The sequence below is a fragment of the Alnus glutinosa genome, chromosome 1, assembly GCF_958979055.1.
Source record: "Alnus glutinosa chromosome 1, dhAlnGlut1.1, whole genome shotgun sequence".
NCBI classification, from domain to species: Eukaryota; Viridiplantae; Streptophyta; class Magnoliopsida; order Fagales; family Betulaceae; genus Alnus; species Alnus glutinosa.
The window spans coordinates 34,315,304-34,387,392 of NC_084886.1; the positions used below are offsets into that span (position 1 = coordinate 34,315,304).

The following is a 72,089-nucleotide window of genomic DNA, read 5'->3' on the forward strand; positions in this document are numbered from 1 at the left end:
AATTGTCGAACCCCAAAGAGGCCCTAGCAGCTTCAGTCCGGTGCTGGGCTTCTTGAAGAACCTATACAATCTGATACAAATCCTGAGAATATTACAATGAATGTGGCCTCGGACCCCGGACATGATCTCGGAAGTGATCCCGGAGACGCCCTCTCTCTTCTAGTACCCTCTCGGACCTTGGAAAAATTCCGGAGTTGATCTCCTCATGATCTCAGCTAAATACTTCGAGGAGCCTAGAGGCTCACATTCAATGTTGTTTGTAAAGCACCATCACTCCTATAACTGAAAAGTCAAACAGGGATGTAACCATCTGCCGATGGGACCCAGAACCTCCAGTAGGATGAGTCTCTTTCAAGCAAAACTCCTGATGTCCGACATTATTCCTCCACAGCAAACTCTGGAGGCATCCAGGGTCAAAAGTAAATATCCAAAAGAAGTCAGCGTCCACCTTGACCCTTTGCATGGCTGGACCATAAGGTCCGGCCTCTATAAACTCGGCTGCGGAGCCCGGAGGGACCTGTTTACTTCTTTCTTCTTTACTCAACCCTCAATCTTCCGAGAAGTACCCCCGATCCCCGGAGAATTCAACCGAGAACCTACAATAATCCTTGCTTCCGCCCAGACCTCCTTTCCCGGCATTTCTCGTTTAGTATAGAGGTGAACTCCTTTCCCACCAGTAAGTGGCTTTTGGACCCACACTCAGACAAGGATGGTGTCTACAATAAAGTTTCTTTGATTCATGGCTACTCAACAACCCACCTGACCGGATATCGGCCTCTGATCAGCATTGAGGTCTTCCATGTCACAAACAAATCCAGCCACTGCAGCGCATGAAGTTGTGAGGCGCCTCAGCAATCCAAGGGGAGAGACCGCATGCTCCTCTTCTTCCTCTCCTATTTTTTTTAAGAAACAAAACTCCCATTATGCACCAGACGTCGAAACCCAAAGAACCTCGGCAGGCTCCAGTTCGGTGCTGGGCTTCTTGAGGAGCTTTTGCGATCTGTCGTAAACACAAGTTTCCCGTGTTTGCCTAGGTAGAACTGTGTCAGACCCGACATAATCCTGGCGCCAACCTGATACAAGTCCTGAGAATGTTGTAATAACTGTGGTCTTCGGACTCCAGACATAATCTTGGAAACGTTCCCAGAGGCGACAAAACACACATTACTCCGATGATGCTCAAATGAGCCCAATCTGTCGGGAGTCCGGGCTCTCATCAACTAGTCGAAGCTACGAAACTCGTCTCAGACATGTTCTCAAAGATGACCCCGGAACTGTCCTCGGACAGTCTAGAACTCTCTTTCTACTTTGCTTTTCTTTCATGAACGATACATCTTCTCGAACTCTATTGCTGTGCATCCTGATCAGGCCCATCGGCGGAGCGGCTACTAGATCAGGTGTCAGTTCTGATTCTTGACGTGGAAGTCCGGGGTCTGGGCGAGGGATGAACCTCGACAGTTTAACCCTTCAGCTCTCGCTACTCCTCGGACCCAGCCACGAGCTTTCCTCACGTTGTAGTGAAGTGCAAACCTGCCAAACAATAGGTGGTACTTTTAACTGCCCTAACGGGCCACAATCCGGAGGACTTCATCTATCGTTGAGGACATCTCGGCAAACACACCCCTAAACAGAGAATCCTTTGCCCAACCGCAGAAGAGGTCGTCATCTATATCTGTCCAAGCGCCAACCTCAGTTCAACTTCGAGGACCCTCGAAGCTTCAAGCAAGAATAAAATCCTTGACTTCAAAACTCGGATGGACCCAACAGACCAACATGCTTTGTCATAGTAGTTGGCGTCTTCAGCTTAGGGAGAATCTATCATAACAGAATCCCAAAAAAAATTGGTCGGGGTTGACCCTGGGATTGTCTCCTCGGCTTGGAAGGGATACGAGACCCCCCAGACCTTCGAAACAGTGTGAGACGACATTCTAAGAGAGTCATCCCCGTAAGACACTAAGAGCAAGGGCAATATAGGAATTTTATGCATCACTTTTCAGCCATGGTAAATATTACTGTTAGAAGAATATTAATTTCTGTAGCAGCTCTCATCAATAAATTAGTGAGACCCCCATTCCATGACTTTTTTGCAGCTTGAAACGTGGCTACTTCTCCTTCTTTCATTTTCTGATAAAGCTGCTCCTAACATAATGTTCATGACAAATGAGCCAAATAATAATAATTTTTTATGGCTCCTCACACGTGCAGAACTGGTCTTCAACTCCACTTGGTGTACGGCTCAAGCAAATTAAAAGCACTCTTCATCTCTTTCGCGAGAAATTTCCTCCTTTCTCCAAAATTCATAAAAATATGGGACGACTATCATAGACCCATGTAATTGCATGCTTGCGAAGGCATTCGCCGACAAGGTGATGAGCTCATCCTGAGTTACGCAACACGAAGTCCTGCGCAAAAGCATAGACCTTCCAAGGGGACCTTCTGAGTCCATAAAGATTTGAGTATAACCTCAGTAATACTGAAGAGAGAACCCATGAAATCAAGTGACAGCAAGGGTAATACAATAATTTCATCCTCATTAGTTTCCAAGCACAATTAATGGTATTTTCAGAGAAGCATGACTTTACACAAAGACCAATGAAGTAAGACCTATGCTTTTCACAATTTTCTCTTGGTCTAAGATGTGGCCATCTCTTAACCTTATATATATAAAGCCCTTTCATTCACACGTGTGAAACTAAACACCAATCGTTTTTTTTTTTGCAAGCTTTTTACAAATTAGGAAAATCCTTATTTGCCTTTCTTCTTTGAAGACGGACTGTCAAGATCATGAAAGAGGAGCAGAAAACTTATCTTGCGAGCACATAGAGATGACTGTCAACAGTGTACTATGATGAAACCATTTTACTGGGATGTGACACGTTTCGTCTGATCCACGTGGCCCCTAAATTGAATCATGCGATGACCTCGGACATCCTTTAACAAATCCCGAACTCACTTCAAAACCATTCTAGCCTTTATTTCTGCTAACAAGCACGGGCTCACAGGAGCCTTTCAAAGAAGTCTTCTGGGGGCGCACTGAAGATGATACGGTGCACTCTGAACGCACGTGGAAAACTGAATATCAGTTTGCACTTGGCGAACTGTGGATCTGGCGAAGGTAAACTTTGCTCTTCTTGATGAAGGGGGTTTTTAATCACTAGTCACCGTTCTGGATTTCTGTTTTGGTAGGAGCGACCACGTCGTTCCCACAGACGGCGCCAATTGTTGATGCAATTTTTGGTCCGGTGACATGGCATCATTAGGGACGTCCCTTCGTCTGTGGCTGGGCCTGCAAAATAGAAAAGACCCGCCGGGGGTTGGCCGACGAAGCCTCCTCCGACGGTCAAGTCAGTCAAGTGTCTAAAGAAAGGGGGAGAAGGAGAAAATCAGTCTGTCTAAAAGAGATTCTAATACCCCCTTTTATACCCCTGTATGTTGTATGTCTATTTTGCCCCTGTCAACCACAAGGCTCCACGTAGACGTCTGATATCATCTTTGACTTCATTTGACTGGTATAATAAATACTGAATGTTGTTAGTCACCAAGGATCAAGCCCCAAAATCCAATCCGGAGTCCGGGGTCCGAGGACTAATCTGAAGGGCAAATCTGGCCCCACTTTACATAGGGCACAAATATTCCTAACACCTTTCGAATGTGTTGGCTGGTTCTTTAAAGTGCAGAGATTGACGTGAGCTTTGCTGGGTTCATGGGTTAGGTTCATGAAAAACTAAAATGGGCCTATTAATGTTAGATATTAATTTTCGTTTAAATCAAGAGTAGTATTTTATATGGGTGTTTTCGTGCATACCCTAAATGGAGTTAAAAAATTATGAAATTCGGAGGGTAGATAGAGGACTTCGAGAAGAGTGTTCTTGCTTTTAAATCGACCAAAATGGAGCTTGTTTGACCCTATTTCCGTTATTCCAAAGTTTAAGGTCCGTTAAACTTTTTATTAAATTGAAACTATAAACGCGTCTTAATTAATCAATGAATATTTATTTTCATAAATATTCATATATATTCTTTTATCTTATTATTAGGTTTTAAAATATAATTTAAGACATTATATTTTATGTCTTAATATCTGGGGCGTTATATAACCACTTGTAGATTTTCTGTCATCTACGTCTCCTGCAAAATTCGCATTTGTGTATCTTGCAATGTTTAGATCACTTAAATTGAAACATAACATGATGTTTTTAGTACCTTGTAAATATCTAAATATTCATTTTATTGCTTGCCAGTGTTCCTTCCTTGGATTGGACTGACATCTACTTACTAATCCTACCACATTGTTTAATCCATATAGAGATCCTTTCAATTTGTAGACCTTTTATTCATGTTCATCTAGTTCGAATCCCTGGGCTGGATCATAAAGATGTCTTCTTTTAATTCTCTATTTAGAAAAGCTGTTTTCACATCTAGCTTATGTAATTCTGGATCCATTTTAGCTACAATAGACATGATTATTCTAATAGAGGTGAACTTTGCTATAGGCGAATATGTATCTATAAAGTCTATACCGAGTTGTTGAGTAAATCTTTTGGCTACCAACCTAGTTTTGCATTTGTCGAGGGCTTCTATTTGCTTTGAATTTCTTTCTGAGTACCCACTTGCATCTGATTGCTTTCCTTTGACTTGGACGATCTGTGAGCTCCCTTACGTCGTTGTTTCTGATTGAATCAATCTCATCATTAATAGCTTCAATCCATTTATCAACATTATTGCTATTTATTTCTTCTTTGAAATTCATTGGATCATCTCGTAGATTTATGTCATCTACCTGCTACGTTAGTATAAAGAAACTAGCTCTTTAATGATAGAGAGCTAAGTAGGTTATAAAATAGAGTTATTAGTAATGTAAGAATCATATGTAATAATATATAGACTACCAGTAATAAATCTAGAATAGATGAACAATCTACTATTCTTTATTACCACGTTATATTTCAAAATATATCGCATTTACCCATAAGTTACATTGATCAAATTTTTGTAAAGAGAAATGTTTGGTTATACACTTGCATCTCAATCTTATCTCATTTTTGTTTACGTGGACCAATAATATGAGAGATAATAAAGAGAATATAGTGAGACCTTAATTTTTTTAACAACATTATTGGTTCACATAGACAAGAGTGTAATATGAGTGCGATGTGAGTATATAACCAAGCATTTATCTTTTGTAAATAGCATTTAAATAGTCTCCCTACGTCAGACCTACTTAATACATATCACTGTGCCAAACCAAACAGTGCATGGTCAACATGGGTGAGATGCAAGATTTTTTTTATTTTTTATTTTTTAAAATATATATAATTTTTTTTATATTTTATATTTTTATTTTTTAAAATATATACAATTTTTTTTATATTTTTTATTTTTATCACATCCTTACCTATCAAACCACCATTCCCTTCTTCCACCATGAGACAACTTATGGGCTTGGTTCATAGTTGCCATGACCCCTATGAGAGTTGGGTCTGGTTGTGTGTTGTTGATCCTACTACCTTATCAAACAACTCGTATTGATGAAATCTTAAATATTATGTAGGAAATTCTTGTCAAAGTAATGTCCTTATCTAAATAGATGAATTTTATAGAATGAGAAAACTTTCCATGCCACATGCTTCACATGTTTCCAACGTAGAACTCATTATATATGTTCTAAAGGAACGATTCTCTAATTCAATTTGAAGAAAAATTTTATCGTTCAAATATAGTTGTGAATGCCACATTTAAATCTCCCCAACAATTAATTAGGTCCATCTACTTTCTCTAATAGAAAAATGTAGGGCACATGGCTTTACTGAAAACTTGCAACTGTCTTATATTTCCAATGAATGACTCTTTATCTTTTGATGTTTCCCCACGTAAGGGCCACTGCCATGCTTCTTCGTCGTGCTGAAATGTCTTTTCATTTTGGAGAAGACCATGGTTAGCTCTTCCACTAGCCAATTTAGGTAGTCGTTTAGGGCCCCTGTTGAAAGAAGGCCCCAATAATAATATTGGTGATAATGGTATAGATTTTTTTATTTTTATTTTATTTTTATTTTTATTTTTATTTTTTTAAAAAAAGGGCCCAATTATAATAGACAACGATTTTGCCAAAAAAAAAAAAAAAAAAGTACATTAGCTCTTCCTTTTGTTACTCTAAATTCTACATACATTAATTTTAAATTACAAATCACTCGTACTGGAATAAAAAATAATTTAGAAGTCTTTAAGATAGACTAAAACAACAATTTAATCTCTGCAGTCAAATTCCGCCAAACACGTAACGGATTTCATTAGTATATCACGTGTCATCACTAATAGAATGATGACACATGTCACTCTTTTTCTTTTTCTTTTTCTTTTTTTCCTTTTAAAAAATATGAATTAATTAAAAATATAAATATATAAAATTTTACAAATTAATTTTTGGGATAAATGCAAAATTAATATTTGTGGTAGGCCAAAATTACAAATAACTTCTTGGGGTATAAAAAATAATTTGGATGTCCTCGGGGAATGCCAAAATAATAATTTAGTCCCTGTAGTCAAATTATGTAAAAACACTTGACGGATTCCGTTAATGTGCCACATCGTCACCAATATAATGATGGCATGTTTCACTCTTCATAATAATAATAATAAAAAAACATATTAACATATTCAAAATATAATATATAAAACCTAAAACTTAAAAACTTAAAATTATTTTAAAAAAAAAAAAAAACATTTGAAAAAGCAAGGAGGTGGCTGGTGGTGGCAGCTAGCTCCTTTAGGGGAGGGGTGGCCTGCGAGCCACCTTTGGGTGGCTCGTCGTCACGCCAGGCACATAGGAGTGGCCTTGCGTCACCCAGACCCTATACCCCATTTGGGGTGGTTTGCGGGCCACCCCCATGCATCTGGGGTGGCTCGCAGGCGACCCCCTCCTCCAAAGGGGTGGCTGTCGGCCTTTTTATCCTGTTATCCCACAAGGGTAAAATGGGTAGAATTAGGTCAAATTGGTCATGTGCATGGCACGTGACCAATCTTCCGTCCAAGAAGATAGAAACACCTAACAGAGTGTCTACATTATATCAAATTGGTAGTCTAGAGGACCATATCACGTGAATTATTAGTTCATGATGCTACATCAGAAACAGTTAGTTTAGTGGGTTAAATAATATTTAACCCTAAAAATTTTCTTAAAAGTATTGATGTGAACTTCCGTCAATTTTTGGACGAATGTATTATCTCTATTTTTAAACATAAGTAAGATATTAGCTACGATACAAAATGAAACCTAGGTGGGAAAAAATAAAAGCTGTAAAACCACAAGGGGGTTAAAGGTATTTAATCATTTCTTAGGGCTTTTGGTTTGTAATTTGAGTAAGAGATACTAATAAGGTAATAGTCTATTGCATTTTATTATGATATTTGTTGTTATAGATAGTGCTACAAGTAACACCCTGAATTATTTACCATAGTTAATTAATTTTGGGAGCATAGTAGCCACAACTAAGTTAGTCCCACATTAGGAAGATGAAATGTTCACATGGAATGGGTGCGTTGTAGCTTGTGAATTCAACCATGGCTAGGGTCGCATGTGATAAGATCTATCGTAGGCTCAATTTCATTGTCAATCATCATAGAGACTAGCCCTAGATAGGTCACTACGATGGTCAGTTTCCTTATGGTGGATTGTCGCTTGGCCTACAATGTGATCATAGGTCGACTGACGCTGAATAACATGAAAGTCGCTATCTCCACCAACCATTTGAAGATGAAGTTCCCGATCGTAAATGGTGTGGGAGAAGTGAGAGGAGACTAAACAGCCACAATGAAGTTAATCTCACATTGAGAAGATGAATTTGTCCACATGCAGGGTGTGGATTATAAAGGAGATCATGGGTGCCAAGTTCCATATTGGTTTTTTACTATGTGAGACTGAGTATTCCAATTTCAACTTGACTATTCCTTATGGAGAGATTGTGCAAATGTGTTTAGCGCTTTCTTAATGTCATTACAAATAGTATCAGATCAACCCGATAACACCATGTGACATTGAGGCATTGCATGACACAGACTTTGATGAGGACATTAGGGATTTGAGTGGGGGAGATTGTGACACCTCGAGAAGCTAGTCTCACAATGGGAAGATGTGGATTGCCTACATTAAGTAGGTAAATTATAAAGGTGTTCAATGGTGCTAAATTTTATATTGGTTCCTTACTAAGTGGGATTGTGCTTTATAAGTGGTTCTAAAGAACTACAATTACAACTTGACTAGTTCTTTTAGAATGATAGTGTAAATACAACTAGCACTTTCCCTAGGTTGTTACTTCACAAATTAAGGAGGTTTGACGTTGTGGTCACGTGCCAAGTTTTACACAAATTAGTTATTCTGACAATATAATTCAAGCATAGATCATAAATGCTTCCAAAATCCAAATATAGGGATCTTTGAGTTATTACAATGCCCGGTGCAAATGACTTGAGTTTTGAAGAACACTGGCCGCTAAAACATGACAAGTTGAACCCATTCCCATGTCTCAAGCCCAGCAAAGAATTTATCTGCATATAGACAAGCAAATTTAACCCAGTTGGGAATTTATAACCCATAACTCTACCATTACAATACTCACATAATTTCTTGCCCATCCCCACAATTATAGAAAATGAGTCATGTTTAAGCTAATCATAAAACAATGAAAATTTCCCTTCATCCTGTCTTTCTAGTCATATTATAGCCACGAACATAAAATATTGCCAAATTTTGTACACCGTCACATAAAAAACACGTGTTTTCAATTCAACCGCCATTGACATGTAAAATGTGTAAACAATAAACTTTTAAGGGGTTGGCTCAAGTGGTAAGGACCTTAGTCTTGGTGGCATCCCATAAGGTCTAAGGTTTGAATCCCCTTAGTTGCAAACAATTCCTTGGGACCACGCCTGCTGGCAAAGCTTGAGTCTTACCCGATCAGTGTAAAGGGGCACTTTGCACAGGTTTAGGGTTTGCTTGACAGGGATAGGTACACGAAGTGACCATACTTTGAAAGGGTTTCCCCATCATTTAAAAACAAAAAACAAAAAGAAAGCCACCATAGGATAAACTACATGACAATTATAAATGGTCTAGGTTTGGACAAATTGCATATAAACCAAAACCAGTTCAAAATGAACTACTAGTAGTTTTTATTTTAGAATTGTTTCATCTAATTATGAACCAATTTTACAGTATGTCAACCACTCCCAAGCATATAATTTGGACCAGAATGCCAACCTCTCTTATCTTAATATGAGGCTTGATTGAGCTAGTAGATAATACATCAGCAATTGGAAGGTAAGCCGACAAAAGCTGTTAATCCTTGTGCAAGCAATTAGTGATCATATTTCAACTTTTTGTTCAAGTGTTTTGTCACATCACAAATTTGTTAAAGGAATGGATATCTACACCCTAACTTTTTGAAATATAGCAGTGTTAAAGAAAATAAGCAGCAAGCCCTTTCTCTTGTGCTGGGGACATACAACCCTATCTCTGTAGGTTGATACGAAGCCTAACTAAGCTAGCAGATGGCACGTAATGAATTAAAACTTAGCTGCAAAGCTCCCAAGTCCCATGTCAGCTATCTCTGATGCTGTACTGCAGCAGGCACTTTATTTCTATGAAACCTATCACACTTCAGAAGAAATGATGATCCAGAAGCCGATAAATTCCTTGTCAACAATCCCATTGATTCCTCTATACGGTTGAACAGAACCTTTGCAAACCCATCAATTTCCGTTTCATATTGCTCATAAACAAAGAACACAGTGAAAGCAAACACCAGTGCTGCATTTTATATCAAACAAGATCAATATAAAGAATTTCGTAAAAAAATAAAAAAGAAATATTGAAGCATCTAATAGCTCAGGAGTGGTAACAGTTCTTACCTACGCCAATCACTGCAGTCAAGGATCGCAAAATCAACTTCAGAAAATAGAGAGAAACTGTTACCTACATTGAATTGTGGGAATTAATTATATCAGGGAAAGATTCCACAAAATAACAACCACTACTGAACAAAAATTTTTGCCCTTTTAAATTAGGGAATTCATTCAACTTGATATATAAAAAATTTTGTTGACCATACAGCACCTGCGGATATTAAGCATCAAAGACACTTTTAGGCTCTCATGTGTCATCAACCGACATTATTTCAATAATGTCAATTGTGATTATTAAACAGGACTATATGATCTCATATGTTTCATGAAGTGCACTAAAATAAAGTCTATAATTTACATGCATCAAGTTGATGCAAACCATACACGGCTGTAAGAAGAAAGTTCAAATACTTCTTCCCCCCATCCCACCCCCCAAAAAAATGAAAAGAAGAAAGGAAAAGGAAAAACTTTATTTTCAGGGTAATGGTTACAACTAGAAGATGGTATCCCTACAAATGACTTTGATTGGATTTACCATTGTCTGGAATTTTCTTTTCGATGGGGCTTGGGTTGGGAAAAGGGGGTGTTGCTACTTCTAGAGAAAAGGATAGATGCAAGAAAATGGGTTCAGACACTTTCAGGATCAAATGTGCATGATTAAAGACAGATAAAACTTGTACTTTATGGCATCATCCGTGCATACAACTCCATACCTTGAAGAAATTACTCCAATCCTCTCCTTGAGACAATGATCGTATATGTTGGACCCCATTGTTCCAAAGACATGCCAGGGTTGTAATTGAATCTTTCACCACCGTTTCTGAGATCTCAAAACAAGAGGAAGATATTCTCTGAAAAGTGATACCAACTCTGCTGAAAAGGAATTATAATCAATGGAATGGATCTCAGTTACCAAGGAAATGATATTCAAGATGTTAGTCAAGGACATATGTAAAAAACAAAAGCAAATACACACACACTTATGAGACTTATGAGACTTAATGCTGATAAAATAAGAATATTTGACAATTCTGAGCTGTTACACCATGTTCTTATAGTCTGAACTTACTAGTAAGCCAGTTCTACTAAAGCACTTAATCTCATTAGGTCATGTAATGAATCAAAAAGTGCGAAATAATTCTTCACAACAATACAAAGACATATAAGGGACAGTTTGAACCCCCCCCCCCCCCCAACTCACAAACCAACAAAACAGCAAAGCAACACACACTTCAGGGGAAATAAGGTATTGATCAAGAGGGTTTGGCCATGTAAAATTGCTCAAAATACATAAAACAAGAAGAATAAGGAAACTATAACGGCACGTCCCAAATATGGAGGGTTGGGGGGAGGAGGAGGGGGGGGGGGGGGGGGGGGTGAGCAGAAGACCTCAACAAAAACAAAAAGGGAAATGGGAACTTTTGGCAATATGAGGGTGAAAAAAGAAGACAATATTTACAAAATCTACTAAACACGGGGTTATCAAATTTAGCCTTCATGAGCATCAATACCTACGTTTTTGATGATAGGATACCGTATCCAAAAAGGACAACATTAATCAGCAGCAGAAGCTTGGCAATAGATGACATGAAAGTTCTTCCAGAGAGGAAAAACCAGTAAAACAACAGAACCAGAGCAAGGAAATATGTAAACGTCTTCTTCTCGTCTCTCCACAGCAAAATGTCTGCCACTGGAGCAACATAGTTCAGGGTCATGCCATGGTAAGAACAACACAATCAACACCTTATGGAGCAGACACAAGTTTCATCAATGCACGATTAGAAAATGTTCAATCATGTGCCTTTTGCTTTATCTAATTGTGTGTTAGATGCACGCAATAGTAACATAGATGTTAATTTGAAATCAAACATGGACCATGCTGTGGCTGGTTACTATAATCACAGAGAAAGATGCGCTATTCATCTGTCTGAGTTAAGAAATGGATCAGATTACAGATATCCTGCCTAGGGTACCCTTTCACAACAAATTAATATACAACAAACAGCAATGGGCTTCTAAAGCAGGCTTAAGGGCGATGGGGAAGGTTTGGTTGTAGGTGACTGAACCCAGCTGAGAAAGCTAGGTTTTCTGTAGCTAGGACAATGCTGGTCATACCCATTAAGCCTATGTGCAGCCCACACATATTTGCAGGCTAAGATTAACCCGGTCTATGTCAAAAGCCCCGGGCCCACAACAATTAGGAGCAAAAAATTGATCAATATGGCTCAAATCATTAAAGCTCCTATAAGAGGACACTTCACAATTTGAATCAATAGAATATAAATTTGCTAAATCAATGTTTAAGCGATCAAATTGTAGAGTACAAATGAAGTATAGAAAGTTGAAATGAGGCTCGAACCTTCCCCGCTGCCCAGCAACTTTTCTACTTTTGATTGTTCATCGAAGGCACTGTATCTTGCATAATATGAGTCTTTGGTTAAATGGGACAAAGAATCAATTGTTAAAGTGACAGCCTCCTGTACATCAATCATTGGTAAGTTACTCACATGATGGGCCTTGAACTCATGACTTCACCCTCCACTCCGTTCTTAGCAGGGGGAGGAAGTGCCATTTAAACTAGAACTCATTGATAATTTCCAAATTGTAAAATGAAGCTATATGATAATGAAAATACACATTTTTGTATGCAACAAAAGGTGTAAAAAACTAAAGGAATCAGACATCAAATTAGCATCTTACGATATGCTAGAACCAATCAAGTTATGCTTAAATCCAACATATAATGTGTTACTAGCTAATAATGAAAATATGTGTTTTTTAACCTCAAAGGGTTGGCTCGAGTGGTAAGTCACTCGACCTTAGTACTTCATGAAGCATCAGGTCTAAGGTTTGACCCCCTTTAAGTGCAAACAATTCCTAGGGGCCACGCCTGTAGGCAAAAACCCGAACTTTACCTGACTCGTGTGGAGGGAATGCTTTGCACGATGTCCTGGGGATCTAGTCAGGGCGAAGTCTTGGGTACCCCGGTTATCAATACCAAAAAAAAAAAAATTGATAATGTGTTTTTGGATGTAACAAAAGTTGTGAAGAAATACAGGAATCAGACTTCAAATTAACATCTATGATATTCTATAGTCAATCAAGTTGTGTAGATCCGATATATAACTTGTTACTAGATTAGATTCTGACATAAGAGAGGCTTGGTGGAAAGTTGTGGTGGCTTCTAAATTTAGCAGTTTGTGGGTGGGTGGTGTTTTAATAAGGTTCATGGGTCTTATGGGGTAGAGTTATGGAAGAATATCAGAAGGAGTTGGGAGGTGTTTCTAGTCATACTAGATTTGAGGTAAAAGATAGCTTTAAGATTAGATTTTGGCATGACCTGTAGTGTGGGGAGTGGGCTCTTAAGGTAGCTTTTCCGGATTTATATAATTTTGCTAGCATTAAAGATCCTTCTATAGCGGATCATTAGGAGCTTTCTAGTGGCTCCCATCAATGGAATGTAAGCTTTATTAGAGCGGCTCATGATTGGGAGGTCAATATATTTGCTTCTATTTTTAATTTATTGTATTCCCTTAGATTGAGAAGAGATGGTGAAGACAAGCTTTGCTAGGGCCTCTCCAAAAGAGGGTTGTTCGACATTAGATCTTTCTACAACGTCCTTATCCCTCATGATGACACTCCCTTCCCTTGGAAGAGTATTTGGCGGATTAAGGTTCCTTTGAGACGAGAACAAGAATTGGAAAACAAGAGTTGTAAATGGACAAACTGCAATGAAATCAGCTGATTCTATTATGGGCACTTCACATCTTCCAAGGAAATTGAACTAACTCGGCAAATTTCCTCAAATTAGATTGAAAATATTTAGGTTAATAAGGCACAACCATATTATATACAAAAAAAATTACATGTAGGGGAAAAATTACAGATGATACAAATTAATAAATGCAAAGGGAAAGACATGAAATAATGAAAACTAAAAAATAAAACTTACTTCTAGGGAGACTACTGGTGAGTATCCGATATGTTTTTGAGCCGCAGTGCAGTCAAATGTCCTAGTGCGTGAGGCTAATTGGATGTAATAAGCTGATACAGAATGGTTGTATTTTTTGAAGCCCAGTTTTCCATGCATCCATTTGAAAATCAACAGAATATACCCAACTACCGTGACAGGAACTTTTATAAATGGTCTGCAATCAAAGTAAGCAGCCATTCAGCTTTGAAGAACAAACATTAAAAGATTCTGCACAAGCATCAAAACAATGAAAACTACGAATTTGTCCTCACTTTAGTACCCAATATGGCAGCACGCTAAAAGCACAACAAGAATGTTGATAAAGGATATGACATATCAAAAACAGGCAAAGGAGAGGATATAATAGAAATTTTTTCACTAGTAGGATCAAATTAACCTCGTGCACTTATCCCTTTCAAGCTGCAAAAATGCCTTGATTTTCTTTTTCTTTTTGATAAGTTATTTTAAAATGCCTTGATATTATAATTAATTTCTCAACAAAAGTAGGATAATTCATTCTAAGGCTTGCTCTTCTCACGTAAGATTAAACAATACGCCATATATTTTTGATACCATGATAAATAATATCCAAAAAGGCAGGACATTGTTTGCTCTAAACAGTTACTTCTTCAATCGAAATGTAGCAAGGCAAGCTAATGTCTAAATTCATCTAATCCAAATTAACAATAAGCAGGATATAAATTATTTGGCAATCTTCAAAACTTTTTTCCTAGCAGCTGAGGCATGGGTGAGGGGATTGGGGGTAAACTCCTGCGTTGCTCAGAACTTACCCTACCCTGACTGCAGTCTACTGAAGTTAACAATGATCTACACATAAACCAACATACACCACCAATTGACAGATTTGATTTTCACAACTGTGGATTACCAAGAAATTTGCTAGACTGGAATTTCTTGACCAGTAGTTGCAGAAACAAATTATCATAGCTCGATAATTTTCTTCAATAAATAAAACTTAGGGGTAATTACCTTTTCCCCCATGAACTACCGGCCATTGTCAACATGCCACCACGAACTGACACTTCAACCAAAAGAGAGCATGCAACTACCATTTTTGTACCTTTACCCCCCCTTTTGTTAAGTAATCTCATTAAATTCGACGGAATATTCGATTTTTAGACTTTAAATTTTGTTTAAAGACATAAATACCCTCAAACAGTAATTTAATACAAAAAAATAGAGCGGGTGACTACTGGTGACATCCACTCCCTCTCTTTTCCTTTTCCTTTTAATTTTTTTTAATTGTTTAATTTTAAGGTATTATATATATATATATTTTTAAGTAAGCAAAATTTTATTAAGGAAAAAAAACGTAAGGTGCCCCTAAGTGCACAGAAAGTATACACAGGAACAATCAAAGCTAACTCAGAACAACCCAACAAAACCCACAACCTAAACCCAAGAACCCAATAAAGAGCACCCAAAAACAACCCACAGAGGAACCGAAACAAAATCGCAAGGGAAAAACCAAGGACCCGCAAGACAATCCACAAAACCCACCAAGGCTCACCACCCTACATCATGTGAGCCTTGCCTTTCCTACGCCTAAAGGAGGCTTTAACGTCGCCATAATTGATGAAGCTTTGAAAATTTAGGAGCTCCCTCTTGCCTTTGGACTTCTGGCGCACTATCATCTAGTCAAACAGAAAATCTTCTACCATGGCATCCCTAATAGGCAAGGCCTCCTCCCCAAAATCATCATTCACCGCCCAAGACAAGAGTAATGCATCCCAAAAATCAACATCCTCCTCCCAGACCACAATCTCCCTAATTTCGAAACTTGAGTTAGGGTATTTAAGTCTTTTCACGAATTTGACTGACGGAAGGGAGGTAAAGGTACAAAAATAGTAGTTGCATGCTCTCTTTTGGTCGAGGTGTCAATTCGTGGTGGCATGTTGACAATGACCGGTAGTTCATGGGGGAAAAGATAATTACCGTCAGAAAAGAAAAGCGGAAAGCCCAAGTAGAAATTTAGCATGTTGATCATTAGATAACAGACAGAAAAACTAAAATCCACCAGCAACCTAACACTCATCTACATCAACTTTAAATAACTGACGACCACCCAAGTATAGAAATAGTATGAATTTATTCCAATAAATATCATGCATGTATTGCATCTAAAGGAAAATATGAAAGTATACGTATATAACATGGACGATTGAGAGGTGGTCTAGACTAAAGAGGAATGTCATCTCGGCTCTAGCTCTCACTTTCACTCCAAGTTCTGGTCACTTTGGTCAAATAACATGTTCCACAATCGTATCATTCTAGATGGAAATCGTGAATTAGCTACCCTGATGCAACAACCGATAAGAAATGAAAATTCGCATAAGAAATTCAGATGCTTACTTTACCTTTGATATCCCAAGCCTTCTGATATGCGAGATACAAATTCCCAGAACTTCATAGGCTCAATATTAGAGATGAAAAATGCCTACATATCGATTACAAAGGAATATTAACTCCGTGCGTATATGAATAGAACAAGGAAAAAAAAAATTGAAAGAATGTACGCTCAAGAACATTCACAATTTAGGCATAGGCATACCTTTCCAGCCACAGAGACCATCCGAAAATCTAAAGCTTCTTCTGCACAGATATGGGCATGAGTAACATTCTCGACGTAGGTGAAGTCGGACATGTTTTCACCACTCCCTATAATATACTGAAATGAGAAAACCTGTTACTTCAAAAAAAGAATAAATAAACGCATTCTCTGTACTCAGAAATACAAGTAGTGAAAATGTAACCTCCAAACATGGAGACAAAAAAATCAATGTTATGAAAAACACAGCCATCCGCAGAACACCCAGAAATCATCTCTTTTTTGGGTTGTAAATTACTAGAGATTCAAAGGTAAATAAATAAAAACAATGACGCAGAGCAGCTCCTAAAGCACAACTAAGAAAAATTAAAACATGAGAGACAGAAAAAAAGAAACAAATGGGATCTCTAAAGGATCTTATTAAGTGGATATTTCAGTTGCAAACAAAACGCTGATGTACAAACATCCATCACTTTTGATGGTTTAATGAAGTTCATATAATCATCATAGTATTTAGAATGTGAAGTGACTTATATAACAATCTGCACTAATTGTGTCAAACCTTTGCCCAACCAGATTTCACTAAATTAACTAACAATGGCAGAAGCTGTGTGTCTCCTGGTCCAAAGACGTTGCTAGGACGAAGTGCACATGTTAGGAGGCCATCAATGTTGTTAGCAAACAGGACCAGTGCTTCTGCTTGAGCCTTAAGGTCACTCATCATGTCCTCAAACTGTAGCACACATCAACATATACTAATTTAAGGAAAACAAAAGGCAATACTAAATAAGACAAAATATCTCCAATTAAAAACATGGACGAGAAGCCCTATAAGTAGAGGCATACTTTCCAAGGGTATGTCAAGCACTCATCTCCATTATTTATATCATGTAAACCGTCGAATACTACATCTGCAGAACTGTTGTATATTAGCCTTCTAACTTTGCACTCTCGGCAAGCATTAATGACATTTTTTGCACCTGAATGAAAATTCATGATGCATACAATCGTTACTTCCTGCAAAAAATTTCAGTGCAAAAAACAGCCTGCCAGATTAAAGAATAATGATCCATTACCTTGAACTATAATCATGTACCAATTGTAAATATCATCTCTTTGTAAGTTGATATCATCCATATAGAACACAACAAACGAACCTTCAATTGCTGCAATCATATACGCAATTAATTCTCAAAAGTGGCAACCAAGGAAATAGATAGCAACAGGAAACTAAGGCAGCAGTTTTTATACACAACTTGTTTGCCTGTTTGTTTACGGGTGTGTGTGGGTATGGCTTTATATAACCACTAAGTCTCATATAAAGAAATTATAAACTGACACATAAGATAAAGAAATGACTACTAGATTCACATAGTGATCTGAGATGTTAGAGCAACAGTGCAAACAATTCCGAGAAAATATATTTGTTTACTTCTTATTCATCTAACATTTTTAGACTTCATTCACATGTAACAAGCAATTCATAAAGCCCCAAAAATAAACAGAAATCAAATTATTAGTGGTAGATAATAGGTGGGATATCTATGCTGCTTTTATATATGATGTTCAAGGGGTTTTCTGTATCGAAAAGTACAAAGTTGGAATATGCAAGAATGATGGCTAAGTTCAAATTAGAAGGAATCAAGGACAGAATAAATAACAAAGGAAGATGAAATTCAAACCCTATAAGACTATCATATCTTAAAATTATAGCAACACCTCTCACTACTCCCCCCTAATAGAAGAGAAGACAATTTATATTGCTTCCTCCTTCTCTTTGGATTTATGGCTGATAGCAGTTGAAGTGATTTACGAATTTAATAATTTTCAAAGTCTCAAAGAAGAATGACCATCCATTGACTGCTGAGAAAACAAAAGAATAGAGAAACATAAACCTAAATTCTTGTTTCTTGCAGATCCTAATTATACAAAGAAATCAATCCACAAATCTATTCAACACCAAAATCAATCCAGAAATTCTTGACCCTGTATTTGGTTGAGTCAATAGATCACAAGAAAACACATAAAAAAATTAATTAATTAATTAATTAAAAAAAAAAAAAAACATGAGTTGAAACCTGCTGATCCTATCCCCATGAAATAATTTCAAACACTTAAGTGAGCTAATGCATAGGTAGAGTGTAGCTTTTTGTTTCTCAGAAAATTTCTGATTTTTTTGCTGTTTCCAGTAACTATAAATCGTAAGTTGATTTAGGGTCCGTTTGGGTTTGCAATTTCAAAAAGTGCAATTTAAAAATAGCGATTTTAAAATATGTGATTTAAAAAATGTGATTTTTAAAAACGCAATTAAGCGTTTGGCAACATCGCAGTTTGCCCTTTAAAATCGCAGGTTAACCTTTTAAAATACCGCGTTTTAAAAAAAGCACCTCATTGCCTACGATTTGAATAAATACTTTTCTGCGTTTTCAAATCGCAATTTTTTAAAAACGTAGTTTTCAAACGGTTCATTTTCTGCGATTTGGTTTAAAATCATACTTTTTCTCTATGAAATCGTAATCCCAAATGCACTCTTATTGTCTATTCACATATTATTTTGATGCAGGCACAATAAATGACTCTATTAGTCTATTAGATTGCTAGAAACTGCAAATAATAAAACAGAACGGGAAAATTCTAGAAATCCTCAGGTATTTCTTATTCATTTTAGTACAATAATTCTTCATCTCCAGCCCCAAATTATTACAACACAAAACTTTAGATTTTCAGTTCTTATTTTTCTCGTCACGCTTCCCAAGCGATCAAACAAAGTCCAAATAGTTAGTAAGCATTAGTTTTCCAAACAATTGACACAAAAGATCAAGCTCCTAGAACTTCATTATTCATCAAAAAAAAAAAAAAGCTCCTAGAACTTCAACTTCTTTTTCTTTTCCTGCATTTTCTCAGCATCCAAAGTCCAAACAGAAGAGAGAGTTCTCAAAATATCGTTACATATGTTCCCATTTCACTCTGTTTCCAAAAGAAAATCGAAATTAGGTCTCAAACTTCGCAACAACATTCAAATATCAAGCTCAGCCGGAGTAAGCTCTCAACAGCTCCTCACACTTTCTTTTCCTTTCCTTCCCCGCATTTTCTGAGCAACCAAACAGATCACGACACCTCGGACGGGTTGACTGGACTTTCTCACATTTGTCACATTTAAATTTACCTTCCTTTTTGTCGCATTTTCTCGGCATCCAAACAGGAGCCAACCATAAATGCATACATACATAAATCAACACACACATTACTGGACATACCTTTGACGATTTGAGAATAATCGCGAACGTCGACGCGGTGGTAGGAAGCGCGACCGGAAGAGAGTGCTTGCGAGAGGAGCGAGTCGTGGTGGTCGTCGGAGGGGTCGGGGTGGAGGGACTGAGCAGAATCGGCGACTCGCACGATCCACTTGCCGAGGGTCAAGAGCCTATGGACCAGCGATCGCCCAAGGAATCCTCGCCCGCCCAGGACCACGCAGGTCCGAGGGTTCAGCTCCGCCAACCGCTCCTCCATTTCCCACTACTATATCTGATATTTCCTTCCGATCAACAAAAGGAAAATGGAGAGAATGGAAAAAAGTAAGAGAGAGAGAGAGAGAGAGAGAGAGAGAGAGAGTGGAGGGCAAAAAAGTCTTTGATGATATCCCTTTTATAAGCCTGTGCTTGGCGCGGAAAGGATTTATATACTGGTTTGTTTTCTTTGTTGATACTGTTTCATGGAGGGTGGGTTGAGCGGCCCCTCAACTAAAAGCAATTTTTTTATTTATTATTATTTTTTTTCATTACGATTTCGTAGATAAAAAATATGATTTTAAACTAAATTGTAAAAAATAAATAATTTAAAAATTATAATTTTAAAAATTACATTTTCAAATCGCATTTTTTGAATTTGCAAACTCAAACGAATCTTAAATAATGTCATGAATTGAGATGTACTGCATAACAAGTCGAGAAGCTAATATGATAGAGATAATATGAAAGAGCATATATGAGACTTATTTACTAAATTTGGGGCTATCTGACCACTTATCCGTACATATGGGTTCTATATATGCTCTCTCACATTAATTGTCTAAATTACTAACAATTTTATCAAATTGGAAGTGCTCACTAACCATTCTAAGAAATTTATCTTGATAATTGTTCAAATAATATATAAATATAGATGTTTAACCTTTTAACCATTCTCATTTGTAACAATTCAAGCATCTTTTTGAAAGATTTGAGGCCTTTCGATTAATAGCCCATTTCCTTATTTTTACCATTCTCAAAAAACTTCAAAACATTTTTAACATTTTTATTTTTTATATCACGTCAATAATCTTTTATTATTATTTAAATAAAATAATTTACTACAGTACAAATTTTTTTTACTTTTTCATATAAATTTTTCCTACTTTATATTATATCAATAAATTTTTATTTTTACTAAAAAAAAAAAAAAAAATTAAAAAAAAAAAAAAAAAAATTCTCCAATAAAAAAGTAGAGGGGAATGAGGTTATTAAACATAGCTTCAATTAGTACGATGGGGATCAACATTTTAGTAGAGAAGATTAGGGGACATACATGACATGACATGACATTGACATTGACAACAACAAGAAGAAGTGAAGAAGAAGAAGACGAAGAATAATATATGAAATTGAGAAGTAGGTGTATGGTGAATGGTGATGTCAGTTCCTTGGAAAGGAAAAAGGCATGTCAATTTACATAGAAAAATGGAAGTAGTGTTTGGTTAACCCATCCCATCAACTTTAGAGTCCAACAATATTTTTATAAGAAAAGGAGTAGTAACTTGCACAACCAAACTCCCACTACCCATTCCGTAGAGTATATTCCAACTTCAGAGCTACTCCTGTTCTGAGTAAAAGAAGACAAGAGAAGATTCGGTCCACGGAGTAGTGAGTACTCTCTTCTTTTTTCTTTTTCTTTTTTTTTTATTATTATTATTATTTATCAACGACCACACAACGTATGGCCCACATTCATTTCAAACCCGCAAACTTGATGGATTGCAATTTACTTTTCCAGTAGTGCATTGCTAAAATGCTAAAAAAAATATATATATATTTTTTAAATAATTATTTATTATACTGTTAAATAATTATCATATAACTTAATTGAAAATTAATTATTAGATCGACACTTGTTAAAATAATAATAATAATAATTTAGAGCTGATTTTCACTACCACGTTATTTCAATTGTATAACAATCATATAGCAATTTAATAAATAGCATTACTCATTAAAGAATAACAAAAATAATACAAAGTAGTTTCAAAGGTGAAGTTCCATCCTCCATTACCCTCCCTTTGCAGGGGCATAGTGTTGGCCCATCTCCATCTCCATCCCTAACCTCTCTTTTCCTTTTTCTAATTTTTTTTAATATTTTGAACATAAATATGTATATGACATGATAAAGTAAATTTAGAAATGGGCAAGTACTCAGTTAAAAGTTGAATGAAAAGTAAACGATATAATTGCTCTTCTTTGTTCTTGGCGTTCTTCAGTGAAAAGCTTCATAATAACTTATATTTATAATAGGAGCAAAAATCAGAGACTTTATTTTTTTCTTTTTTCTTTTTTAAAGTAAATGAAATTAAAAGGCAAATATTTGAGTACACCTATGTAACATTTAAATTGATTAAAATTGGTATAATAAGACTAATCACGTGAACCGATTTTCATTAGATATTGGAATGGAACAAATGAATTTTGATCATTACATGCTGCATTTTCTTTCGGGAATACAGCAGGTATTTCAATACCAACATAGTTCTTTTACGCAACACATATATTAGTGTAGCTCGAGAAATTTCTAACTGAAAAAAAATATATATATATATTAACAAATAGATCTGTGGAGTTCATTGCACAAATGGATGGCTTACTGGGTCCTATACACAATCAGAAGCAGGCCTCAAGAACATCTTAAAACTTATCCTTTGCTTGGCGGATGACACCCAAAGCTTCTGCGTCGTCGGCTGTCTCTGAAATTTTTAAGGACCGTCGGATTTCCGTACTTGAAGTGCGAAGGAAAGGATTACAAGACTTCTCCGTCTTTATTGTAGTTGGAATCTGAGACAAGAATCAAAAGGGAATTACAAAGGAGTGGCGGGGAGGGGGAAACACCTATTGCTGGACAAAAATCAAAATTAACACACAAAACACATATTCACATCATGTGGTCTCTCCATGAGTTGTCTAAAGTTTTCACATCAGAGTGCAGACTCCATAAAAAGGGAAACAAAAACTTCAAATTCAGATACCGAAAGAGACTTGGGCTACGTTTGGTACACGGCAATGATCATTCTTTAGGAATACTAATGCATATTACTAGGACTACAAGTAGTTGGTTTGGTGACAACACAAGAATTTTCCAATTTTTCACAAAAAAAAAAAAAAAAAAAAAAAAAAAAAAAAAAAAGAAGAAGAAAAAAGTCATCATTTTTTACTTTTAGGAAGAATAAAATGCCCCCATGGGGTGGCCGGCCACCTCAACTAAAGTATAGGGGGGGTGGTTGCACCACTCCTTGTGCTTTTTGTTAGGGTGGCTGAGGGGGTGGTCGGCCACCCATAAAGACAATTTTTCTTTTTCTTTTGCCAAATAAATAAATAAATAAAATAAAAAACCCAAAAGGTTTTGTTGGCATAAAAAATAAAAAAATTAGGGCTATTCTTCCCCAGAAATAGCTACTCTTCTCCTCTTTGGGAGGAATGACTATTCCTCAAAATGAAGAGTAGTCATTCCTGTAAAATGATCATTCTCAAGAATAATAGACAAACCATACGACAATAATGGTTTTTCCATTCCTGCACCCATTCCTTTCTACCAAACGTGACCTTAAGATGTTAGTTATGAGAAAAGAAAGTCCTAGGAATTACCGTTGGCAAGCCCTTGCTGCGAAGATGGGCTACATTGGCTGCATAGGACTTGAGAGCCTCATTATGGGGTTCTATGGACAAAGCAAACTCTGAATTACTCTGTCAAAATGCATATCTCATAATTAGGGCCTTTATACCTTTTGAGCTTCAGAAAAATAAATAGAGAACAAAGGCAGATAGAAAGATAACTAACCAATGTATATTCATGACCGCAATATATATTTGTATCTTCTGGCAAAGACATGATCTTTTTAAGGGAAGATAACATCTGTAACATGGACAATGAACTGTTATACTACATAAATCATGAAAAAAGCATGAAAATATTTTCCATTTCAATGAAACTTTGGTCTACACTGTCCCTATGGAGAACACTTTTCTTAGCAATAACCATTGCTCAACTAAAGCATTTCAATATCTAGCATACACGCTGATATATTTATCTTATTTACAAGCATTTTTTGACATCCTAATTTGCTAAACTTCTATTTCACCATGAACACACAACTTTCAAGGATAATGACTTTTTTTTTTTTTGATAAGTAAGAAAATTTTATAAAAAGCGTAAGGCGCCCCTAAGTACGCCGGGAGTATATACAGAAACAACCAAAGCCAACCCACAAAAAGAAAAACCAAACAAACCCACAAGGAACAACCCTAAAACCAAAAGAATTTCCCAACAAACACCCAAACCAGCCCCACAAGCACCCCAACCCAACAAAACCCACAAGAAAACCCGATCAGCACACCCAGCCCTACACCATGTGCGCCTTGCCTTTCCTGCGTCGGGAGGAAGCACAAGAATCCCCGTAGTTGATGGAACTTGCCAAATTCAAAACTTCCCTCCTACCCTTGGACTTTGGGCGCGCGGCCTTAACTCCCCGATGGAAGTTCTCTTCAATGGCATCCAAAATCGCCAAGGACGGGTCCAAACCCTCATCACTTTCCAACTCCCAATCTACAGCCCAATCGGTAGGAAAGACACCCAAAGGGAGGGGGAAATCGTCATCCTCCCCATCCCATAACTCATCGCCCTGCTCCTGAGCAACCACCTCCCTTGACGGACCAAAACCCACTGGCCACTTTTGAGATTGGGTCAAACTATCCTCTCCCTTAATGGCGATAGAAGAACTCGAAGCCGCCGCACTTTCTTTAACAATCGGAATCGACGCAAGGCTCAGATTGAGAAACCCCCGCCGAAGAAAACCCCTCATCTGCGCTGGAGAACTACCCTTATCCTTCACGGACACTGCCAGAACGGCAGAATCCTGCACTGGAAGCGCAAGAGCCACTGTCTCGACTAGCTCTCTAGCAGGAGGAACCCGAGAAATAGACCCAGGCACTATAGCACCTGGCCTTAAAGCTTCCAAAGCATCGGCAACGAATAAACCGTCCAAATGCATTTTTCTGACTTCCCTAGCCTTCCGAAACGGCTTAGAATCCGACAGCACAGGAGGAGAAGATAAACGCAACCTCTTCCCCAGCTCAGCCGCCCCTGAAAAAGAAGGAATCGGAGGTGTCCCATCAGATCTGGTAGGAGCTACTAGGGGCGCTGAAGAGAAACCTAAAACTACCATAGAGATCCCCTCCAACCTGGAAGAAGCTACAGGGGGAAAAGAAAACACAGCCACCGGCGACGCTGATCCTTTAGACGCAGACCCCAAAGTCATAGAATCCTCAGAAGAGAACGAAGACTTCTTCGAGACAACCTCCAGGGCAGAAACCACCGAAGGAATGGAAGAGGAATGCTCAACAAACGCCGGAAAAGTAGTAGTCGAAACGCCTACCGCTTCCGGTGCCGGACAACCCAAATTCGGAGCTGACCAAAACCGACTCAGGAGCCGATACAGCAGCCCTCTTGGCAAAGGGCTTAAGCACCTTAGTCCCATCCCGAAACCGAGACCCTTTAATAGCTGCCTTACACCTCTTAAGCATCCGGCCCGCCACCAAACCCAACCTGCGTTTAAGCCCAACAGAGGACTTAAAGCCCATTCTCTTCGAAGACCCACAAGACCAAATCAAAGCACCGGATAGGCGCCCAAGGATCTCTAGAATCTGCCCGAACACTCCAGACACGCTTTTGCAGTGAAGTGTCACCCTCAACAACGGCTACCCCAGACACGCAAGCCGAACAACTGACGCAAACTCTGGAACTAAGACGCTCATCAACACGAAGGTCCTTACCCAGGGGATCAGGCGCTTGCTTCTCCATGGCAGAGCAATCCACTGGCGGCTGCTTCTTCAAATCACACCATCCCGCCACTAACCTAGCATCAACAACCTTTGCCGCATCCCATGAACCCGACTTATGACTCGGAGACCGACAACCCAAGGCAGAGTCGATTGCTCCCGAGTGCACCACCTCCGCGAACGACGGAGGGCCAGTTCCCTTTCCTAGCTTAACACCCGTCGGAAAACCACCAGAAAACGGAGACCCTTCTGTGGCTCCAAGAGAATCCAGACCTGTGCTCAACTTTGCCCCTTCTACTTTCCCATCCTTCTTGTCCAACGCAGACAAACCAAGCCTGCAACCCACAGAGAGAGAAACAGAAACAGTTTTCAACTCACCGGAAAACTTACGCCAACCCCATCCACCGCGCCCCTCAGGGATCAGAATGAGCCCTCTCCGACCACCCAACCCATAGGCTGCCGCCTCTTAAGAAACGGCCAGCTTTATTTTCACCTCTACGGGCAATCAGAAGTTTAGACCCTTCCCTGAAGGATTTGACGAAGTCATGATCACCAGAGAAACCCAAGAGAGTCTCCAACGTCGTCACAAGCCAATCTGAACACTGAGTGCTCAGGACGATCGCCCCGAAGAAGCTTTTTCTCTTCTCCTCCACCCGCACCAACGAAGCCCCCTCCAAAATCGAGAGAGAAAAGGACTTCGACTCCACCAAAAAGTTCCTTTCCATTGCAGAAATACCCGAACTTATAAGACCAATCCAGAGAAAGAAAGCATAATGACCGGCGAGGAAGACCACCCAGACGCAAAGCCCACCGGCATACACCTCAGCACGAAACTCCCACGAACAGCCCCTCAACACCACCAACCAAAAACCAGCACCAAGCGAGTTCGGAAAGGGAGGAACCAGAGAAAACCAATTTGACACACCCAGCAAAAAAGAACCAGAACCAAACTCTAGTGGGACGCGCCTACACGCGCCACCACTAGCAGGAGGGAGGAAAAAGAGAGCGGGGGATAATGACTTATTAGTAAGATAAACTTCAGAGCCCTCAAAAGTAGTAATTTCCTGGACAAAATCAGAAACCAGAAATTGTAAACAGCATTCTTTCTGGTGACATTTTGAAAAATTCACTTCAAATATATTTGTGAAGCTCACACACCACGTCAAATGCATTTCCCACTTAGACCTTTCCATATCTGAAACGAAAGAAATGAAATAATGTTTTGCACAATAACAGCAATGTGTTTCACATTTAAATATTTAAAACATCAATATTCTAAGCAAAATTAAATGGCAAGATGTAAACAACATGATTGTAATTCAAAAAGAACGAATTCCTTAGTCAATCCATTGACAAATTAGTTTTTTCTTTTTTTTCTTTTTTTTATGAATAATAATTTATTGAAAAGAAAAGGCAAAGTCCTCGTACATGAAAAGTATACAAGAAAAACCACCACCCTAAAGACGTTTGGAATCTAAAAAGTAAGATCTAAAATATTCGAAAAGGAAAAATTAGGAACATAGGTTACAACCCAATCCAACAAAAAACTCAAAAAACTCAACATAGGTTAATAAAGCACTTGACTTGCAACCCTCAAAGAGGCGTTGATACCTTTCTCTTCAAATGCTCTACATTAAGAATGTGGGAATAAGATACCCTCCTTGGAATGTCCCTGCCCTCGAATCCTACAACAATGTAAGTAGTTCTTGGATGTTGCTAGGCATCACTCAAGAAACTTCAAATAAGTTGAGAACCAAGTGTCATAGACAGCTAGTGGACTCGCAATGGATGAGAAGGTGACTGACGGTCTCCTCATTCTTTTTACAAAAGCAACACCAATTTAAAGGAGTGAAACCCCGTCTCTAAGATTATCAACTATTAGGATTCTACCCCAAGCTACCATCCATGTAAACAATGCAATGCAGGCAGCGCCTTAACCTTCCAAACACTTTTCCAAGGGAACAAGCACGACTCTCTAGTCTGTAAAGTGTTATAATGGCATTTCACTTCAAAGTCATGGTTGTTTGTTGTGGTCCATAACAATCTATCAATTTTCCCCGAATGGGTAGCTAAGTATAACTGAGTGAGGAATGATTCAAGACATTCCAACTCCCAATCCTAAACTGCTGTGATGCAACTCGGATTCCAATGAATAAAGGTTAAGGAGGATTCCAAGTAATCCGACACCAAGGCCTCTTTGTCACGAGCTATTGCATTCAGTTCAGGGAACGGCAATTTGAGATCTTCTTCACCGCACCAAACATCATGCCAAAATCGAATGCGAGACTCGTTCCCAACCTTAAAGGAAACAAAATAAGAAAAGATCCACCAACCATTCCTAATATTCTTCCAAAGGCAAACCCATAGGGCCCTCGGGCTTCCTCTGAACACCAACCCCCACTCTAGACCCTGTACTTCTCAACAATCACATGTCTCCATAAAGAAGCCTCCTATTTCACGAATCTCCAAAGCCATTTTTCAAATAAAGCTTTATTGAATAGCATGAGGGTTTTAACTCCCAATCCTCCCCTAGGAATTGAGGAGTAGATAGTCTTCCAGTTCACCAGATGAAGCTTGGGCACACCGCTAGTCCATCCCAAAGAAAGTCCCTTTGAAGGTGCTCCAACTTCCTAGCTACATTGGTTGGTAGAGGAAAAAGGGACAAGAGGTAAGTAGGTAAGCTGGATAACGTGCGGTTGATTAGGGTAAGGCGACCACCCTGAGACAAGTAAATCATCTTCCAGCTAGCCAATCTTCTGTTCATTTTCTCAACTACCCCATCTCATATGGCTTTTGACTTAAAAGAAGCACCCAATGGAAGGACCAAATAAATCAAGGTCAGAGAAGAGATGCTGCAAATGAGAATATCAATCAACTCTTCCTTATGTGGAACCTCCCCCATTGCGACTAAAACCTATATTCGAAGATTAACCTTCAAGCCCGAAATTGACTCAAAACACGAGAGAATGTGACCCAATTTATATATTTGATCACGCTCTACATCACACATAATAAGTGTATCATCTGCAAAAACGATGCAGGATATGTGGTCCCCACTAAAAAAGCATATAGTTTTATTTATTTATTTTATAATCTTTTCCTTTTTAGAATTAGGTTTACTATTGGCTACTAGGAATAGGTTTACTATTACTACTAGGATTATGTTTACTTTCTCTACAAGTATTTATCTTCTATAAATAGGCTTGCTTATTATGTAAAACTCAAGCCATTGAATTATTATCAAATCAGAAAATTCTCTCTCAAATACTCTGCGGAGTTTTATCTTTCTTTTAGTCTACGAGCTTGTTTTATCTTTTTAGGTAGAAGATAAAGATGCTTCTCCTTGTTGAATTAAAGACGTTGCTCTTTGATTAGTTACCTTAGTCTTCCGCTACATCAAAAAAGGCATTCCACCAGTCCACTGTTTCTTGACAAGATTTGCGACATAATGGAGAGCATCGTCAACCCTTTAACGATCTGAGAAAGCCCTGCCCGATAACAAGAGGACAGCCTCAATTCGAGCCAAATCCTGTTAACTGCCAGTTGCTGCCCAAAATTAAATGGGCCTTCTAATAGCTCAAATATAAAGCCCATTCTAAAGACATCTTTAGGAGATAAGCCCATTGGATGCACGTGGCCTGGGATAAGATGTGAAAGCATGAGGATTGGCTCGAAGCTACTACTAACTCGTTGGAGCAGGCTGGCCTAAAATCAACAAGGCCAATGAGTTCCACTGGGCTCAAAACCCCTTCTAAGCTACTAGGAACATTTCCCTAGGCCCAATCTGCACTAGGGCCTTATGGGTCTTACTAACTCATGGTACCCATGCAGGAAAGCAATTAGATTTGTCCCAAAAAACATGACGTTTACCTGGCCCGTCCACGCAGACCCTCAGAAGAGGTACATTGCCGACACCTAATTGCCTAGAAGTGTCTTCCATGAGGGGAAATACAAAACACCCATCTTGTTGTCCCTCTTGAATCATGTTTTGTCCTTATTCGGGTGTTGGAAGGCATGGCAGATGCACAGCCGCTCTTGGCATGCCTCCGGGACCAGACCCTGTTGTGAGACACGACAGATGTTCCTCTAGCACCTTATCGATAGAGGAAGTTTGAGCTTTGTGACCTGCTACCAATTGAGCAAAGGTGCATTTCTGGGTGCTGCCAAAGTATCGGAACTGGTAACGACTGTCCAGGGTATGAATGAAAACAAAAGAAACTGTAGCACCTTCACAGACCCATACCAACCCCATTTTTTCTTTCCCTCCGGGATAGGAATAAAACCCTCCAATCCGCCACCGTTAAACTCTTCAATGGCCATATATCTCCCGTGAGTATTACAACAACATTGACCCAAGAATACTATCTAAGCATCATCCTCGAGTTTCTGCATGAAACTCGCACAATTTTCCAGTCTAGTCACCACGTCGACGGTTGAGGGCAACCAAAAAGCTCCATCTCTTCCCTGTAAAATCGACTGAAGATACCCTTTCCCTTGTTCCACTATACGTAGCCTGAAAGAATTACCCCCTAAAGAATAATTTTGAAGGATTTCAAAAATTTTACTAAAAAAAATGCCCATAGGCCTTCAAACCACTAACAGACTCCACAAGACGTAAATCTTGCAACAAGCTCCTCAAGCAACATCGAGAACATCTTCCAAGATAACCATGAAGCCACCCAAAGTCCATTGATACTAGAGAACCAACACACCAATAACGATTGATGGCGGGACACGCATACATGCGCCCGCTGCTAGGGAGAGAGAGTACAACAGATTGATAAACAAAGCGACAAAAGAAAAACAAATGACATATAAGATCAACTCAATATATCCACAGAGAGACGTGCAATGGTCAAAGTGCGTAGTCTGCAGATATCACATCTCTCAGCAGAGCATAAGAAGAATGCAAGTCAAGTTAACCTGTTCAGGGGTTCCTTCAAAAAGCTTGCCACACGATAAGCTGAACAAAGTGTCTCCAGTAAAAACTGCCCCAGATCCAGGAAAATAGAAGCTAATGTGGCCTGCATGCAATAGAAGAGTACAAAAAAAATTATAAAATATTTATGTATCAAAGAAGAAAAAATAGAATCATTTTTTTATGAAATAAAAAATAGAATCATCTGCAATAAGATCAGAATATGGTGAAATTTGGCAATTCATGAATCTATTTTGAAAAAAAAAGCACTCAAATTATAGGTTCCCCATAAAACTTTTTTTTTCCTTTTTAACAAGTAGGTTCCTCATAAACCTATATATTACACAAAGTCTAAAATACTATATACATGCAATTTTCTAATTGTTCAGGTCATCCACCAATCAGATGCTTTGTGTTTCATTTTATTGATATTCCTCTTACTTATATATATATATATATCTCCAAATCCTTGAAACACCTATTATTTCTTTTCCTTCCATAAACACCAAAAAAGGCAAATCGGCAACATTTTCCAAATCACAGCACTTCTCGGCCTTCCAGATGCCCACCAACAAGCAAATAGATCGATAACACTACTAGGTATAACCCAAGACAAACCAAAGCGAGTAAAGAGAGCACTCCATAAAGCGGAAGCCACATCGCAATGAAATAAATGACATAACTAGCATCAAGAATCCTTGTGATTCTGTGAAGACAGGATGAACCAGTCCAAAATTTATAGGGGGATTGAAATTAATTGAAGGTTTAACCTAGTGGTTAAATCAAAACAAGAATGTAGATTATACAGGTTACTGCAGGTTTCGAGCAAGAACTTTTTTTTTCTTACATAAGTAAATTCAATTTATTTTTTTGATAAGTAAATTAATTTATTGAAAAGCACAAAAGGCACAATCTAAGTACAAATACTAGCTAGAAGAAGAAAAAAGCTGAAGAAAAACATGAAAGGTAGAAATATTTAAGTCAAAGGCAGTTGTCCATAGTAAAGAGTCTTGAAGAAGAAATCCTTATTCCAACCAACGTCAGTCCTTTAATTCTAGATATGAGAGACTCTGGCCCAAAAATGGAAATAAATAATATAAAAAAAGAAAAAGGGTTATGTGAATAGCCTGTGAATTATGCAATTTTTTTAAGTATGCAATGTCCTAGGGTCTAGCATCTTCAAATGCATTTCATGAAAGTTGAATTACAAGCATGTCAAGACTTCAAAATATTAGATGGATGGTTTCATCTCTTTCCATTGATACATGAGTTAATAACTACACACATGCTACCACTGCACAAAAAAAAAAAGAAGAAGAAGAAGAAATAAAGAAAGAAAGAAAAACAAAAAAAAAAAAAAAAAGGAGAAGAAAAAAACAAAAAAAAAAAAAAGAGTAAAAGTGAATAATGAAATATTTTTCTTTGATAGGTAATCAGAGAAATTTTATAAAAAAGTGTAAGCGCCCCTAAGCATACAGGAAGTATGCAAAATGACAATAAAACAAAAAGGGCAAAGAAACAAGAAAAAAACTCGCAAAGACCCAACCACAACAGAAAACCCAATAAAACCCAGCAAAAACCAGCCCAAAAACCCTCAACAATATTACATCACAGCAATGCCCTCTTGCTTTTGTCCCGAGTAGAACCAAGACTCCTAGCATCATAATTGATATCGCACTCAAGGTTATAAAGTTCTCCATCTTAGGGGTAGAGATAGGGACCTCAAGGCGTTGCCCCTCAAGAGTGAGGGCACGGGTCTAACGGCCGCCGATGGGAGAATTCTTCAGCCGGAGAAGCTGTTGGCAGCAAACTGCGGGGTGGCTCAGGGCATGTCAACTTCTGGAGGTGGGTTGTGTTTGCTGCTTCTCAACCAAGCGGTTGAACCTGTCAAGCATTTCTTTTTTCCCCCCTTGCTGGTTCCAGAAGTTTCTCCGGCTACGATAAGCTCCTCAACGGGTTCTGGTTTCTTCGGTTCTTCTACTCCAACATCAAGTAGTTTTGTTGGTGTTGGTGCGGAGTTGGCTCATCCTTTCTTCCCTTCTCCTTCCCCGATTGTTTTGGGTGAGAAGATTCGCTCTTCTCTCCCCATGTTGCAGAATTCCAAGCCTTATCAGTGTTATTACCGGAAAGCTAGAGTTCTCAGGGGAGGCCACTCAGTGCGTTGGAATGAGGTGTTGCTAGCCGACTCCTTGGCAGCTTCGAAGTCACCTGCTTCTTTTTCTAAGAAAGAATCAGTTGTTGCGCCCCCTTTGAAGAATTATGTGGTTCATGCGAAGGACTTCCTTCGGACGGGTTTCTCAACCCGCATCCAACTGCGCTAGCCCCTTCTGTTACGCTTCGGGAGGCCAAGGACGGGGTGGTTAGGCTTCCCTCCCCCCCAAGATGTAGCTCCTTTCCTTCATCTGAAAAAGGACAATAGCTTTTCTCTTTCTCATCATTGGCCAATCGGTTTTGATCCTTCCAGGGAGTTAGTTGTTTGGGAAAAGGATGCCAAATTTTTGGAGGGAATGCCCTTGGATTGGGCAATAGATTAGGGAGAGGAGTCATTGGCAATCCTGGACGCTCCAGAAGAAGAATGGGATAAGACGATTGCGCGTCAAAAAACCAAAGGTAAGAGAGAGCTTTTGAATTTGAAAAGCTCTATTAATTATGGTGAGATGCATGCTCCATCTAGGCGTGAGAAAGGCAAGGCCCACATTTTTTTTTTTTGATAGGTAAGAAAATATTTATTAAAAAAGTGTAAAGGCGCCCCTTGGTACACAGGAAGTATACAAAAGAAACACCAAAAGCTAACCCGCAACAACTAACAGAAAACAAAAAAAGAACCCCAGAACCCAAGAAAGAACACCCAAAACAACCCACAAAAGAGCCCAACCAGACACGAGAAAAAACCCAAAGACCCAAGAGATAACCCACAACCCACCAAAGCACACAACCCTACAACATGTGGGCCTTTCCTTTACTACGCCTAGAGGAAACTAAAGTGCCGCCATAATTTATGGAGCTTTGCAAATTCAGCAGCTCCCTCTTGCCTTTTGACTTCTGGCGTGCTATCATCTTCTCTCGCAAAAAATCTTCCTCCATGGCGTCCCGGATAGCCAAGGCCTCATCCTCAAAAGAACCATCCAAAGCCCAATCCAAGGGTAAACCATCCCAATAATCACCTGCAATCCACTAGACCCACCCCCGGAAGAAGACAGAAAAGGAGCCATCCCAATAGCTGTCGACGACGAGGGCATCTACCGAAGAGAACACCCCAAAGGGACCAATGACATCGGACCCACTCCCACTGGGTCAGTCCTCGAACGCCTTGTTGACCCACCCCCAGTAAAATGCAACCCCAACAACTCCCTAGAAGCTGATTCCGGCGACATCTCCGAAATGATTCTCGTCGAACGGGCGGTTTTGGAGTTCGGCAAAAATCGGCCCAAACGACAACCTATGCATTTCCGATCCAAGCATGGGCCAATCCTCAAACGCCTTGTCAGCCCACCCCCAATAAAATGCAGACCCAACATCTTCCCAAAAACTGACTCCGAATGGGAGGCTCTGGGCCTCGGCAGAAACCAGCCCAAGCCAATACCTGTGTGTTTCCAACCCAGGCCAAACCCGAAAAACCGGCTCAAAAACTTCCCAGCATCTCGGCCCATGGCCAATTTGAAACTGATTACTAGTTGTTTCCACGTACGCAAGTTCGAGTATTTGAAATTCAAATTCGAACTTGGGAGAGACTTCTTGCCCAGCGGTTGGTGACTCTGGTTTTTGTCTAGAGGATCTAGCAAGGGAGATTCCAAGGAATAGCAATCTATTGCCGTTCTCTGGTCTTCCTCTGCAAACCTCTCCACCAAAAGAAAATCACACGGCTCCGCAGGCGAATCCCTCAATCTGGAAGGAAGATCCCCTACACTGGACACCTTCTTCTCGGCAGTGATCGAGTTCGACCTCAACACCTATGCAAAAGAGAGCCTCGTCCTCTTCATAGCCAAACCCAAACTTGTCCCTTCTACCTTCCTAACCTTCTGTTCCAACGCTGACGATGACCCGAGCCTGCAACCCACCATGGCTGAGAGGTAATCTGCCACCTTTCTTAGTTCGCCGGAGAACTTGTGCCATCCCCATCCCCATCCTTCACTACCCTCAAGGATCAGAATGAACCCTTTTTCGGCCACCCATCTCGAAAATTGTTGCCTCTAAGAAACGGCCAGCTTTGTTGCCACCTATCCGAGCAATCAAGACTTTCAGCCCTTCCCTGAATGACTTGACAAAATCTTGCTCTTCCAGGGAACCCAAAAGCCCTTCCATCATCGACACAAGCCACTCGGAACATTGGAAGCTCAAGATGACCTCGTCGGAGAAGTTTTTTCTTTTCTCCACCCTCAACACCGATGCTCCATCCAAAACCGAAAAGACAAAAGTCTTGGCTTCTACTATAAATCACTTGTCCATCTCACGACACACCCAAAACACAAACGGCCACGTCAAGGCTTCACATTGTCGCCGGAAGAAAAAACCCACCCAACCAAAATGGTAACCGGCTTACGCCCCTACAAAAAAAGGCGACCCAAAAAATCGGACAGAACAAAGTTCTAGCCCCGAAGAACAAACAAGAGGCTAGTCGACGGAAAGGAAAGAGCGAACTCCCGGTTGACGTGCAAACGCCTATCATGAGATCTCTTTTTGGATATTTTCCCTTGTGCAAGGCCCACATGACATAGGGATGTGTGCCTTTGGGGGTTTTGAGGTGTTAGGCTTCGGGTGTTTGGTTTAGTTCTCTGAGGGCTTATTTGGGTGTGTTTTTTTTTTGGGATGTTATTGGGTGTTCCTTTCGGGTTTTGGGATTTTAATCCTGGTGGGTTTTGTTGTTTTATTTTTGTGGGTTGGCTTTGGTTGTTTTTATGTATACTTCCTGTATACTGAGGAGTGTCTTTACGCTTTTTTAATAAAAATTTCTTATCGAAAAAAAAAAAGAGTGAAAATAAAAGAAAGATCAAGAGTGAAAATCTTAATGTTAGTCTAAAACATATTCTTAAAGGAGGAAAAGAACAAAAAGACAAGTGGAAAATGAAACTCCAGGGCAGGATGACAGAGCTTAAAAACATTAATTTGTTAAACTAAAGTGGTTATAATTAACATTGAAAAAGAAATAGAGATAATGGTCCTAAACAGTAATGAAAATGATGAGCTTTTTATTAGAAGTTTTTTACGAACTTCTAATATTTGAAAAGAATATTAGAGCATAGAAACAATGCAGAAATTACAGACCAGTAATACCAACAAAATAAGTTCCTTTCAGAAATTCGATTTGAAATAGCATGCTCCTCAAGAGCAACATTCAGAAGATTTCTTAATGTAATCAGGAAATAAGTATGACCTCGAGTATGACCAGGGGTCTCCATTACAAGCACCTCATGGCCTGCAAACATCCACTTGTCTCCATCATTCAAAACAATATCAAAGCCAGGAATCCTATCCCTGTCTATTGCTGAACCAATCACCTACAAGTAACAAAGAGAAGTGGAAAACTTTATGAATGTTGTGAGCATTACAAAATTGAACGCCTTCAAGAATAAGGCAAGAGGGCTTCTGTCAAGTTGTAGGAAATCTTCTTAACTGATACTATTCATTTCATCATTCAATCCTAACCTAATGCAAGACAAACGAAGCCAATACCTCAAAGAAATATAGAAGTGATCAACAAATTCTAAAAAAACTCTTATTCTGTCATAAGGGTGGTTACTAGGCCAGTTTTCCAAGTTGGCATTTCAGCAACTATTAAATCGTATTAGTAAATTATCACAAATATGACTTTTGATGAACATGCTATCAAAGATTTCAAACAAAAAAAAAAATCAACAGAATTGTCCGTAACATAATGAATATGGAAAGATTTGACAAAGTATAGAAAAAGAGGGGTGGTCGACAAACCATTTTTTCAAGACCAAAAAGACTGCCCAAACAAACTAACCGTCCCAAATAAGTAGGCTAAATTAACAAAACCAAGACCATATTGAAGGACATCTCAAATCTGATCAGGATGGTTATTTTATTACAATAAGCAGATTATGGTTTCCATTAGAAAGATTTATCTACATTATGGGTCCAGGTATTGTATAAAGAAGTCTGTTTTGCCTATATTCTTTTGAAAGTCAATAATTTACCAGAAGATAACAATATCACTTACTTACCCCACAAGAAAAGGCAATATCGTACCTTTGCACCGTACCTTTCTTTTAGCTCTGCATTCCCACCAGTATGATCAAAATGATGATGAGTGTTCAATATGTACGTCAAATTTCGATTTTTCCTTCTCAAAGCATCTATAATAGGTACAGCTTCAGAAGGATCAACAACACCAATTGTGCCTGTATCTACATCATGTAAGAGATATGCATAGTTGTCCCTGAGACATGGTACCTGAAAATGAAAACAAATCTAGAATTGGTACCAGTGGTGGAGAGCTACCTTCTTGTGGGAAACTGCTTAAGTTAACTAATGAGCTTGGAGAATAGAGAACATACATAATTTCAACTACACTAACTTTATAGAGCACACACATCAGAAATGATAAACACTCCCCCACTTGTGTAGGTGAAGCTACCAATTAAAGGAGGGAGTAATCAATTATCTCTCTGCAAACCAGAACAAAGTTCCTTTACAGCAGACTTCTAGAAAGGCCGCTATTGATACTACCAGTTCCTTCAACTCCACGACAAAATACCGTATGTTTTCAGTGTTGTTTACTAAAGGACCAGACTTAAGCACAATAAAGTGAAAGAACCTTTGATTAGGATCCTAACTGAAATCACTCAGACAGGTGTAAGTATATCACCAGCTTTCCCATCCTCTGATTAGAAGAGCCATGCTTCCAAATTGACTTCCCGTTTCGAGCAAGTGTCCTTTCAAGTTAAACATTTTACCGCTGGGCCTCCTTCCCATAAAGTGAAGTGTAGAAGGCCCATGGAACTTATCAAAAAGAAAAGTAAAGAAAAGAAGAGTTAGCTTCTAATTGGACATTACCCTGAAAACGCCATCTCTCACCATACATTATGTAAGGCTGATTTAGCTAGCTCAGTATTTTACTTGGCTTTCCAGCAGCTTGAGTGAGAGAAAAAAAGGGTAGAGTACAAGAAATAGTTCTTTCAACCATTTATGCAAGCCAGGTGCCTCTATCTAAATGCTGGGCTATGCCATGTGGGTATAGACTGCTCCAGAAATGTTCTTGTTTACATTCTTCCACTAGATCTATCAAAAAATGGGGATAAGACCCTACCTATCTCACTGATTAACCATAATCTCTTTATACGAAGTGACAAGATGATAAGGAGGGACTTTGCAACATGTGGAAATGTCAAAATGAAGATATGATAGTTTAGTACAAATGCAGATTTCATTACTTTCATGCTTACGAGAAGGGGTCAAATCACAAGAAGCAACTATGCCTCTAATAGCCTAAAGAGGAGGATGTAGGAAATGGAGCTACTTTATTGCCCACTAGGATGGATTCAATACTTTTTCCTTTTTCTTCCTTTTTTTTTTTTTTTTTAAAAAAAAAAAAAGGTCACTATGATGAAGCCAAGACTTAGACCAACAACCATAATTCCCCTCAATTTAGCGCTTTTCCAAGAGAGGCCAAATCTTCAAAATGCGTAATGTATTGATAAGGAGGGTAAGGGAAAAAATAAAGGTTGAAGTTCAGAAACTCGTGACAACATCAATCAAAGCTTAGCGTTGTACCGATTAAGGTGAATGGATTTGGGTTCACTTAAGACAACAAATAATCATATATTTTCCCTCATTTCTAGTATCTCCTTCTACTAATTGATTTCAAAGCAACACAACAGAAGATCCCTTCACATATTCTCTAAACATGCAGGCATGATTATGTGACCATGTGTCAGATGGGTCTGGCTTCTCATGAAGGTTTTCTACCATTTTGGAATGTCCACTAGCCATAACCTCAGCAGGGGAAGTGAAAGGGGATAGCACAGCATGTGATCTTACAAAGCTTTTTGTTTCTATATCCCACTCATTTGTCTTCACCTATAAAAAAAAAATATCTGACATCCAAAGAATTTTCTCATATAAGTTAAAGACACTTGCACGATTGATAGTCACACCTAATGCAGTATTTTGATGAAACAATGCATTTATTGTGACCAGAATGGCTTCAAACCAACGGTTAATTGCAAGATTTCCACCCACTTCCCTTTAACACACACATATATATATGTATATAGATGTATATGTATATACGTTTCTTTTACATCGTGTATGATAATCATTCTGGTTCAATGCATCCTTCAAATTTATTTAGAAAGATTCAGTAGGAAGATTAACATCACGTGTAGGGGCACAAATCAAAGAGTTTTGACTAGTAAAGGATGAATGTGTAGAGAGGCAAAAGTAATTGTCACAAAAATAATGTATATAATTACTTGAAAAAGAATACCACTTGTATCCACTTAAGCACCAGATCATAATGCACGAGCATCACCAAGCCATCAAAAGTAAAACACAAAATAGAGAGATTTGCTCACCAATTCAATTTGCAAGGTTGAAGAAAGATTAACAACACTGCAAAATTGATTAACTTTAAGTGATCGACTAGCTCCACGCAAGGTTTTTAATGGTGTAGACAAGAACCGAAAGAATCCATATAAAAGGCCTCCTCTTAAGCAAAGTTGTCTCATGCCAGGCCATACACGGAGCCCACTCCTCACCTACGAGAAAGTATTTTAAACTCAGTAACTCCAGATTTAATAACTATCTTGACTGAAACAAAGGCTGAAGATAAGTGCGGACTTGTGGATTACATGTTGCATTGCACATTAAATGACATCAAACTATAATGAACAGCAAGTTGAGTTACTTCTACCGATGGCATTGATTGGAAGGGGCGAAAATCCTAAAAATGCAAAACTTATTTGCGACTATGCCAAAATTCTTATCAAAGTTACAGAACTTTGAGTAGAATATAACTGCAGAATCAACTAGAACTTGATAAAGATTTTGTATCAGAGAGAAACCATTTGCCAATATACAAAAATTGGTATCAAAGTCCCAACTTGAGTCGCTTCCAAGCTCAGGATTAACTAGAACTCAGAGAGAGAGAGAGAGTATTATTGCAATTTTCAAAAACCCATTTGCCTAAACTATGCAAAAACTCATATGAAGTTCCACATTTTCTATTTATTCTGGAAGCCAGCACAAAAAACTCTCATCCTTATTCAAAAATACATCATCTTCCTCCATCGTTCTTCTGAAGAGAAGTATTACATGACATGAAATGATATGCTCCATAAAAGTATTGACTGCTAGCCTAGATTGCACTTCCTAACAAACAAAATGAGTCACAGTGGTTGCCTGGAAAATTAAGAGATTGGAAACTCCTATACCAAAAAAATTAAAATTCAAAAGCAAACATCAGCATTTCAAGAAATTATGATAAAGAAAAGATCACTTAAACCATATAAAACCAACGGAAAAAGGGGGGGGGGGGGGGGGGGGGGGGGGAAGTTGTTCCCATGAATTTGATTATTTTCTCAAGTGGGTATGAAACTTCCCAAACAAAAAAGAAAACCCCCAAGTCAAATCGCAATATGCCCACGAGAATGATCAGAACAAAGACCACAAACTCAGAGTTCATCAAAACCAAGAAAATAAAATGGAAAAAAAAAAAAAAAAAAGAAAACCCGCAAGCATGTGGTAACTCCACCCCAAGTAAATCGAAGAAAACTAAAGAGTGATAAGAGAGAGAGAGAGAGAGAGAGAGAGAGAGAGAGAGAGAGACCCTAGTGCAGGGAAAGGCAGCCATGGCAGAGGAGGCCTTGGAGATCATCTGCAGAGAGAGAAAGAGAGAGAGCGTTGGTGTGTGTGTGTGTGGGTGCGTTGGCACTTTTCGCAGTTGGCAGGCAACTCTCAATTTATTTTTTTGAGTTGGAAATGATTTTGCCTTCTCTTTCCCCACGGCATCACTACCAACACCACGCGTTATCATTTTACTTTTTTTTTTTCTTTTTTGTTGTTGTTTCCGAGGTGCTCCTTGCTTGACTCACCGCCATCATAAAAATTCAATTAATGGCTTCTTAAATATTACTCGTACGGTCGTACACCTTCTTAAATATATTTCTCCCGGGGAAAATAACAGAGAGGTTTGGAAAATCTTTGAAAAGAGTAAACGTGCCCTTTAATGATTAATCTATCTCCAAACTATTAAAATGTGTTAATTAATTTTTTTAAAGCATCTTTAATAATAATAGTCAAAATAATTATTAAAAAAACATAAATTTTTATTTTAATTACTCGTATTTTTACACACTTCAACATATTTTCTATTTTTTTAAAATATTATTTTGTGCGAAAAAAAGTGTAAAAGAAAGAGTGAGAAAGAGAAAGTGAAATAAAGAAAAGGAGAGAGAGAAAATATTAAAAAATTATTTGTAATGTCAATAGTGAATAAGCAAAAAAGTTTATTTATTATATACGTGTTTATTCTGCTAGAGATGAAAAATTTGACTATCTTCTGAGTCATTTGCCTATTCTGTTGGAGATGTTCTTAAACTACCCAACAATGTCAATGTCCTTTAATGACAAAAATACCCTTCATAAAATTATAAAAATTCTTAAGATTATAAAAAAAAAAATATTTAAAAAATAAAACCATGGTTTTTCGCTTTTTTTTTTTTTTTTTAATTTTGTTTTATATAATTTTCAATTTGCACCCCTTGGAATTTCATTTCTCTCTTTTTTTTCTTTTTCTTTTTTCTTTTTCCTTCAATCTTTCAAAAAATTTCTCTTTTTTTTATTATTTTTTTATTTTTTAGTCTTATTTTTTTCTTCGAATTTATAAAAAATATTTGTCTTATTAAAACTTTTTTAAGATTATTTTTGTCTTTTTGTTTGCTTTATGCGGACGTTGACATTTTTTGTAGTAGTTTAGGAGAGACATTGACACAATTTGTAGTTTGAAAACACATTGACGGAAAGAGTCTCACATGCTCTGCATGTGATGTTTTCCACGCACGTTTCTCTGTTTTACCCTCATTTAAACGCGATCAATTACCAAATTGACCTTCAAACATTTTAGGCGTGTTTTAGACAATTTCACATCATTCTCCTCCCTGCACCACCAAAACATCCAGCCCTTTTATCCCATGCAACCCAAAACCCCTTCACCTACGCATCCAGTCCGGCAAACCCATCTCCATCAAAGCCCTATCCACTCCAATCCTCATGCAAGACGACCTTGCTCCGACTCAACTCGCCCTGCCTCGACTCGGTCGCTCTGATCAACTCCACCATGGGTCAGCAGATCTCTTACTCCGAGTCCACTTGCAAAACCAAATGCTTGACCTCATATCCCAACTCCATATCGAACTCTCCAAAGGCGACACCGCATTCATTCTCTCTCCGAACCTCGTTCAAAGTTCTGATCCTCTACTTCTCACTGCTCTTGCTTGGGGTGATCATCTCGCTGGCAAACCCAATCAACACCGAGCCGGAGATTTCCAAGCTAGTCCAACTGTGTAATTCGGTGATTGCCTTTGCTACGTCATCCACCGCTCACAAGCTCCCCACTATCCAATTCAAAACCATTGATGTGCAAATTTTAATACTCGCAAGCGCACGAATCGTTTGCAATATAATGTATGTGCAAGTGCGAGATCGTATCCACAAGGAATTGCGTTGCAAAAATTAATTTCTATTTAAACTAATCCTATTTTAACCTAGTTCCAAATTTAGGGGTTTTTTATAAAATAAAACATAAACAAAAATAATGAAAATAAATGGTCTAGGGTTTTGGAATCCACACTCACCAAATCACAACAACCTAATCTCATGCTCATCACACATATTTTGAGGTTCTCACATACAAATCTTAGGTATGCTCTACATTGCTTCAAAAATCATTTAAATTATTCAATGAATCCGTCCATTGAAATCACAAAAGATATTAGGATTAACCCAAATCATCAAATGTATTAGTCGAACGAAACACAATGAATATCCAATGTTTTGATAGATGAAAAAAAAAAGCAATCGATTTAATGAAACTTATTCCACATCATCACTTGTATCCGGAAACCACAAGAGATATCAAAACATCATTTCAAAAATCGAAGTAGAACAATGAGAAATCAAGACCCATAAACTCAAATAGCATAAACAAGCATGAAACTCAGTTTCTCTTCAATGGTGAGGTTTCATCCTTAACCCTAAACGAAAATATTAGCTACCCATAACAAAAGAAAGCATAAATAAACACCAAGGATGCATTAAAATCAAAGAAACTTACAAGGATTTGAAGTTCTAAGACAAAATCAACACTAGAAGCCCTAAACTACAGTGAGAACGGCGCCTAAGGCGCTCCCAAGCGGCCTCCTCTTGTAAAAACGAGAAAAGAATGGTATTTATAGAGTTAGGTAGGGTTTCTGAAATTCCAGCTCCGCATAAATTCGATCGATCGACTTTAAATTAGATCGATCTACTTTTCGATCGATCTACTTTAAATTCGATCGATCTACTTTTCGATCGATCTACTTTAAAGTCGATCGATCCACTTTTTCAGCACTTCAGAAAATCCAGCTTTTCTATGTATTTTTGCCTTGAAAATTGTCATTTTACTCTTAGTGCCATGCAAAAACGCAAAAACACTAAAACTAACCAAAACATCAGAAAGTAACAAAGTTAAAGGTTTAACTAATGTAAATTAAGGGGTCCAAATATACACTTTTTGGCACTCATCAACCATCTGTCTCGACTTGCTCGAGTTCGACTCAAGTTCAAAAGCTAGACAGAGTCAAAGTGAGCCAATCCAATTTGGCGGTGATCATGTTCTCGTCCGAGACCACTGGGAAGTCAAGGGAGCAATGTTGACCGTCGAAATCTGAGGGCGGTAGTTGTCGTTTCTTGCGTGAACTAGTTGGAGAGAGAATCCCCCGACGTGCTCCTCTACACAGTGCTGTACTTCCACATGTTTGGGGGGTTATCCTATTGCGTGAAGTCAGTGGCTTTGATCGAGGCCCAAGTGGTGATGGAGAGGTTTGATATGAGGAAGTAATTGAGAGTGGTGGAGGAGTTTAGGGTGACCCACATGGCGCTTACCCCGTCAGTAGCGGTGCCCATGGCTAGTAGTCGTCCACCGCTCACTAGCTAACGTGATTTAATTGGTCGTTCAGGGCTATGGGCTGACTGAAACAATGGGAAGATCGTTTTTCCATGTGAACCAATTCGGTAATTGACCGAGTCTAAATGAGGGTAAACAAAGCCCTTATGAATTTACAAATTTACTCCTAAACAGAAAAAATTAAGTAAATAATTTAGAAATGACCTCACCACCCCAATTAGAGTGGACAAAATTTTTCTACAAATGGCTTATCACTTATGCCTTGAGAAAAGTGACTCATTTCCCCCCTCAAGCACCAAATTTCTTGTTAATCCATAAATCATTTTTCATTAACTAGTCTTTTTTGTTCACACAAAACATTAGAAAATGAAAAAATAAAAAATATTTTCTGTTGAAATAAAGGCAACCTTGCTGATTTGAAAACAATTCATTATTTATGGGAGGAGGGGGCGGGGGGGCATCAATTTAAGTAGACAGCTAAATCATTGAAATACAATGGTGGCCACAATAATTTAGTAGATGTTAGGGAACTTCACTTACCCCTTCATATTTCATTATTTTTGTAATTCTACCTTTAAATTTAAAAAGTTGCAATGTTGAATCGTTATTTTTGAAAACTTTGCAATGTCATTCATTCGTTAAGATTTTTTTTGTTAAATTTTAACAAAGTACTTAAATTCTCTAAATACCCCAATTTTTTAAAAAACAAAAAACTGTACATCAACTATGAGTCGTGGCCTCGTGGGTCTACTTTCCAATGTCGCCCATACCGCTAAAATTTAGGATTGAATCAGATGGTCAATAGGTGAAAATATCTCTTATACCCCTACAAAACTAATAAAAATACAAAGTGATGAAACATTACGGAGGTAATTGAAGGTTTTCCGAGATATTAGAAACAAAAATTAATCAATTTTTAGTATGAGTTTGTCAACTTAAATTATCCCACTTTAAAATAGACTTATTGAAATAAAACCCATTTAAATATGCCCACCATTGTATTTCCAACGAATATATATATAGATGATGTTTTTTTATTGTACACATGAATGATCATAAATAATACTCCGCCTGCAAACATGGATGCTTCATTGATAGTTTAATAAGACAATCAATAAAAGTCTGTTTCTAAACTATGATCTTTTGCACTTTAGCTTGAGTTTCTTTTTCCTGCTTCAGCTTATGAATTTTTTTCCTTTTTGAAAAAATATATTTTATTCTCTCCAAGAGGTGAGAGAAGGGCTTCTTCCTAAATCTAAATCTTCCATGACTTGAAGACATAAAGACAATAATTTTTGTTGTTTTACCAAAAAGAGGCACATTTTAAGCACACTACTTTCACCTTTTCCTTCCAGATTGTCTCTTCCTTAGCGGTCGACCTTTTTCCACTTTCCCTCATGCAATGATTTTTTTCTTTATCTACTTATCAAAAAAAAAAAAAAAAAATGATTTTTTTCTTTATCAACACATTAATGGAGGTAATTTCTTAGCCAAGGGCTCCCTACTACCATCAAGTTATATTCTAATTATTCTTCTTTAAATATTGTCTTTTGTTAGTCTTAGAACAGTTTCCTAGTACTAAATACTTAACCAATTTGCACCTGCAAGAAAGAAAGAAAGACGGTAGCAAAATAGGATTCAGGTGCAATCAATGGTGTATTAGGAAAAATATGAATGCACTGAATAAGAGTTTTGAACTTAAGACCAAAAGTCCCATTTATCTTGCTTGAACTTACCTTTTATAGTGGTTCTGACTTCCAATGCCACTCATTTCATCTCTTTTGTATGATTTCCTCGATGATGACTTAGGTTTAAGCACCTCTTATCCCTTGAAATAAGGGTACAATTATCTTTTCACATTTTGTTGAACAATTATACCCTTACTTTTACAAGGACGGAAACTCTTCTATTCATTAGAACTGGAGAGGATGCAAATACTTGTAGTGTACTTCATTGGTATTAGAGTTGATTTTCTGCTTAGCGGGTATGATGAGACCAGGCCTAGAAGTTTGGTTTGGGCCAAAGCAATGTGGGTCAGCCGGCCCAATTCCCGACAGCAATATATGCAATACCATTCAAAATACAAGTGAAATTCAAATTCAAATTAATTCAAATATATCTTCTCATCTTGCTTTAGAAAGATGTATATGCGACATCCCAAGAGTCAAAATAGCAATTAGCAAACACTAACTTGTTGCATGCAAAATCAAAAAGAAAAGAGAGAGCGAACGCACAGAAACAAACAAATAGAGAAGACCGAAATGATTAGCTTGACTGGATTTAGAAACAGCCCAGCTTTGCATGCCAGCAAAATCCAACTCAACAACGTCCACATTCCAGTTCTTATTATATTCAACTAGGAAGAAACAGCAGTGCAAGATCTAACTTTCTTGCCTCATCAGTTTAATGTTTACAACAGCAACAATCATACAACCACATGGGCTCTGGACATCCTTCCGACAAAATACAATCCGTCTCTGCCAATGTGAAACACTTTTCCATACATGTAATACAAAGTATGAAAATTTGCTCTGGATGCCTCATAGTTCATCCTGCAAGATCAACAAGATTTTAAGATTAGAACAAAGATTTTATTTTTATTTTTATTTTTTTTCTTGCAATTTAAAATGGCTTTGAGATTTTAATTCCTATTACTTGCATCAGATGAGAGCCTAAGATATTGCATTCAATTGAGATGTGTTTGGTGGGAATAGGATCCTCTCTATTTCATTAATGAAATTGATATTATCCATTTCAAATAAAATGATAGGATTTAAAGTTGATGCATCTAATAATGTATATAAAGTCAATATTGGCACGTCTTTTAAAAATTTAAAGAATGTGAAATCATGTACACCATTCAATGCATCAACTTTAAATTTTGAACATAAAATGGATAGTATTCATTTCATTTAAAATAGAGAGAATCATATTCCGTGTTTGGTGTCATTCTCTTACATATCTCTTTTGCAAATCCACTATTGAATTATAGAACCCACATGTAATCCCGTAGCTTCAATGATGAATTTGCAAATCTCTTATACAAAAATGAGTAAGAGAATAAAACCAAACATTTCTCTTCAATTTAACAGAGAGAGTGACCGCTTAAGTTTCTTTTCTAGGTTCCTCAAATGGAAACCAAATTTATAAGGTCCAGCAGTAAAGCTCCCATGCTATCTAACATAAACAATCAAGGGTCATGATGTGAGAGAGAGAGAGAGAGAGAGAGAGAGAGAGAGAGAGAGATTCATGCTTACATGGTAATCATCCAAGTAATCACGCCGATCATGCTGCAAAACAAAATTTATAGTTTTAGTGGCAATAGTAAATCATCATAACCATAAGCCTATGAAATTAGCACCTCTTTGCGGGCTGACCTTATGAAGAGAGAGAGAGAGAGTTTAAACAAGGGATATTACATAAGACTTATTACTCAAATTAAATCATATTTCTTCTGATTGGTCAGATAGTTCAATCATTTCTCTACCTCCCAATCAGTCAACTTTCTAATGCATAATTATTAGGAAAAGAAACTAGGATTCATGTGTCAAAAAATCACTTAAATTGGTAACTCAATTCCTTGAAACAAATAAACACCACAATGTGTTTATTTCTAAATAAGGTGATTATTCAAAATCCGAAGCAGCTACTGATATATGCAAAATTATATTTCCTAGAAAATGTCCTGAAACAAAATCTTGATACATTACCCTTCTGTGGCGCCTTCTATCTCCGTACCGACGATCCCTCTCATTCCTCCTCCGTTCACCTTCCTCTCTTGCTCTTTTAGCGTCCTACACAATCATCCAATTACATGCTCAATAACTGAATATTCTGAAAGAAACTGGTCAGTGAAACTATAATGTCAAGTCACAAAATTACAAAAACATTTAAACTTCAAGTTCATCACCTCTTCTTCCCTAGCTCTTCTCTCTTTCTCTGCTTCCTCAAAGGCTTCCTTTTCAATCTGAAATTTCATGCAAAATAAACAATCAAGTTAAGACAATTCTTTGAGCTAAGTGACAATTAAACTCTCAAGCAATAGCTCACCTCCCTATTCGCAAATATCTCTTCTACTACTTGTTTTGCATACTGTGGGTCATCACAAATCAGAATGTTGTCAAAAACTGAACCAGCCTTTACCTGCATTAAAATTGATCAGGCTCCACCCATCAACAAAGGTCAAATATTCATCAGGCCATTAGGAGTAGATAAAATAGATGGTGGTTCAGTCTTGGACGCTTAAAAGTACTAGTAAGTTCAACAATTCATACAAAACCTGACAGGTAGGTTTTCTTTGAGGATAACCAACTACCAGGTTTCTAAACAGGGGATGAAGAGCTTGACCAATAATCATTTATCAACTTTATCAACTTTGTCATTCAGATGAACGAAATCTGCAGTTCTCTTTGTCAACTTGAGATAGAGAACAGCATGGCTGGTCACCTAGTTGGGTGTACATGAAGCAATTGTGTTTCCCTAATAAAAGGTAGTTTGTTTGACTCCAGAAGAACAAATCATGACACCTACCTGCCATACTTCAATGCCCACATATTTTATTGGCTTCATCACATAAAGGTCAGGATCATCCTCAAATTCTGCAGGAAATAGAAAAAGAAAGATAAAAAGATGAAATAAAGAAAGAAAAACAACAGTTATGAGTAATTAAGGAAAAAAAATGAAATTAAATAAAAATCAAGGACGGTATCTATAATAGTCAAATATATAAGCACTAAATCAAGATCAAGAGGTAAAATCAAGAGAAGGTGAAAATATTGTGAGAGAAAATTAAATGAAACTTAATTATTTATCAATTCAAGATCTAATTTCCAAAAAAAAAAAAATCTATCTAATAGCTCACTGAGACTAAAATATATATATTTTTTTTGATAAGTAATTGCAATTATTATATAAAAAGCGCAAAGGGGCGCAACCCTTATACATGGGAAGTATACAAGAGAACCCCTAAAAGGGACGAACAGAGAATAAATTTAAAAAGTCTACATAAGTAAAAGCACTCAAACTATGATGGGGCTATCCAAAAATATAAAGTATTGAGCAACCGCTTCCGTAGCTCCACCATGGATAGCTCTACATCTTCAAATAGTCGAGCATTCCGCTCCCTCCAAATACACCACAGCAAGCACAAAGGAGCTAACTGCCAAGCCTCTATAGCATGACCACCCCAATCGCCGCCCCCCCACTATTCAGCAACTCTAACACCGTACGTGGCATAACCCACTCAACCCCAAATAAAATAAGGACGTAGCTCCAAAGAGCCTGGGCGACCTCGCAGTGAAGCAACAAGTGATCAATAGACTCCCCACTCTTCTTACATAAACAACACCACTCAATTACTATCACCTTCCTCTTACGCAAGTTATCATGCGTCAATATTTTGCCCAAAGCAGCTAACCAAACGAAAAAGGCCACCCTTGTTGGAGCCTTAACACGCCAAATATTCTTCTAAGGGAAATACGGAACAAATGGGCCATCTTCCATAATAAGCTCTTCGTAGAAGGATCTCACCTCAAATAAACCTTTTTTAGAGGGATTCCACACTAACCTGTCACCCTCCCCATGTCGAGCCGAAATGGAGTATAGACGATCGAAGAAAAAAAGGACCATATCCAACTCCCAATCCTGGATTTGTCGCGTGAAGAGAACATTCCACTGAATAACACCATTATGTACCACCAAATTATCTTCCACCGTCGCGTCTTTATTCCTTGCTATACTAAAAAGAGCTGGAAAGCATTGCTTCAAGGATCTATCCCCACACCACCAATCTTGCCAAAAACTAATATTTGATCAATTCTCCACTTCAAAACGAACAAAATTTCGAAATTCCTTCCACCCCCTCCTTATATGTTTCCATACACCTACTCCAAACGAACCCGAAGCCTTTTTCGAACACCACCCCCCTTTTAAACTCTCAAATTTGGCATCAATCACCAAACGCCATAAAGCCTCTCTCTCCCTACCATATCTCCACAACCACTTACCCAAGAGAGCTCGATTGAACTAGATGAAATTGTGAACTCCCAACCCACCTACATGCAAAGGTGTACAAATTTTGTTCCAATTTACTAGATGAAATTTGGTCTCGTCACCAATGCCAGCCCAAAAAAAATCCTTTCGAATTTTATCAAGACGATTAGCTACCCTCACTGGAATAGGAAACAATGATAAGTAATATGTGGGGATGTTGGAGAGCGTACTATTAATAAGAGTCAACCGGGCACCCTTCGACAAATACATCCGCTTCCAACCCGCCAACCTCCTTTCCATTTTTTCAATAACACCATTCCAAATAGAGGTGGACTTATAAGAAGCACCCAACGGCAAACTAAACTAAAATATTACTTCTAACTTAATTTCTACTTTATCCATAACTCTATTGTTTTTTTGATTATTTTTCCTCCTTTTTTTTTTCACAAGTCTTACTCTCACATTTTATCAATCTTTCCTCTTACTATTTGTTCATTCCACATTTTATCTCTTTTCACAAAGGTTATATATTCTTTGTGCCCTTATCCCAAGTTGTGGTCACTTATCATTAGGTACCAATTTCTATTTTTCTAAAATTTTATATTTTAGATTATTTTTCATTTTAGTACATCCATTCATTTTAAAGTGTACTTATTTGATTTGTAAGTATTTTTTTAATCTTAGATATTTCTAGTAGAAATCTAGATATGAAAAATTAGAAAAATGGTTTCAATATAAAAAATGAGCTTTTAATAAATTTGTTGCTAATAAACAAAGTATAATATAAAGTTCAACTGAAAAATTAATAACTGAGAAATCAATTGATTTTAACTAAATTGGAAGACGACATTGTAATAAAAAAAATGATTTTAAATAAAATTTGCATCTCCAAGAGTGTTAATAATAGTTTCTAAATAAAAATGTTCAATAATGTTTTTTGTGGGGTCCACTAAAAAATTGTTTGGTTGTGTTTTCAAAGAAACAAATACTAAACATGCTTATTTTGAAAACATACTAACAGGTATAGAGTAGACTTCTAACTTATAAGAAAAATTTTAAAAATTAAAAAGAAAAGAGTGGCCATGAGGAGAAGGTGGCTACGCAGCCACCCTATCTCGTGGCCGCGCAGCTACCTTTGACAAGGACAGAGGTGGACACGTGGCCACACAATCTGGTTAGGGTGGCCACACGGCCACCCTTTTCCCTATTGCGGTGGTAGCATGGCCACCCCTAACATATTGTGGACACATTTGGCCAGAGGATGCCATACGACCACTCTTCTCCTCCACTGAGGGTGATCACACAAACACTTTCTTTTTAATTTTTTAATTTTTTGAAGTAATAAGTAAACTCTACACTTGCAAAATTTAAGCATATGTATTGTCAAAATATTCCTATAGATGTGAAAAGTTTCTAAAAAGTATTTTGTATTTTGAGTTGTTTGTTAATAATTTTGAGAAAGGTACGGCTCTGTTTGTTAACCTTCTTTACTCGAGTTTTCTATTTTTAAAACAGAAAACACTCTTGTTTGTTAAGCTTCTTTACTTTTGTTTTTACTTGCCACACGTCCTTTCCTCGGCAGCGTCCAAGCTCTTTTGCCGTCCACACACATTTCTGCAAAATGATTCTCTCCTACAAGCCCCTCATTCATTACATCGTATGGTTCTTATCGGTCAAAAGCAAATGCATTTTCTCCTACACTTCTAGTGCTTATTGTCTCGTTGCCTTCTTTTTCCTCCCAAAAATCCACAGGCAAACCACCAAGAGCTTCAAGAACTCACCACCACAGAGCTTCACTTCCTAGGAATGTCCTCACTGTTGAAAGCAACACACATACCTGAACCAACACTCAACCATGACGACCATGCTTATTGGTACATGCTCTTCTACTTCTGTTCATATCTTCCAAAATCAAAAGGGATTATAGCTAAAAAGTTTGAGGACTTGGAGCCAAAAGCCATAAAGGCCATTGTTGATGGTGTATGCGTGTCTGATTCGCTAACTCCGTTTGTTTACTATATAGGTCCTTTGATTGCTAACACAGAAGAACAAGCACATGTAGATGGAAATAAAGGTGATACGAGTGCCAAAAAGTGAGCATTTGGCATGGCTTGATAGGCAACTGAGTAGAAGTGTTGACTACTTGTGCTTTGGCAACTGAGGATCGTTTTCGGAGGCACAAGTGAAAGAGAGAGCCTATGGGCTGGAAATGAGTGGGCAGAGATGCTTGTGGGTAGCAAAAAAGCCACCACGCGATGAGAACACCAAGTAGACTAAGAAGTATATTGCAGAGTTTGATTTGGAGGGTGTCTTGTCAAAGGGTTCCTAGAAAGAACCAAATATAGGGGCATGGTGGTGAAGATGTGGGCACCCCAAGTGGCTATGCTGAGAAAAGAATCCGTTGGGAGGTTCGTGACTCACTGTGGGTGGAACTCGGTGTTGGAGGCAGTGGTTGCAAGAGTGCCAATGGTGGCATGTTCAGTCTATGCTCAGCAGCACCTAAACATGAATGTTTTGGTGAAGGATATGAAGATGGCTATTAACTTGCAGAGAGAGGATGATGGGTTTGTGAGTGAGGATGAGTTGGAGAGAAGGGCTAGCGAGTTGATGGACTCAAGCAACTGGTTGGGGAAGTGGGAAAGGCAACAAAGGTTTATGATGCCTTTTCGGGGGAATAAAAAGGAAACAGGTGATGAGGGATGAATTTTGCATTGGGTAGCAAAAAGGCTATAGGTTAAGAGGTCACCAGGGCTATGTTGAAAGTCAGAAAACACCAAAAAACACAATTCAAACTTTCAAACCAAAACACCCCCAAGAAATTGTTAACTAACAGAGCTTACGTTTTTGTCTTTGAAAATAGAAAAGTGTTTTTTGAGTCATTACCAAGTGGATTAAGCTGGCCCTGGATTAAAGATAGGCTGATCATTCAAACAGGTTGACTAGATGGTACCATCCAGTCTTGGTTGGAAAGCACTACACAAAAGCCTTCCAATACATGTTACTATTTCCCATCATTTTCCATAATCATATTGTTGGAAATAAGGTTGGTTGGACCAGACCCATGGGATTGGTGGTTACTCTACCCTCTCTATAACAAAACCAACCATAACACTATACAAAGATATAGAACACCTTCTTCTCCCCTCTATTTTCTTCATCTCTCCTTCAAAGGCCACTCTTCAGGACTCATTCATGTATCCTAGCTTCTAAAGCATGGAGACCCACCAAGTCTTCTCATGATACAATGTTAATTGATGGGTAAAGGGTAAAGCGTAAAGCAATCCGACAACGATATGTACTTGCTTTCGCCTTCAATTCTAACCTGACAAGGTATGTGAAGGAAAGCCATAAATATATAAAACCGTGTTACGCTCCCTAAGCCTGTCGACAACCGCAGTATTATCTGAATACTTGGATGCATTTCACCTCCAAAAACTAAAGGCAAATGGTGATGGAACCCTAGAGACACACCACTTTAAAGGAGAGACGGATAAAAAGAGGGGAGGAAGAACATAAATTCGTACTATTCTCCAATGTGGAGTTAGTTAAATGTATTTTTTCCTGTGGCCCATGCTTAAAATTAATGCAATGAAATGGCATGCTAGAGTTCAATTAAATTCAATGCTCGGCTCAGTAATACTCAACTTGATAGAATAACAAGATTAGTTGATAGAATGACAAGATTAGCTAAAGAAGGCTTATTGAGCTCACTCAACAGAGTTCAAGTTACTCACCACGTGAACCTTGCCTTAGAGGGAAGGCTACTAGTTAATTATTTAGTAATGGTAAAAAGGCCTTTCTATCTCAAACGTTATGTGAACCTTGCCTCAAAAGGAAGGATACTAGGAAACCATTTGGTAATGGTAAAAAAGCATTTTCTATCTTAAGAGTTATTCCACTCAAACATTTGTGACCAATGAATGTCAGGGAACACCATAGTGCTAGTAATTTCCTCACATTTATAGATGATTACATGAGATTTGGGTTTATTTATTAGAATTCCTTTAAGTTGAAAGTATTGGATTGTTTTCAAGAATTTCCTAACTTGGTTAGGAATCAACAGGAGAGAAGGCTTGAGGCTCTTCAAATATATCATAACCATTTCTCCTACCAAATCAAAAGCTTTGTGAAAATAAAGCATCGTGAGTTAATTAACGATTTCTTGGACTTCACAACAAAATGGTTTGGGTGAGCAAAGGAACCGTGCACTACTTAACATGGTAAGCTTGTTGATGGTGCATGCTAATCTTCCCAACAACTTTTGGAGAGATCCACCGTTGACCTATATATAGAGTGCCTTCACAAAAGTGACTTCCAAATCAGTCCCATCAATACCCTACGATTAAGGACTGGTAAGAAACCAAACATGGACCACTAGAGACCTTAGGCATTGGCTGGCTATGTTCAAACCACAACTCAACCTGATGGAAAACTGAATCCTAGAAGTAAATAAAAGAGTAACTAACGCTAGATGAACGGTTTAATGATGGATTGACTAACATCGAGACTCAAATGTCTACTTTCTTAGGAATGATTTCCCAAGAAGAGAAGATATTAGAAAGAATCTTAAGCTTTACGAGACACAATCTTTTCACAGAGATAGGAGAATAAGTCTTCAACCTACTGTTAATGTGATCATTGAAGATAGTGGGAGAGATTTGTCTCCTAGCATGGGTATGTCTCAAGAGGATAGCTCTCAGCTTAGTGGGAATAATTATAAACCTATAGAAAGTATGATGCCATCATATGCCTCACAAGTTCTTCAATAGTGCAGAAACAAACATGAAAAAAATTCTCCAGCTGACATTTTGACACTAGGTGGAAACTTTCACATGTCTCCGCTTGATAATGATGAACTAGCTTCATCTACTGACACTATCATCACCTGCTATAAAAAGTGAATAGCTGCTATGGAAAATCGGATTCTTATGGAAAATAATCAAGTTCAGGAGCTTGCTGATCTCTTGCCTGGGTGCAAAACAACTGAAAACAAATGGGTGTCGAAAAATAAAAGCATGGCCATAAGGCCAATTGATAAGTATGAGGCCATCGTGTGGCAAAAGTTAACAGTCCAAAAGTTATTTTATATATATTTATTTAAGTCACCATGGCCAATGCTCCTTCTGACCTCTTTAGCATGTTAAAAAAGGCCCCTCTGTTTGGACTCACTTCTTGTTTGCCCTTTCACACATAAAGGAATATATGCCCTACTATGAGACTTCAAAATTGTCTTCAATTATATCATGGGGTTATAACTAATACCAAATACTTCAAAGAAGAAAGAAGAAAAAAGAGCAAAACAAAAAAGGTGGAATTGATGTATGAAGATGATGGCATAAATGGTGCATCTCACCATGTTATCATTGAATAGAATTTTTTCTTTTTTTACGAAGAAAAAGATGAAAAAGATTCAGTTACGGCTGCATTCGAAACCCTAAGAGGCTTTAAATAAAAGCTCAACATCATTTGTCACTGAGATTATTAGCAATTTTTTAAGAAAACGTTTCATCTACGCTCCTTTTAAAGCAGGCTTGCATAATTTTGAAAATAGGGGTCAACTTGAAGAGATTGCTAACCTCTGAATTATGATGGTAATTAGAAAACACTATAAAAAGCTTTTATTAACTAATAATGTTTAAAGAAGAATGACTTTGGATAAAGAGAAAATCTTGCAAGACATGAATTCAAAATTCAGTGCACCCTTTGCAATAATGGTGACAACATGGTGGTAGCAACAGTCGAGTGGAAGATTTGATGATAACAGTATGATTGAACTAGCACTACGGTGAAAATACTTATATATGATTATGATATTAGAATGAACAGCAGGTCGGTTGACGTATAATTATATTGTGACAATAGTAGCTAAAGATACATGCATATTGTGCTCAGCAATGCACACGGGTATCCGAATAGTTTAGTCTCAAATGCATGCTACTATGAAGAACAGACATTTACCAGGGTTATCAATCCACGGAGTCTTCCACTTCCCCTTATAGTTGGGGTTCTTGATTTTCTGTAGCATAACATACATTCCAGTAGTTAAAAAAAAATGTAACAAGAGAGTTGAATTTCAACTTTCTATGTGTTGGTTAAGGCACCTTGCGCTTCCATGGTCCTTTGTATGCTGGATTTGGAATCTTAGGCGCCTTCCATATTCCATCTTCCTCATCATCCCAGTTATCAGGCTAAAAATAAAAAAATAAAAAAAATCATTACCCCCATTCATGACAACTTATCAATCACCTTTTTTATTTTTTTGATAGGTAATCAAAATATCATTATTTACTAATCAATCATTTACCCCAGGTTAATATTTACTAATTCTTCTAATAATCAAATCATATCATCACAATGTAACAATAAGTAAAAAAATATTTGTATGTAATATGCATAATAAAGAGAAAAACCCTCCTGCTACACATTATGTTCAGTACTAAACCCCACCTAGTGAGACAAAACAGATAACTTAATATATTGTTATACATGAGAAATCAACTCACCTCTTTCGCCTTTGGATCAGGAATTTCAACAGGAATTGAATCGTAACCCTGCAACATCAAGACAGATCATGACTGTGACTTATGTAGTAAAGAATTACATATTACTGTTCAGAAGGGAAAAAGAAAAAAGAAAAAAGAAAAAAGAAAAAAGAAAAAAGAAGAAGGGAGTATTGTACCTGTGGTTTAACATCATTAGGGTCGTCAATGTACTCTCTATCATCCCAGTCTACTGGCTGTGAGAAGAAACCAAGTCAATAGAGGAAAACAGCAAAATCTTCGTCAGAGAGTTAGATAGCTAAAGAATTCTCCAACAATATATGGTGCAATCGCCAATTACACATGATTTTAGAACAACACGATTCTTCAATTGAAATATGCAGCTCATTATTTGTGTACAGAACCAACACATCTTCATCAGTGAATCAATATAGTCCAAATTCTAAAAAAGGCATCCAGCAAGGTCGTACCTTTTTTGCTTTGACATCCTTTATTTTCCTTGGAGGAAAGATATCCCAGTCTGCATACATGCTTCCAGAATCTCTTTCTCTATTGTCAACCAGGATGCTATAAGTTGCATCAGGCCTAAGAACAAACGTGTAAAAATGAGTTAACTTGTCTGTTTCACATTGTAAATCCTTTTTGATGGGATAATTTTGCCCCTGGTAAGAAAGTATAACTTGAAGCTTTTTTGTCTGTGTGCCACATATATCTGGTCCAAACATGAAACTGCATAATAAAATGTGATCAGTCAGTGGAATATACTCTATATATTTAAATCCCAAAAACACTCAGAATATGGATTATATGGTAAGTAGAATAATTTTTCTAAGCAGATTGGAAACTGTAACCACAAAAGGAAAATTCTAAAAACCCGTTCCAAACACATGACAATACGAGTTCAAATCTCTCAAAGCAAGTATCGTGAAAGATATCAAATATAACTAATTGACAGACCTGTAAGGAGTATCACCACCAAATTTCTTCTGATTGACATAGCCAGAATGAAGCTTGATGTAACCACCACCACATTCAATGTCCTGTTCAAATCTAATTGAATACTGTACCACTAGAGTTCTATTCTTGTTGCTGAACTCTGGTATCTTTGCAGATATGGCATAATGCTTGGCATCGTTATATGTCTGAATACCTGCAATTCCAAGGCATCATGAACATCTGCTATAATTCCACGATCCCAGTACACACCAATCGACAAACCGCAGTGATACTAAAGGCTACATTAATTGAACATCTGAGTGACTTGCAAATGAAAACAACCAGAAAGTGATAATGGGAAAAAGTATGGGGATTTCTCGCATTTGTGTGAGTATTTTGTATTTTCCTTATTAGCTATGTCAACCATACGTTGCTCAATTTTCTAGAGTGCACTTCTCACGCACCTTTCTCATTGTAATTCTTCATGAAACCAATACAATTGACGTAATTTCAATTGAAAAAATTTGATTGCATAGGCTCAAAATTGCATATTCCTTTTGCTTTAATAAGTAGAAGATAATTTCTGGTTCGAAATATGTAAGTTAATAACACTGGTTCATAAGACATTTCACACTTAAACCTTGAGGCATAAACAAGTAATGTTCATTCAAAGATAATTGTTGCAACAATAAATATCTTCTATTCCTAAAAAGACAGGATTTGGCGCATAAACGGTACTTGAATACCTTTATCATCAGGATCCCCAGACCATTTTCCTGCCGTGTGCTTAAACGTGCCGGCTTTCCCTTCGCTCCTTTTCCAGTCCGATAAGACCCACCGGCTCTTCCACCCATCTTTCTCCACATGAATCAGATTAATTTATCAGACAAAAAAAGCTTGAAATTACGGATAAAAAATTTCAAGAAACCTTACGAATACAAATATTTTTTAATTCTTTCGATACTATATATTTTCTGAAAAGAAAAAAACAGAAAAATACTCTCACACATTGATCCGACATAGAAGGTCCCACTTTGTGTAAATACAATAAAGAAACACGAAAATATCACCAACAATAAAATTACATTTCTAATTCATCTAAAAAAGCATTATTCTACCGTAAACTGGACTAGCTCACAAATCACACCGGATTTGGCCGCCGAGAAAATCCAAGGAAACCAAAAAAAGAAAAATGACGTCCACTTGAAGCGAGCGCTCTCATATCTTTACACACACCAAATTTAAACGCAGGGAAGAAATTCTAGGAAAGAAAAAAACGAAAACAAAACAAAGTTCAATTGAAGTGAGTGCTCTCTTATATATCTTTACGCCAAATATATGAGAAATCTTAGCTTGAACAAAGTGGCCGTACCTTGGAATCGCTCCTCGAAAATGATTTCGGAGGAAGCAGAGTGGAAGAGAAAGAGAGAGCTGAGAGTCAGGAGAACAAGCAGACGAAGAAGAGGAAGAGGAAGAGGAAGAAGGTCAGGCTCTCCCATTGCTGCTATTGCTGAAGCTCTTTGCAAAGTCTTCTACACAACCACTGGTATTAATGGAGTTGAAGTGGGAGGGAGACTCGGACTCCCATTACTGTGCAAGTGAGATGTTTCTAGAAAAGGACATATAATTCTAACATGCCCCTATATATTTATTTAATTACTATACTACCACTTTTCACTTTCTTTTAGTTTCTTTGAGAGAACAAATCGATAATGATGGGGAATTAGGACCGAGAGTCTGCCTTAAAAATAGAGCTTTTTAAATTTAGAAATATAATTCTATTTTTAAGATTTTTTTAAAAGTGTGTTTTTTATTTTATTTTATTTTATTTAGAGTAAAAGATTAAAGAAGTATTTTTTGCATTTTATTTTTTTTTTAAGGTTTTTAACGTAATTTCAAATAGAGTCTTAAAAATGCTGGCCATACTAGAAAAAGTCATGTTAATTTAGAATTTCTTATAATTCTTAAGTCCATTATGCATTCTCAAAAAAAAAAAAAAAAAAAAAAGAGTAATTCTATAGTCCATTAAGTGTTTATTAAGTGTTCATCAAAAAATGAAGTGTTTTTAAAATTATTATTTGATCAAAATCATCGTTTGATCAATCACACATCTAATGGTAATTTTAAAAATTACATCATTTTTTGATGAAAATTAATAGACACTTAATATACACGTAGAATTACTCATTTTCAAGCTCTATCAAGTCCTAATTTAAATAGAATAATTAATTTGAAGTTTTTTTCGAAGTTTTATTTCTTGTGGCCCATATGAGAAAGAATTTTTTTTTTTTAAAAAAAAGAAAAAGAAAAAAGAAAGACTAATTAGGTAACTGAGTTTGAAACTTGAGTTTATTGGTTAACTGGGAATGTAAGTAAATAACTGAGATTTTTTCTTTTAAAAGAAAAGAAAAAAAAAAAATTCTTCTTTGATTTTGCGTCGGTCCATGTGGTCAAATATTTATAGAATTTATGGTGATTCATAAGAAATTCATGTAATTTTGGTTCCAAGGAGTGGCAAAAGTTTTTGGCCGGTTCTTTTTTTTAATCCCAGACATTATAGAAGAAAGAAAAAAATTAAATTAAATTAAATGTCGTTTTCTTTGAACTTTCAAAGGTGCTTCTTATTTCTTAACCGTGGTGGAAACGCCGAAAGACTGGTGTGAACGTTAAAAAATGAGAGAAGACTTGAAGTCAACTTTGGGAGAGCGGAGAAGTTAGGTAAGGCCAGAAGAACCGTGCAATTATATATTTATTTATTATTTTTTTTTTAAAAAAAACCATTGGAAATCTTATTGTAATAAAAAAAAGAAAAAGAAAAAAAGAACCCAAGAGTCAAAAATGAGGGAACAACAATTTCCAGAAAAAGGGTGGAATCTCTTCCAACTAAATAGAATCTATAACATGGCATACAACCTCTCTAGCAAGACCATGAGCAATTGAGTTGGCTTCCTGCCTTACATGCACAACCCTAAAAGATCGAAAAGATGAGAGTTTAGTCTTAATACGATTAGTGAAGTGTTGGAATCTTCTCATAAGGCTTGAAGATCTCTCCATGAACAACACTATTCCAACAAAACCAAATGTTACAAGCCACATCAACCACTATCACTAACTCATCATCGCATCGGTCCGTCAGCTTTTCAAATATCATAGTGAAAGTTTTTCCCATACCACATGTCTTTTGGATACATAGCCCCACACATCCTGTGTCGAATGATAGTTCCAAGGAATATGAACCACAGATTCAACCTCTACAACACAAATAGGACAATGTTTCTCCAATAAAACTCGCCTGCGGAATAGATTTTCCTTAATTGGAAGAATGTTATTACAAGCTTTCCACATAAACATTTTGAAAGAATTTGGAACTTGGAGACTTCAGATTGTTGACCAAATATTCGAGTCCCCTAGTGAACTTGAGCTCTCTCCCCTTTTGTTAGCTTACATTGCCTTTGTCAAATAATATGCACTCCTCATTGAAAAATGTCCATTATTGGTACTCCTCCAAACCATCTGGTCCTTAGGTTGTAAAGGACTCAAAGGGATATTGCAAATGGTCCTGGCTTCCTCTTCAACAAATAGCTCCAATATCATACTTGTGTTCCAATTCTTAGTATGTGGGTTAGTTAGCTCACTGACTTTGGCCTCCTCAGACATGTGAAATCGTGGAGATTGCACTACAAAAGAAGATGGTGTTGGCCATCAGTCTCCCCAAATCCAAATATCGTGCCCATCTCCCTCTCGCCAGACCAGCCCATTGTGAATCGCAAAACATGCAGCCAACATGCTTCCCCATGCGAAGGATGACCGTCTTCCTAAAGAGGCTTTCATAATCGGATCCTTGGGAAAATATTTGGCTTTGTAAATTCTTACTACCAAAGAATTAGGATTTTGCAACGAGAAATGCTACATATACTTAAACTTTTACAAATGGAGCCTTACTAATATGATGTAGAGTTTATTCATTGCTACTAGTAGCATTTGTTTTTATTAATTGTTTTGATCATCTCCAATGAATAAGCTTCACATTGTTAGTAAGGCTCTCTTTGTAAAAGTTTAAGTACATGTAACATTTCTCTTTTGCTACAGCCTCCAAACTTGTTTATCTAATAAAGCTTTATTGAATTCCCCCAAATCTCTAAACCCCATTCCCCCTTGTTTTTTTTTTTAGACTCCCATCTTCTCCCATCTCATCCAATGAATCCTAGAGGCATTCTCCTTGTGCCCCCACCAAAATTTTGCATCATCCCATTGATCTCCTTGCAAAGTGTTGTTGGAACTAGGAACACACTTATGTTATAAGTGGGGTTAGCTTGAATGACTTCTTTAAGAAGAATCTCCATCCCTGTCTGAGAGGGAAACTTAGTCTTCCAATTGTTCAGTCGTTGCCACACCCTATCCTTAATACCCTGGAATGCTTTTAACTACGATTTACCAACAAGTGCTGGTAAGCCTAAGTATTTGTCATATCTTTGAGTAGCCTGTAATCCAAAGAGGAGATATTTCTAATTTCTTTGTCGCACTAGTATTGCGAATAAATAAAATAGATGTTTTGGCCATGTTTAGTTTCTGCCCAGAGGCAGCTTCAAATTTTTTCAGAATCTTTAGCAATTGGCGCCATTCAATAGAATTGGCCTTGCAGAATAGTAGACTATCATCTGCAAAGAAGAGGTGACTCAGCCTAGGCCCATGTTTGGAAGTGGGAACCCATGTAATGCATCCTATCTATTTCGCATGTTGGAGAAGTGAACTCAGAGCCTCAGCACAGAATAAGAACATATATAGGGAGAGAGAATCCCCTTGGCGTAAACCTCTGGAGGGCTGAATATTCCTTGAAAAATTGAAATGACTTCTAAAAAAGGTAAGTGTGTGTGCACAAAGTGTTAACAAAATAAAAATGCGGAAATTAAAAGACACAAGATTTTTTTGTTAACGAAGTGGAAACTCAATATGAGAAAAACCACTCCGAGACAACCAAACCTAGGATATCCACTATTCAGAAGACAAGACTAATTACAAAGTAGTAGCACTCACATACCCCTAATGCAGTGGTCGTACCTTGAACTCTAACGTGTAACCAAACACGAACGCCTCCCAACTAGGTCTCCTACTTGAAGGGGTCTTCAATGGGATTCTTTACCTTAGGGCCAACCCCTAAGATAGACTTTAGATTAAGCGCAGCAACAACACACACAGCAATGGCTTTAGAGAGATTAACTCAGCTCAATAATGTCACAATATAGCTCTTTAAGTACTAATGGAATTCAATACCGAATTCTTGCTGTTCTCAAGCCTAGGGACATCTATTTATAGGCTCAGGGTTCAAATGAGTGTCTGGCTTGATAAAACATAGGCGCCGTCCAAACGGACAATTGTGCGATTTATTTCCCGAAAATTTCGCTGAAATTCTTTCTTGTTTTTGAGCCTCGTCCAGACAGTAATGCCTGTCGTCCGGACGGTCACACTTCTGCTACAAGCAATTTCCTTATAAAGGCTTCGAGCATCCGAACTGGATGAATGGTCGTCCAGACGGTTGATTCGATGCATGCAATTTCCATATCTGATGCACGAGCGTCCGGACCAAGCTGACTGGCCTCCGGACGTCTGGATTTTGAATGTGATATACCTTATGGATAAGCGCATCCGGATGGGAATCCACGTCGTCAGACGGTTGCAACAATCTTCCCATAACTGTGTTTTGGAAAGAAATCCTAAAGCTTGTCGAACACTGAGAGTCGTCCAGACGTACTGCTGAAATGTCCGGACGGATGCAAGCTGGAGCAGTTCAAAACTTCTCGACACAGGGGAAGGTCTGGACGGGAAGCTCTTATCGTCCGGACGGATGATGCTTTGGACAAATGGGCATCCGGATGGTATGACACGTCGTCCGGACGGCTGGTACTTTGGGCAGATGAGTGTCCGGACGGTATGACACGTCGTCCGGACGGCTGGCAGGGAACCGAATTTTTTGCCTTGCAAACTGTGCAGAATCTTTTGGAAGCACTTCTAAATAGCGGAATCCCTGTTAAAAAGCATATTTACAAAGAAGTGATTTTGTCCAACAGAATGTGGCCAATTACAAACTAACATTCCTTACTGGTTGGCCGTTGATTATGATGGCATAGGACACAAAATCCATTTCTTAGTTAAACCCATCCTTCTCATAACAGTCTCCATAAAATCCCACTCAACTCTATTATAGGCCTTACTCATATCAAGCTTAATCCCCATTAGGGATGTAAACGAAGTAAAGCTACCCGTGAGCTCGCTTAGGCTCAGCTTGATAAGGCTCGGCTCTGTTATTAAATGAGTCATTCGTGGACATGAAACTATACTCGATTATTAAACGATACATACTCATAAAAAGGCTCGGCTCGCTTATATGTATGTACATATGTGTATATATAATGCCATAACTATAAATTATAGTCATATAATGTCACATAATTCATAAATTAACTTATAAGTATACAATTCATAGTAATATACACTATAAAGATTAGGAACTAGTGATAACTAGATCGCTTCACCACAAAATATCGGTATTTCTTTTTTCAAGTGGAATTGAGCTTAATTTTTAAAACTCGTTATGAGCTCGAGCTCGAGATCTTGATAGAATAGCTCGAGCTCGGCTCGGGCTCAAGCTCGTGATAAATTTAAATGAGCCAAGCTTGGCCATGCACTACTAGCCCGAGCTCGACTCGTTTACATCCCTAATCCCCATAAACAACCTTGCTCCACATATTTGAGTGCATAGTATGCAAAGTCTCATAGGCAGCCATGATGTTATCTGTAATAAACCTTCCAGGTATGAAAACACTTTGGTGTGGTGAGATGATAAGGGGAAGGAATTCCTTTAATCCATTAGCCATCACCTTGGAAATCTATTTATACAAAAACATTGCTTAGGCTAATTGGTCTGTAATCACACACGCTAGCTGGTGTTTGAATTTTGGGAATCAGAGCAATATAGGTAGAATTGATGGAGGCATCCAGCTGTCCAATATTGAGAAAATGAAGGACTGCATTACATACCTCAGCTTGAACTATATCCCAGTTTTGTTGGAAGAAATAGCTGAGAAACCATTTGGCCCTGGTGCTTTGAGAGAAGCCATTTGATGGAGGGTGTTACTAACATCCTCAGCCAAGAAGGCCGACAGTAGCCTTTGATTCATGGTGTCTGTCACCACTCTAGCAATGTGCTTGGTACATGACCCCATATTCTAGGTGTTATTAGTTGTGAACAGGTCCTAATAGAGTAGAAGGAAAGCTTTTTTAATATCAGTCTAAGTTAAGCACAAGTATCCATGCCCGTCTTTAATTCGAGTAATCAAATTCCTGCTACTCCTCTGTTTTGCACGTGCGTGAAAATAGTTGGTATTGCAATCACCATTTTTGAGCCAACTCTCTTTAGCATGTTGCTTCCATTTTCAAGTCTTCTTCTTCTTCCAAGAGCACATGCATCTTGTCTTTTATGGCTTTCTTCGCTTCTAAAGATGCCCCCACAATATTCCTTTGTAGCTTGGCTAAATCACACGTCCTTCACCTTATCTGAGTCTGTTTCTTTCCATTTTTTGGACCCATACCTGCAAAGATTTTCTGCACCATTGGAGCTTTCCCCTAACATTCCCCCAATGGTCTCTTGCCATAACTTTCACCCTCCAAATTTTTTGTACTGTTGGTGTTAGTTTGTAATTGGCTGAATTCTGTTAAACAAAATCACTTATATGTAATGTTGCTTTTTAAAGAGGGATGTTGTTTATATTTAGAGTCTTCATGTCGGTTATGTGCTTCAAGAAGATTCTGTATGGTTTTCAAGACAGAAAAGTTGAATCTCTTGCATCTACCCAAACATCCCTATCAACCGTCCGGACGCTTATCAGTCAAGCAACATTCGTCCAGACGATGTGGTTATTCTATCCGGACTCCCATCAGTGTCCAGAAGCTTCAAATTGTTCAAAGTTGCATCCATTTAGACGTCTCAGCAACACGTTCGGACGCCATTAGTGTTCGACAAGTAAAATGATTTCCTTCACAGACACAGATATGGGAAGATAGCAACAACTGTCCAGACTCTATCTTTGATAAAGCAAGACATGAAGCATATTTGCAATAGTCCGAACGTCAAGGCAACACCGTCCAGACGCCAATCCTTTTTATGAAAATTGCGTGCAGCAGAAGTGCAATCGTCCTAACGCTAGGGCAACACCGTCCGGACGCGACCATATTCAGGAAAAAATATCAGCAATTTTGTATAGCCGGTTGCACAGTTGGCCGTCCGGACGCTCTCAGCTACCGTTCGGACATCGCCTAGAGAAAATCGTTCCATATTCAATTTAGGTCTTCTGTAGCCTATAAATAGAGGCCTCTAGGCATGTAATTTGTAAGAATTCGGTATTGAATTTCTTAGAGCTTAGAGTATAATTTAAGGGTTATTGTGCTGATCAATTTGCTCTTAATCCGTTGCCAAAGTGCTGTTCCTGTGCTCGTCTTGAAGTCTATCTTAGGGAGGAGCCCTAAGGTAAAGGATTCCATTGAAGACGCCTTCTAGTAGGGGACTTGGTTGGGAGGCGTACGCGTTGGGTTACGCGTCATAATTTAAGGTACAACCACTACATCAAGGGTATGTGAGTGCTACTGCTTTGTGACTAGCTTTGTCTTCTGAATAGTAGAAATCATGGGTTTAGCTGCTTCGGAGTGGTTTTTCTCTTAATTGAGTTTTCACTTCGTTAACAAAATATCTATCTCATTTATATTCCGCATTTTGATATTTTGTTACACGATGTACACACACAAGGTTAAATTAGAAGTCTCTTTATTTTTCAAATGGTATCAGAGCTTGGTACACTTTGTTTAGATTTAATTCTTGAGTGTTATCCTTTGACTTCTATTTTATTTTATTATGTCTCAAAATAATCTTATAACCGTTCCTGCCTTTGATGGCATGAACTATGGCTATTGGAAAGCTCGTATGCATTTCTTTTTAAAATCCACTGATTGTTGGAAAACTGTTGAAACTGGTTGGACTGAGTCAGTGGATACAAATATTAAGCTTGTAACTGAAAAGAATTCACGACTTGCCAATGACAAAGCTCTCCATGCTCTATGTCAAGCTCTTTCACCGTCTGAATTTACTAAAATTTCAAACTGTGGAACTGCTTAAGAAGCATGGCAAATCTTAGAAACAACATATGAAGGCATAAAACTTGTTAAATCTGTCAAACTTCAAATATTGATTTATAGATTTGAAGAGATTAAGATGCATGAAGATGAGACATTCGGAGAGTTTTACTCTTAGATGGGCGACCTAAGGAACTCAATGGTGAGTCTTGGGAAGTCCGTCTCGGGTGTAAAACTCATCCGTAAAATTCTAAGATCTTTACCTGAGTGTTTCAGAATCAAGGTGACTACCATTGAAGAAAGCAAAGACTTAGAAGAGATGAAGATTGAAAAGTTGGTGGGATCTCTTCAAACCTATGAGCTTTCCCTGCCCCCAGTCAAGAAGGTGAAGACTATTGCCCTTAAGGCATCTAAAAAGAAAGCCAAAGTCTCATCTGAAGATGACTCTGAGAAAGAAGAAGATGCAGTGGCAATGTTGGCTAAGAATTTCGAAAGATTAATGAAGAATGATAAATTCAAGAAGAAATTCTCCAAAATACTGAAGAATGCCCCCAAAGAGTTTGAACCTGAAGAAGCTGAGAAGAAAGACCCAAGAGGCCCCAGATGTTTTGAATGCTCAAGCTTTGTGCATATACGGGCTGACTGTGGGAACCTCAAGCAGGGAAAAGGGAAGCCCTACAATGTGACTCTCAGTGATGAGTCTGAAGAAGAAGAATCTCCTGCTCAAAATCAGTTTCTAGCCTTTGTGGCTCCACATGAAGAAGAGGAGGATTCTTACTACTCTAAGCATAGTGATGAAGACGGGGAAGAACTCAAAAAGGCCTATAAAATCCTCTTTGTAGAGTTCGAGAAGTTGGGGGAGACTCATAAGCAGCACATTCATTAGCTAAACAGTTTACAAACTGAGAAGAGTTGGCTGCTACTCATGATACAGGATCTAAAGGAGAAGTTACTGAAGGCACAACTACAGCTGGAGAGGGTCACTGATGAGAAGTTGACTCATATGCTGTCAATCCAGAAGAGCCCAACAGACAAGACCGGACTCAAGTATGTAGCTCCTCCCTCTGACATTCCCTCTACTTCTAGGACTGTTTTTGTCAAGCCCATAGTCCTCGAGCCTCCAGTTACAGTCGTGGACAAAGGAAATGACATAATTGGTGGAGATATTCTGATCACTCAGAAGCCCCCCACTATTAGACGACCTCTTATACGCCATCATTGCGGCCTAAGCGGGCACATCCGACCCCAATGTTCTCTTTTCAAAGCCTAGATATCAAAGGTCAAGAAAGAGGTGCCAAGACAAGCTAATTTCGACACTAGACCTATGGCCCGGCATCAGGCTCCCCAGTATCAGGCTCCACGGCATCAGGCTCCTCAGTATTAGCAGCATTAACAGAGATTTGTTCTTGCCAATCAAAATGGTAAACCCTAGACTAACAAATCAAGGCAATTCATGAAGAAGTCGTAGAAGATGGAGGATGATCAATTCTATAGGGAGTTGCCTATATGGATGCAAAGTATGATACAATGGAGGGATCATTAGATGAAGTACTGTTAACAACCACCATGAGGAAGGCAGGCATGGGTCAAAAGGAGGCAGACATTCACCCCTTGAGGGGGAATGGACTCACCTAGTTGGTGACGATACACATGTCTAGGATTTGGTTCCTAATCCTAGAGCATCAGGTTTGATTGCACTGCATTATTCTCTACATGTCATTTCTTTGTTTGCCTTGCAATTTAGGAACCATTGTTATTTACCCCCTATTTCTCTTGTTGCTCTTGAGAAAATTTTGCAGGTACTATTTGGGGATGACAGAAAAAGCACGTCAGGCGATTGCTTTTCTGTATTGATAATTTTGATCCATTCTCTTTGAAGACAGGTTTGATCTTACCACATACTAGATTTATGATTGTCTATTCACCTTTGTAGCATGTTTTTATTGGTTTTATTAAAAAAAAAAAAATTGGGGAGAAGATGCAGAAATTTTTCTTTTCTTTTCTTTTCTTGGCATTACAGATACTGCATGTGTTTTTGCCTAATATCTCAATTCATAATGCATTAATTGACTATGCTTATATATGATTAAGAGTTTATGCCTAATATCTATCAAGTTTTCCTGTGCATCTTAATGCTAGATAGTTACTTTTCTTATGTGATGATTTTTGTGCACTATCCAAGGCTCCCCTAAGGTACATTTTTTTTTACTCTCTGACTTTTTGCTTCTGAAAATTTTGATGAGAGATATTTTTTTGTAAGATGGTCAAATTGACCAACTCGCTAATTGAACCTAAAACCTAAAAATTCTAGCATTCTCTCTAGATTGCAGCACCAAGTGATAAAAAGCATTCAAAAAATCAGTAAATATGGATAAATAAAAAGATCCACTGCTTATTGTGCTATAAATATGTTCTTGAACTTGTCCCTGAAGAAACAGTCAGTGACCAAATCATTGCGGAAATAGACGGTCGCTAAAGGACTAAGTAAAAGAAAAGTGTTGTATCTTAGGGGAAGTATATCAGATGAGGGTTGCTAAACTCTAGTAAAATAAGGTTTGACTTTTGACTGATCTTTCATTAATTTTCTCTCTTAGAAAATTCAGTTGCTTTAAGTCATATCAGTGAACTTCATACCTTATTGAGAAAGTCTTCACACACACACGCATTGCATAAGTTGAGTAATTTATTTAAAGTTTTTATCTACAAGGAATTTTCTACTAATTTGAACTCTTAAATCTCAATTATATCTCTACATATTTTTGAAATGCTATCTGATTGCTATATCAGTTGATTATACATGTGTGTTCTGAAGCAGACTTTAGGGAAAATATTTTTTTTGCAAATTTTCCTTCAGTTTTTGTTTTTCAATGTGAAGCGTCGGGACGGTCTCCTCTTGAGTTTGGACGGATGCGGCTCAGACGGCTGGACGGTCAGGTAACACGTCCGGACGCGCACAGTTCTACCATATGCTAATGTGGCATCCCGCGTTTGGACGGGTTAGTGATGCATCCGGACGGTTACCCTACAGGTTTAAGAATCGCTTTCTTCTCTAGCCGCCGCATCTCCTTACTCTTTTCTTTCAGTTTTTCTCAATTTTTTATACTTTTTGGTTCCCTTTTCTCGTGTTTTCTCATGAGTTCTAGGCTTATTTTGTCCTCTTGTGCACTTTTTCTCATTTCCAGGTATTTTGCTTCTTCTTTTGCATTATTTTCAGTTTTATTTAATTGTTAATCTTTTTAATATTTCGGAATATATTTTGAGATGAAAGTTGGATATTCTTGAGTATTTTCTCTGCTGTTGTGATTGGAATATTTGTTATATCATTTATTTGGACTGTGTTGGGATATTATTGCATATCTGTTTATTTTGGGAAGTCCATTTTACTGCCGTTATAATGCCAAATTTTTTTTAGGACTAACATGAATCAATTTTATTAGTGTTTTTTTTTTTTTGGCAAAATGGTTGAATTTGCTTTTGCAAAATCATGTCTGACGGGAGTTCACAGTGCAGAGTTCGCCAAAGAACAGAGGAAGGCATGGCAGCTTCTAGAGCCAGAATAGCAAACAGGCTAGTTATTCCAAAGAGGAATGTTGTCAGGGATGATGTTATGGTAGCACCTTTTGATGTTATCAATGACATCATTCAGACATATAACTAGGGCTACCTCTATAATTGTGCCTGCATCGTGCTCACTAGGCTGGTTAGAGAGTTCTATTCGCATCTGGAGGTTGTGCAGGATGAGGACAGTGGCATTGTCCTTTAGTCTACTATAGAGGGGCATGTGATTCAGATTGATCCACAGGTCATCAGCAGGATTATAGGTGTACTTATGCTTCATATTTTTGCTAGCCCATTTAATGAGGTTGTGGAGGCTCCCACTTTGGAGGATCTTAGGGAGTTCTTTAATGCTGATCCGCAAGGTGAGGAGCGAGCTACAAATATCAAAATCGATGCCTTTTCTCCCCCGCACCCCCTGCTAGCGAAGATTGTCCAGCATAATCTCTGGCCTACTATTCGTAGGAGTGATCTGATTTAGAAGAGGGCTCAGTTCTTATATGCCATTATTATGAGGTTACCATTTTGCCCATGCAAGCATATCCTCAATATTATGCTGGAGGCCCGAGATAAGAATACTACAGGACTTCCATTCGGCTGCTTGATCATGTAGATTAGCATTCAGTCTGGTATAGACATCTCTGGAGAGCCCAAAATGAAGATACAGGACCCCCGCAGTAATCAGACCCTGATGAAGTCAAATGCCCAGCTGAAGCATGAAGGCCAAGATGAAGCTCCTCAGCCTTCTCCTATTCATGTTGAGATGCCTGCTGTAGTATCATCTTCACAGACTGTTCATTTGCCTCTCCTATAAAGACTAAGAAAATAAATAGAACGTTTGGCAATTAATAAATCATATTTATTAAATATGGGATTAATTATTATATTCTAGGTAATAATATTTATATTAGAGAAATAATAATGAGTCCTAGAGTAATAAATAATTAATTGTATGAATAAAATGTAGTTAAATTAAATGCGGGGCTGAATATTAATTCTCAAATGATAGAAATATTATAAAATGGGGTCCTTGTGTAATTTACATAAGTTGGGACATTTAAATAAAAATGTAATCCTCCTTGCCATGTGTCAGCATCCGGTTAGCTGAGAGAAGATAACACTATCTTCTCCCAATCACTCACACACTGACACATCTCCCATTCACCCTCTCTCTTCCTTTTCTCTTCCTTTTAGTCTCATCCCTTTCGGTGGACAACAACTCTCTTCTCTTCTCTTTTCTTTTCTTTTCTTTCTCATCTTCCCCATCTTCCCCTCATTCAACGCATGCCACTCTCTCCCTCTCCTTTCAGTTCCCACGCACAATAGCAGCCCTTCACCCTTTTTTTTTTTCCTTCACCCTACCACACGCCCGAGACACTGAGAGGCTGTGAGAGATATAGATTGAGAGGGAGAGACTCACAGAGATGGTGAGATCTAGCCATGAGAAGGAGAAGACGAAAATTGGAGAGTTCGACCATGGGGGAAAAACCCACAAAAATCAGGTAAGGATCTGAACTCCAGTTTGTGATTTCTTTATACCCGTTTAAGGTAAAGCTAGATTGTTGGGTCTCTTGTGCTTGAACCAATAATGGGAATCAGTTTTAGGTTTTCATTTAAGTGATTGATTGTTGAGGATAACCGAATGGCTCATGGGTGTTTGATTTTGTTTTGATTTTGGTAGTTCCTTGTCTTGAGCTGATTATGGTTGTTGGAATAACATGAGGGTTCGAATTTATGGTATGGGTTTTCTGTAGAACTGATTTGGGTTCTCATTGGGGTTTGATTTATAGATTGAAATCTCATGGCTTTTATGGGTTATTGTTTGTGTTTATAATTTTAGGGTTATGCTAAACGTAAATAGAAATTGATTTGGGTGTTGTAGAGAAACCTTGGGTTTCATGAGGGGTGTTGGCCAAATGGTACATGTTTCTTGGAATCTTGGTTTTTAGTGGTTTTAGTTTATGTTTAACTCTATATTGTTGGTTATTGAATGTTAGATTGGATTTCTATAATGTTGTCTTGGTGGAACTGAATGGGTTCTCTTGGATTAGAAATTCTGCACTTGTGCTTCATTTTGGTTGTTTTAGAGTTGGGATTTAGGTTTCTTTGAAGTTAAAATCTAGTTGGTGTGTTGGGTGTTTACTGTTCTTTGATGATGCTTTCTTGAATGTTGTTGGCGGTGTTCAGTGGTTGAAATTCATCATGGATTATTGTTTAGGGATTTAGTTGCAATTTCTAAATGGGTTTTGGTAAGAACCGATTGATGTTTGTTAAGGTTGGTGGATGATTTTAGTTTATGATTATGGAATTGGTACGTGACTTGTTAATTATTGATGATAGTTGCCGTGAAATTTTGGTAGAAGATAATTCCAATTAGAGGAGATTGATGCTTTAGTGTAAGCGGCTGATGTTTGAATGGAAAGCGATTTT

At 37.9% G+C, this 72,089-nt stretch overlaps 3 protein-coding genes across 7 annotated transcripts; all 3 read right to left on the minus strand.

The window, feature by feature from the left end:
* Positions 1-8,171: 8,171 nt before the first annotated feature.
* On the minus strand, positions 8,172-20,066 carry LOC133879008 (3beta-hydroxysteroid-dehydrogenase/decarboxylase). Of its 5 annotated transcripts, XM_062317567.1 has the most exons (13): positions 19,697-20,066; positions 17,516-17,605; positions 17,286-17,419; positions 17,002-17,172; positions 16,443-16,559; positions 16,249-16,328; positions 13,850-14,045; positions 12,257-12,374; positions 11,413-11,587; positions 10,611-10,770; positions 9,904-9,967; positions 9,571-9,802; positions 8,172-8,541 (listed from the first exon to the last, which is right to left on the minus strand). In XM_062317567.1, exons 1-12 carry the CDS (start codon positions 19,947-19,949, stop codon positions 9,597-9,599), a joined length of 1,764 nt encoding a protein of 587 aa, XP_062173551.1. In that variant the 5' UTR covers positions 19,950-20,066; the 3' UTR covers positions 8,172-8,541; positions 9,571-9,596. The 5 variants fall into 5 exon arrangements, with proteins under 5 accessions (XP_062173551.1, XP_062173553.1, XP_062173547.1 ...); XM_062317569.1 differs by lacking the exon at positions 8,172-8,541 and having other exon boundaries at positions 9,128-9,802; positions 10,611-10,767; XM_062317563.1 differs by lacking the exon at positions 8,172-8,541 and having other exon boundaries at positions 9,128-9,802.
* A 2,031-nt stretch (positions 20,067-22,097) lies between these two features.
* On the minus strand, positions 22,098-40,383 carry LOC133879032 (hydroxyacylglutathione hydrolase 2, mitochondrial-like). The gene is made up of 8 exons (XM_062317584.1): positions 40,222-40,383; positions 38,969-39,151; positions 36,642-36,845; positions 35,803-35,926; positions 30,437-30,537; positions 23,517-23,591; positions 23,324-23,422; positions 22,098-22,516 (listed from the first exon to the last, which is right to left on the minus strand). The coding sequence occupies exons 1-8, from the start codon at positions 40,267-40,269 to the stop codon at positions 22,370-22,372; spliced, it is 981 nt and encodes a 326-aa protein (XP_062173568.1). The 5' UTR covers positions 40,270-40,383; the 3' UTR covers positions 22,098-22,369.
* A 5,489-nt stretch (positions 40,384-45,872) lies between these two features.
* On the minus strand, positions 45,873-58,551 carry LOC133879038 (calreticulin-3-like). Its single transcript, XM_062317592.1, has 14 exons — positions 58,357-58,551; positions 57,731-57,838; positions 57,006-57,198; positions 56,519-56,777; positions 56,228-56,284; positions 56,052-56,099; positions 55,650-55,736; positions 55,507-55,564; positions 48,088-48,155; positions 47,608-47,700; positions 47,468-47,524; positions 47,268-47,351; positions 46,815-46,847; positions 45,873-46,109 (listed from the first exon to the last, which is right to left on the minus strand). The coding sequence occupies exons 1-14, from the start codon at positions 58,481-58,483 to the stop codon at positions 46,098-46,100; spliced, it is 1,284 nt and encodes a 427-aa protein (XP_062173576.1). The 5' UTR covers positions 58,484-58,551; the 3' UTR covers positions 45,873-46,097.
* Positions 58,552-72,089: the final 13,538 nt, after the last annotated feature.

Excerpts from the sequence above, each read along its gene's own strand:
- LOC133879008 (XM_062317567.1), bottom strand. The coding sequence starts at position 19,949 with ATGGAGGAGCGGTTGGCGGAGCTGAACCCTCGGACCTGCGTGGTCCTG. Across the intron at positions 14,046-16,248 it reads GAAGGCTTGGGATATCAAAG|ACCATTTATAAAAGTTCCTG; the intron begins GTAAAGTAAGCA and ends CTTTGATTGCAG. Across the intron at positions 11,588-12,256 it reads GTTGCTGGGCAGCGGGGAAG|TGGCAGACATTTTGCTGTGG; the intron begins GTTCGAGCCTCA and ends ATGTTGCTCCAG.
- LOC133879032 (XM_062317584.1), bottom strand. The coding sequence starts at position 40,269 with ATGATCTCCAAGGCCTCCTCTGCCATGGCTGCCTTTCCCTGCACTAGG. Across the intron at positions 36,846-38,968 it reads CAACCTTGCAAATTGAATTG|GTACCATGTCTCAGGGACAA; the intron begins GTGAGCAAATCT and ends TTTCATTTTCAG. Across the intron at positions 23,423-23,516 it reads GCGGTCATGAATATACATTG|AGTAATTCAGAGTTTGCTTT; the intron begins GTTAGTTATCTT and ends GCATTTTGACAG.
- LOC133879038 (XM_062317592.1), bottom strand. The coding sequence starts at position 58,483 with ATGGGAGAGCCTGACCTTCTTCCTCTTCCTCTTCCTCTTCTTCGTCTG. Across the intron at positions 47,352-47,467 it reads GAAGAGCTAGGGAAGAAGAG|GACGCTAAAAGAGCAAGAGA; the intron begins GTGATGAACTTG and ends ATGATTGTGTAG. Across the intron at positions 46,848-47,267 it reads ATAGAAGGCGCCACAGAAGG|CATGATCGGCGTGATTACTT; the intron begins GTAATGTATCAA and ends TTTGTTTTGCAG.